Consider the following 71,919-nt stretch of genomic DNA (forward strand, 5'->3'; position numbering starts at 1 on the left):
GGCCAAATAAACAAGGTTTGAGTTTCTGTGGGCCGCAAAAAACACAAAAGCTTCAATTTTCATAGAAACGTAGGTTTATTTCAATAGAGACATGCTGAATACAAAGGGCTGCAATAAATGAGTAATCGTTAACATAAAATAATGGAACATTTTAATAAAAATTAACATTTTTTTTCTTGAACATTAACTTACCAGACACTGAATTACTGCACGAATTAATAAGCGTAATGCAAATAAACCTATTTTTCTTGTTCTCCAAAAGCGAAATATTTACTGTTGTGCACACCAAACAAGTCAGTCCAAGACTAATGATGTAGCAATCAGCTGCTAAAATATTCGTTGCTGGTATTAGTGGAGAGAAATGGTGTGCTTGCATGTAAGGCGCATAAGGGAAATGAATGCAACACGATTATAGTAATCTGTCATTAGCAAATGTTGTAATTTGTTATTAATAATTATGTATAACAAGATATTGTAAAAAGTAAGTTACAAAATTTTTATTAAAACGTTTCTTACATACCGTTATATTGACTGGGCCGCAGAAATTTTCATTGTGGGCCACATGCGGCCCATGGGCCATGAGTTTGACATGCTTGCTCTAGTAGATGGGAAAGAAATTCTCGCCTAGAGCCTTCAGAAGGAACACAGGCTTGATGACACCTTAATTTTAGCCATGTGAGACTGCTGACCTACAGAACTGAATAATAATAAATTTGTATTGTCTTAAGCCAGTAAATTTGTGGCAATTTGTTACGGTAGCAATTGGAAACTAACACATTTTTAAAAAAGTAGTTGCACCTAACCCTGACAAAGTTATCACCAAATATAATCAAATATCATCAAGTGGTGGGAAAAAGATGACAGCATGAGATTATCTTAACACTCGAATCAGTTGAACTATTGGAGCCAAGAGCAATTCTGAGAAAAACCTCCATGTGGTTTGCTTTAATCTACAATATTAGAATCCTGTTAAAGCAAATTGGAGCAATGTATTTAAATCTGTAAATATTATCTTTGGTATATTTCTCTTTCTACTTTTTTTCTTTTATTAATGCAATTTGTTTACTTATTTATTTATTTTTAATTTATCTTTATTGTTGAAAGTAGTATTACAGATGTCCCCCTCTTCCCCCCATTGACCCCTTCCCTCACCCACGCCCACCCCCTCCCCAGGTCTTCACCGCACTATTGTCTGTCCATGGGCTATTCACATATTTACTTTCTACTTTTAAACTTTATTTCTCCTTAATAAAAACTAAATTAGTTTCTTTCCAAAGGATTTCCTTTTCTAAATGTTTTCATTGATTTCAGAGGGCGGAAGAGAGAGGGATAGAAACATCATGGGCTGCCTCCTGCGCGCCCCCTACTGGGGATGAGGCCACGACCCCGGCATGTGCCCTGACCGGGAATCGAACCAGGTCTTCCTGGTTCATGGGTGACGCTCAACCACTGAGCCACACCAGCCAGTTTCCAAAGGATTCAGCGATTAGGCCTTGTGGCACTACCCTGTTCGGCCGGCACCTGACTCGGGGGCGCTCAAGAGCCCGACCCGGTTTGCGGGGGCGACGCGTGGAGGAGGCGGAGCAGCAGGAGGAAGTGGTCAGTAGTCGGCCGGCTGCGCCACCCGCGATGCCCCTGCACAGGTTGCTGCTGGGGAGTGCGCGCCGCGCGATCTTCGGGTCCGCGGACACGGCGCTGTGGGGTGAGCTAGGCGGTCGGTGGGGAGTGGAGGAGCGCCTAACCTCGGGCCCCAGGGAAGGGCAGGGAAGGGAAGGGAGGGGCAGGGGCGCTCGCTTCTTTAGACTTCCCCTGAAAGGGGACACCGTAACTCTGGCACCTGGGGATATAGTTCTTGTTCCTGCAGATCCCGGTTCCGGGGGTCTGGGCTGCTCTGGGGGACGCAGGGGGAGGAGTAAACATTGCTCCGGGGAGCTCGCGTGGGGAGGCATTGGTAAACATACTGGAGCTTGACTAATAAAGGAAATTCGCGATCCGGGGAAGCGAGCCGGCGGGAGAGACGGAATGACGAGCCCCGCCTTGAGTTCCCCTTGTGACCCACCGGAGAGCAGCGCTGACAGCTAGGTGAACGTTCACCTAGAATTACAGCATCTTAGAACTATAAAAGCACCACCCCTGACTTTACAGGTGGCGAAAGACAAGACAGGGCAAAGGTAGTGAGTGGTGTTAGGTCTAGAACTCGGAGCAAGCCTCCATTCCTGCTCTTTGCTTTCTCTGCTGCCTCTCCTTTGGCAACAACTGTTACTTGTGAACGCGGGGACAGGGGCCGGGCATACCAGTGTCTCATCTCCTCCCCTCCCCCTCCCCCTCCCCCTCTCAAGTATTCCATTTTAACTGTTGGGACATCCTTCAGTTTACCATGTGTGTGTTTTTTTCTATGCAGGTTCTTTGTAGTTTGGTTTTACCTTTGTTCAACAGTTATTTATTGAGCACCTTCTCAGCCAGGCCTCCTGGGGATGCAGCCTCTACAGTTCTCTACCATTTGGGGGTAGATAGACTCAAGTACACAGTCAACACACACAGCCCAGTCTAGTGAGACTGCAGTGGAAAGAACAACTGACTCTACCAGAGTTGGGGAAAGTTCGAGAAAAGGTGCCTTTTCATTTAAAAATTCTAGTAGTAATACATGATTATATTTTGATTATATTAAAACAATAAAGCACAGCATAGGTCTCCTTTATACAACCTCCCCATCCCACTCTCCTCCCCAGATATGGTTTGTTATCAATCTTTCTAAACAGTTTTCTATGAGTATACATTAATAAATATACACATAAAATACTACATATATGCCTGGCCGGCGTGGCTCAGTGGTTGAGCCTCAACCTATGAACCAGGAGGTCATGGTTTGATTCCCCGTCAAGGCACATGCCCAGGTTGCAGGCTCCATCCCCAGTGTGGGGTGTGCAGGAGGCAGCCAATCAATGATTCTCATCATTGATGTTTCTCTCTCTCCCTCTCCTTTCTGAAATCAATAAAAATATATTTTTAAAATACTACATATATATGTTACATATAATAGAAATCTGTTATAAATCACATTTTATATATTATTTATATTACTAGAGGCCCGGCGCACCAAATAGTGCGCGGGTACGGTCCCTAGGCCTAGCCTGCAATCAGGGCCATCTTCCCCAGCTGCCAGCAGTTGCCCCGCCCCCCGCTGCCACCCACCCGGGTTCTGTTTGCCATTGGGTGATGGGAGCCTGATGGCCTGGGGGGAGGAACCAAGATGTCAGTTGTTCCCACCCACTCGCTGACCCCCACCCCTGGACCGGTGGGGTGGGGGCCTTGGCCTGGTGCCGCCCACAACCCCCGCCACCCACCCCAGTTCCCCATTAGCCATCGGGCGATCGGGCAGGGGGAGGAACTGAGAGGTCGGCTGTTCCACCTGCTCGCCAGTCCCACCCCCCACCACTAACCCCGGTTCCCTGTTCGCCATTGGGTGATGGGAGCCTGCTGGCCGGGGGGAGGGACTCAGAGGTCAGCCGTTCCCGCCCGCTCGCCGGCCCCAACCCTGATGCAGGTCGCCCTCTGTATGTGGGGTGACCGGTGGGGCGGGGGCCTTGACCTGGTGTCCCTGCATCCCCCGCCACCCACCCCCGGCCCCATTCACCCTCGGGAGATGGGAGCCTGCCAGCCAGGGAAAGGGACCAAGAAGTGGTCAGTGCACCTCCTAGTGACTGGTCCAGCGGTCATTCTGCCATTATGGTTGCTGGGATTTTATTATATAGGATAATGTGATTTTTCTGTAATTTTTTTCTGTTATGTATTCAGCTTTTTATGACAACACATATAACTCTTTTAAACACTGCATATATTCCATAGTATGGATAACCGGTTTATTTATTCAGTCCCCTATTGATGAACATTTTGGTTTCCAAATTTTTATTATGAAAAGACTATCCATAATTATCATTGTACCTACCTCTTTGTGTATCTGTACAAGCATTTTACTAGAATAGAAACCTAGAAGTATAATTTTTGGATCAGAGTAACAAGTGGCATTTAACTGTGTCTTAAAGAAGAGTAAGAGTGTACCAAGTAGAGATGAGGGAGAAAGGTATTCCCTTTAGGAGAAACAGTGTGCATAACCCATGGAGGAAAAGTGAAAATAGACATTTACTGCTTGTACTGTGTAGATTATTTAAAACTCACAGCAACTCTAAAAGGTTAAGTAATAGTATTCCCACTTTACAAATAATAAACGAAGTCCCAGAGAGTTTAAGTAATCTGTCCAGGGTTACAGAATTGGTCAAGCCAGTATTTAAAGCTGGTTTATCTGACTCTAAAACCCCTGCTCTTACTATAAAAATGTAGATAGGGCACATGTATACTATTTTTTTTCTGTGTTCCAATCCATGTTTGTTTAATATGTTTGATATATTTCAAGGGAATTAATTATATCTGATAAATATTATTATCTGGGTAATAACAAGCTTTGATGTAATGGTGTTTTACTATTTATTACTTTTTTGGCAAAGAAAAATGTTTTAATCATAGACTTATAGAAATTCTACTTAGATGGTATCTTGGAAATAGTATAACTCATTTATTGTATAAATCAAGAACTTATGCTAAAAAAAAAAAACCAGAACTTAAAAGATTGAGAATCATTAGCTCAAATAGGTAGGCAAGTGGCATAAAACCACATACACACAACTGCTCTTCTTTGCTCAAGCACTGCTTCACAGAAGGCTTCTGTTTATCTATCTTCTGTATGTAAATGAATGAGGAGAAAGTACTGAGTTTTTCTCTCCGTTTTTAAAGCGAGGGTTTCTTGGCATATGAACTTTCAAAGTCATTTCATGAGGTACTGACATCACCCATAGCTAGTAGTCCACAAGTAATACCTACAGTACCAGAATTGGCTATGATACATGTAGGAAGGTCAGGTGATCCTACCCTTCACAGCCATCTAAATTCAGAGATGACCAATGTTGGAAGAATAAGAACGATGAGCTAGGAAAGCAGTGGTGGTGAGTGGGCTCTTTCCTATGAGGATCGGGTCATCAGATAAATACTCTCACCCGCATCCCTTCCTCCATTGACCTGTGGATATTTCATAGTAGATTGTTAGGTCAGGGCTGATGCCTGACAGGTAGGATTTTATTTTCTGCTCTTTTTTAATAGTGACAATTCCCTTATTTTAAAAAAATTTTATTCAATTTATCTAATCTGAAAAAACCCCAACACATTTCACCTATTTTTCTTCCCCTCACCCCATCCTCAGCCCACAGCTGGCAACCAACAAACTGTATCTATGACACACACACACACACACGCGCGCGCGCGCGCGCGCGCACACACACACACACACACACACTAGAGGCCCGGTGCACGAAATTCATGCACGGTGTGTGTGTGTGTGTGTGTGTGTGTGTGTGTGTGTGTCCCTCAGCCCAGCCTGCACCCTCTCCAATCTGGGATACCTCTCACAATCCAGGACTGCTGGCTCCCAACCACTCGGCTGCCTGCCTGCCTGATTGCCCATAACTGCTTCTGCATGCCAGCCTGATCACCCCCTAACCATTCCCCTGCCAGCCTGATCAATGCCTAACTGCTCTCCTGCCAGCCTGGTCACCCCTAACTGTCCTCCCCTGGTCACCCCTAACTGTCCTCCCCTGCAGACCTGGTCACCCTCAACTGCTCTCTCCTGCTGGCCCGGTAACCCCTAACTGCCCTCCCTTGTCAGACTGGTTGCCCCACAACTGCCCTCCCCTGCAGGCCTGGTCGCCCCTAACTCTCCTCCCCTGCAGGCCTGGTCCCCCCCAACTGTCCTCCCCTGCAGGCCTGGTTCCCCGCAACTGACCTCCCCTGCAGACCTGGTTCCCCCCAACTGCCCTCCCCTGCAGACCTGATTGCCCCCAACTGCACTCCTCTGCTGGCCTGGTCACCCCTAACTGCCCTCCCCTGCTGGCCTGATCGCACACAACTGCCCTCCCTTGCAGGCCATCTTGTGTCCACATGGGGGCAGCCATCTTTTGTTGGAGTGATGGTCAATTTGCATATTACTCTTTTATTAGATAGGATTATTCCACATATAAGACACATTGTACAGTATTTGTATTTCTCTTTCTGGCTTATTTCACTTAGTGTAGTCTTCGAGGTCCATCCATGTTACATATGGCAAGATTTCATTCTTTTTTTATGGCCGGGTAATATTCCATTACATATAAACATACATACATACATACATACATATATACATATATACACACACATACATACATATATATGTGTGTGTGTGTTATACGTGTGTGTGTGATATATATATATATATATATATATATATATATATACATATATATATATAAAAAAACACAATTTCTTTATCCATTTATCTATTGATGGGCACTTAGATTGTTTCCATATCTTGGCTATTGTAAATGCTGCAGTGAATTGCAGTGAATATGCAGGTGCATATAGCTTTGAAGTACTATCTTTGTTTTTGTTTGTTTTTTGGATGAATACCCAGAAATGGAATTGTTGAATATAGTAGATGAAACAATCACCTCTCCCAGCTTGAAGGAGTGGCCTCATCATTCTGTCTTGTCATTCAGCACTGCCTCAGCTTTTGGTTGACTCTCAAACCTTTGTGCTTGTCCAAGCAGCCCAGTACATCTTTAGTAGCTCCAGTAGTTGAACATATGCCAAGACCTGTCAGTGTCCCAAAAGGGTGGATCTCAGGCTGACTGGATGCCAGGCCCTCAGGCATCAGCTTTGTGTGCAGATGTACACAGTCATGTGGGACTGAATGAGTAAGCCCCACTGGCCACCAGAGCCTGGCAACAGAAATGAGGACTTGTATATTTTTATATAGCTGGAGGGTAGAGTAATTGGAGCAGTGGAGGAATGAGGAGGATAAGGTTTGAAAAATTATGCTGCAACAATTATTACTGGGTGTTTACCTAATGATGAATTTGTTTCATCATTCCTTCTACATTTATCAATTGAAGCAATCCCTTCTCCCCATTTATTTATTCAATTATATCCTTATATCAGTATGGACTGATAGAATTTATTTTTTATTTTGTCTTATGGATTATTTATCCATTACCTTATTATGCTGCCAATTATTTAACAGAGACAGAAACAGTACCATTAAGTACTTACAAGTGTTTTCAAATGTAAAGTCCCCACATCTAACATGACTTGTTATCTTAATTTGTAAGGAGAAATGGTATTAAAATTTTAATATTGTAACTTAGATCAGGGTAAGATTTACATATTATTCACACAATTCAGTTGCCAAATGCTTTATGTGTATTTACAAGTCTTCCCTACCCCGCCCCAATTAAGGGGCTTGGAGGGAGTAGAATATGGAGCTGGCACAAGGCCAGCAATTAAGCATGCAGGGCAGGAAGATAAGAGCTATATCCTCCTGCTCAGTCAGACTGTGTGCAAAGTACATCCACTAAATATAGTTTAGTAAAGTCAAAAGATCGAGTAGAGTTAGCTGACTGGAACCCGGGGAAAAATTCCTTCAGATACTAGTTAAGTGATACCATTTTGAAGGCACCTATATTATTTTATTCTTTCCAGGTTTGAACTCAATAAAAGGAAACTGTCACAATTTTTGTACTGCTGTTTATAAAGATGTAACTTATAAGGAACTGAAAAACCTCTTGAATTCCAAAAAAATTATGTTAATTGATGTTAGAAACAAATGGGAAATTCTTGAGTATGGAAAAATCCCCGGGTCGGTCAATATACCATGTAAGTGACATATATCTTAATCTGATTCATTAAAAAAAATACATATCCAGCCAATGTACTGTAGATAAAATTTAATTGAGATTCTTTCTTTCAGTGAACGAGGTAGGTGAAGCTCTACAGATGAACCCAGAAGACTTCAAGGAGAAGTATAATGAAATAAAGCCATCCAAATCTGATAGTCTAATGTTTTCCTGTGTAGCTGGAGTGAGAAGCAAGAAGGCTCTGGACACAGCATTATCTTTGGGCTTTACCAGGTATGTAGATGAAGGATAACAATGGATTCAAGAAAATGTACTGTAATGTTTCATATGTATTATGTTATTGGTCTACTGGATTTCTTTAGTAATGGCAGAATACCAAGAGTGAGAGCCTCTATCTTTTCATAGTGCTCAAAAGTAACACAATCTTTTTTTTTTTAAAGAGAGGAAGGGAGAGGGAGAGTTAGAAATATCGATGAGAGAGAAACATCCATCAGCTGCCTCCTGCACACCTCCTACTGGGGATGTGCCCGCAACCAAGGTACATGCCCTTGACCGGAATCGAACCTGGGACCCTTCAGTCCGCAGGCCGATGCTCTATCCACTGAGCCACACCGGCCAGGGCCACAATCTTTTAAATAGGCTTAAAGTCTAAACAGTATGGTGAATAGCCATCGCATCTCTCAATCTCTAGTTTCCATCAACCTTGTTTTATGAAGCAGGAAAAAATGTTTACACCACTATTTGATGTATGTTTTTAGGTCTCAACACTATGCTGGAGGATGGAAGGAATGGTCTACCTATGAACATTCAGAGAAGAAACAAGGAAACTGATGTTTGGAATACAAGCTGGCTCTTGCCTTATGTACATGCAGCCTAGAAGCATGGAATGAGCAAAAGAATAAAAATCTATCTCTGGCACCACTGGCTAATGGGAAGAGGATTTTGTATAAATCAATTAATTGTTGAATCTTTTTCTCAACTGTAAATTGAGAATGCCACTTCCCACCCTGGCCTGGTAACTCAGTTGGTTATTGCGTTGTCCCATATGCCAAGGTTGTGGATTTGATCCCTGGTCAGGGCACAAACAAGAATCAATCAGTGAATGCATAAATAAGTGGAACAAACTGATGTTTTGCTTTCTACAAAAAAAGAGAATACCACTTCCCCCTGCCTACTTGCACAGGCTATTGAGGATTGAGATACTGTTAGTGACTTGCCATGGAAATATAAGGGTTGGGACTCCAGGAATTAATTTTTAAATAGGTTACTAGAGTTCAGTATTCCAAAAAACCAAATTACTATTGGGATTTCCTAATCATGTGTATATGTGTTAGTATACCAATCAGAGGCTATGAGTTAGACCAGATTAATAAACAGACTTGACCTTAAAATACCAAGAATCTGGAATCCTTATTAAGTAGTTGAAATAATAAACAATGGAAACATATTAACAGCATCCAAACACTTATGGCAGTGTTGTGACCAGCATGGTAGTGATTTAATTTTCAACTTAAAATAGGAATCAAAATCAGAACAGTGGTTGCTTCTATTGAGGGAAGGAGACTAACTACAAAGGCAAGGAGGGAAATTTCTAGGGTAATAGAAATGCCTTATATCTTGATGTGTTGGTACATACATTATCAAGACTCATTGAAGTGGACACTTGAAAATATAAATTTTCTGTATCATTAAAAAACACATATATACATATACATATATACTAGTGGCCCGGTGCACGAAATTCATTCACGGGGGTAGGGGGTGGGGAGGGGGTGTTCCTTGGCCTGGCCTGCACCCTCTCCAATCTGGGACCCCTCGAAGGATGTCCTACTGCCAGTATACAGGGATCGGGCCTAAACCGGCAGTCAGACATCCCTCTCACAATCCGGGACTGCTTGTTCCAGCTGCTCACCTGCCTGTCTGCCTGCCTGATTGCCCCTAACAACTCTGCCTGCCAGCCTGCTCGCCCCCAACTGCTCCCCACCACCAGCCTGCTTGCCCCCAAATGCCCCCCCTGCCAGCCTGATCACCCCCAACTGCCCCCCCCTGCTGGTCTACGCACTCCCACCTCCCCTCTCCACTGGCCTGCTTGCCCCCAACTGGCCCCTGCTGGCCTGCTCACTCCAAACTGCCCCCCCTGCTGTCCTGATCAACTCCAACTGACCCCCCACTGATGGCCTGCTCACCCCCAACTGGCCCCCCTGCTGATCTGCTTACCCCCAATGGCCCCGCCCCCCAACAGCCTGATCACCCACAACTGCCGTCCCATTCTGGCCTGATCACCCCCTGGTGACCCAAGCTCTCAGCCCCTCATTTTTTTCTTTCTGAGCACCTCCTTGAGCGGAGGCCAGGACCGGCTGGAAGCAAGTGCCTCCTGCTCGCTCCAGCTCTGTGGCTGCCACCATCTTGGTTGGATCAATTTGCATAGTTGCTCCTGATTGGCTGGTGGGCGTGGCTTGTGGGCGTAGCAGAGGTACAGTCAGTTTGCATGTTTCTCTTTTATTAGTGTAGATCCTATCTAATAAAAGAGTAATATGCAAATTGACCATCACTCAAACACACAAGATGGCTGCCCCCATGTGGACACAAGATGGCCAGCAGGGGAGGGCAGTTGGGAGGGACCAGGCCTGCAGGGGAGGGCAGTTGGGGGGGACCAGGCCTGCAAAGGAGGGCTGTTGGGGGTGATCAAGCCTGCAGGGGAGAGCAGTTGGGGGTGACCAGGCTGGCAAAGGAGGGAAGTTGGGGGTGACCAGGCCTGCAGGGAAGGGCAGTTGGGGGGGACCAGGCCTGCAAGGGAGGGCAGTTGGGGGTGATCAAGCCTGCAGGGGAGAGCAGTTGGGGGTGACCAGGCTGGCAGAGAAGGGAAGTTGGGGGTGACCAGGCCTGCAGGGAAGGGCAGTTGGGGGAGACCCAGGCCTGCACGGGACAGCAGTTGGGGCGGGGGGGAACCCAGGACTGCAGGGGAGGGCAGTTAGGGGTGACCAGGCCGACAGGGGAGGGCAGTTAGGGGCAATGAGGCTGGCAGGGGAGCAGTTAGGCATTAATCAGGCTGGCAGGGGAGTGGCTAGGGGGTGATCAGGCTGGCAGGCAGAAGCGGTTAGGGGCAATCAGGAAGGCAGGCAGGCCAGCAGTTGGGAACCAGCAGTCCTGGATTGTGAGAGGGATGTCCCAGATTGGAGAGGGTGCAGGCTGGGCTAAGGGACACTCCCCCCGCCCCATGCACGAATTTCATGCACCGGGCCTCTGGTATATATATATTTAAACTTAACCACTATCATGAGTATATTCCTTAGCAATGCCTTACACTTGTTAGTGCACTAATGGTAAAATATTTGTGCTTTCTTCCAGCTGTTTAAATCAGTGATTATGATATATAATCACTCCGCTCTTCCAACACAAGCCCAATCTTAGTTCCTTCAGACCCGAGGAAAGCTTTTTTTCTTATATCTATCTTATCCTGCCCATGACACCTTCATATGTCACTGATACTGACTTTATACATAATCTCCCTTTCCAGATTCTCCGCTACTCTCCACAACAACAAAAGCCCCCTGAGCACAAGTGATTAATATTTAGCCTTGCCGAAACCGGTTTGGCTCAGTGGATAGAGCATCAGCCTGCGGACTGAAAGGTCCCAGGTTCGATTCCGGTCAAGGGCATGTACCTTGGTTGTGGGCACATCCCCAGTAGGGGTTGTGCAAGAGGCAGCTGATCGATGTTTCTCTATCATCAATGTTTCTAACTCTCTATCCCTCTCTCTTCCTCTCTGTGAAAAATCAATAACATATATATATATATATATAAAAAAATGTTTAGCCTTAATTTTAAACCTTTTGAAATTACCCATTTGATTAACTATAGGAGGCTTTAATACTTGTCTAAAGAAAAAAGACTCTTCTCAGAAAACAACATAAGGCAGATTAAAAAAGATAAATATTCAAGACACTGGTCAATATAGCTGGAGAACGTACTTTTATTTTTGCAGTTTTATACTAGGAAATCAACATTTAATTTCATTGTTCACAATTGATTCATAAAACTTTTTAATCCTTAAATTGTACATCAATATCCTATGACTCCAAATTTTATAACTCTCTTTCAAGTCTGAAGAAAATTATTAATTTATTAAGTTCCACAGACAGCACAGTCCCACTGACATAACATTTAGTCTTAAATCCTACGCTCATGTGAGAATTAAGAATAGCCAGTATCAAACTGGCCTGAAACCTGATTGTGTTCCTGGCTCAGGATACCTGTAATAAATTTGTAAATCCACGCTAAGACATAAAAATAAACTAGAGTGTGTATGTCATATAAAAAACTTTTCACAGTAGAGTAAAAATTAACATTAAAATGTTATCAAATTTCAACCATTTTATGTTTTATCCAATTAGCTTTCTAAATGCCTGATTAAACTGAATCAAATGTAAATAACTTCATGTAGGTTTTTAAAAATAGTTTGCCCAGCATTTCAAAATGGTTACAGAATTAATAAAACTTTTAAAATGTCAAAGTATGCTATACATATTGCACTTTTCTGCAAGGCTGGGCTAGTATCTTCCATGGCAAGATACTAAAACTACTGAATAAAATACACTTTAAAATCAATAGGTACTTGATTAATTTCCCTGAAATTATCAATATCATTACCAAAATCTTCCAGGATTTTGTAAGATTTGATTTCTTAAATACAGTTTTAAAGTTTAAGTTAAGAAGGGGGAAAACCCCTTATATAGTTCACTTTTTATGTCCTTTTTTGGTCCTTCAATGACCAAAGAGAATTTTAAACAAATTATGCTTCATGTTTCCTGGCTTAATAAAAAACTACAATTATTATCCAAATTAAGAAAAATTATACTAAGCAAAAGCTATTAATTTTGAAATGTCTGTCTGTAGGTCCCCTTAGAACCTTTCCAAACTTTAAAAATCAAGAGCCTTTAATCAATTATGTATTAGAATCAAATTAGGTAAGGAAAACCTTATTTTGCAAAAATAAAATCACTTCCCAATATGCTTGACAGAAACAAGCTATTCATGTTCATTTGTGTTCCATTGAAGACATTACTGAAATCTGTCCAATGGTTAATTTCCAACTGGTCCACTACGGAATTCTTCGGAATGTTTTAAGATTGGCTGTAGCTAGAATTCTGACTTCCATTTGGACCCTGCTCTCCTTCACTGTTCAAATGGGGAAGAAAGAGATTTTATACCAATTAAAAGATTCATTTTCAACATGCTGATAAGCCTACTAATAATTTTAACATTAGTTATTCTGTAGTACAAACTTACAAAACAAAGACATTCCCAACTGTAAGACACAGATGTGGAAAAATTAAATCCAGAAGACTAACATTTGGTTTTATATTTTTATTCTTATATAACTTAGTGCCCTCACACATAACAAGCATTCTGGAAGGTAGTGTCCATATACATTCAAAAAATTTAAATTAGGGTATGGGATTTCATTGTCATTACAGGTATCACTCAACATATAGATTAGAGCTTCTGAACAAATTTCCTATAAAATTAAATCTTACATATAAAATCTTATTTCTACTAACCAACTATGAAAATCAAAAAGTATTCTCCACCCAAAAAAATTACTATCCAAAGGCATACTAAAGTCATGTAAACACAGCAAACCTTTATAAATAAAAATATGGTAATTCCCAGGAAAACGCTGAATATTCAAAATAAAAATAACTAAAACTGAAAATACCAGTATCTGTGGCAATAGGGTTATTGCCTTATCTTGTCCATCATCATCTTGCAGCTTCAGGCCCTGCCACTAGTGGAGAATCACTCAGGGAATTTCTGCAAAAAATGCATCCAAAGGTAGCTGTTTGAATGACTGCCTTAAAACAGCTCCTTGTATAAATATTTATTTTTTCCCAACAGTGACATTAACTTATCAGACCTACAAATCTATCTCAATGTTTGATAACTTAAATATAAGTTAATTAAGATGGGCACTATTTGTTTATTCCATTTTGACCTTTATTCCTACCCCAATGATCTGATGTACAGCGAAAGCTAAGAACCACTAAACTAAATGAACAGATCCTATTTAACAATAACAAAAGTCCCCTTAGCACAAGTGATTCATATTTAACAAGATTATATTTATTGGGTGTCATTTGGGGCACTCAAAAGCTAAACTTTTTTATCTTTACAATATCAGATCAATAATCTAATTCATAAAACAGGATAACAGCCAGTTGTGAGGAAAAATAAAATAAAAAAGATGACACAGAGTCACACTGACATGGGAGTACTACAGAATTCTTTATCTCTGAATTTCTGATAAACTGGCCTAATTCTGTCCTTTTTAAATTTGTGTATAGTATCTAGCCATATGTTGAGGGATACCTGTAATAGATCTGCCATTGCATTAGGAAAAGTTACTAACAGATGATCCAATAAATATTTTAAAATGAGACATTCTCAATCTATCAAGTCAGAAATTTAAAAAAATTAATATTTACTGTGAAGTTTTGGGAGAAATTTTAAGGAAAAGAAACACCAATGTAATCTATGAAACAATGTGATAATATGTATGAAATATATAATTAAATGGAATCTATAATTAAAGTTTACAAAGTACCTGTTTGGAGGAGGTTTTGGTTTTGGCATCTTGCTAAGAATAGTTGCCATCTCTTTTCTCTCATCAAAATTCTTCCACTGTTCATATAGTTTTAAAATAACCCTGATTATTTCCAATATCTAGAAGAAAATATTTAAAAAGTTCTCAGTGACAATGTAAAGCAACATCTAACATATAAAGAATGCCTCAGAAACAGTGAAAAGACAGAGAGTCTGTCCTTAAGTATTCAGGCTAGACAGTCCTGATAAATATGAAAGTAGTATTTGTATCACACTGCTATTTAGGCTTTTCCTTCTAGCCTCTCATCTGTTAACATGTATGCCCTGTCCATCCTTATCTGTCTTTCTTTAGTTAGTTTCCTTCCATCTGCTGATATCTAAACCAAAACAAAATAGTGAGGTACTAGAAATAGAGGTCTAAATCATGAAGTTTATCACTACACAGTAGTTTCAAACAATTTAATGGAAAGTAGTGCAAAAAGATATTGTTCTGATTCTTTTAACTACAGCAAACAAGTTAAGGTGCTAAAAAAACTGGCAGCTACAAATCTGTCATATCCAGTTTCCAAATTAGCACTTTCTTTCTCACCTGAATAGACCTAACCTTGGATTAATTTTAACACTACCAATATTTTAGCAGGAAAGATAGAAAAAAGGGCAAAAACCACTTTGCCAGGAGATAGCCTGTGTCCCAGAAGTTTATAGTACTACTAGAGGCCCAGTGCACAAAATTCATGCACTTGGGTGTGGGGGGGCGGTCCCTCAGCCTGGCCTATGCCCTCTAGCAGTCCTGGGAGCCCTCGGGGGATGTCCAACTGCTGAGAAGGCAGGAGAGGCTACTGTGCTCACCAGCCGTGAGCCCGGCTTCTAGCTGAGTAGCGCTCCCTGTGTGCGTGTACACTGACCACCAGTGGGCAGTTCCTGCATTGAGCGTCTAACCCCTGGTGGTCAGTGTGCATCATAGCAACTGGTCGTTCTGCCATCGGGCCTAAACTGGTTCTCTGACATCCCCCGAGAGATTCCGGATCACAAGAGGGCACAGGCCAGGCCGAGGGAGGTTGGCCAGCCAGGAAGGGACCGTGGTAGGGCTCCAGGGCATGTCTGGCCCACCTTGCTCAGTCCCAATCAGCCGGACCCCAGCCGCAAGCTAACCTACCAGTCAGAGCGTCTGCCCTCTGGTGGTCAGTGCACATCATAGCGAGTGATTGAGTGGCCTTAGCATATCATTAGCACATTAAGCTTTGATTGGTTGAACCGACGATGGGACAACTGGACACTTAGCATATTAGGCTTTTATTATATAGGATTTAGTGTTCACTAGGTAGCTTTTAAAATAATCCTGAAAATTAGAGGCTGCTCTTAAACTAATCAAACTAAAAGTTTACCATTCTCCTTAAGCCTAAAATGAAAAGAGAAAGAGAACCTTAGTCTTCTTGCTAAACATGTTTCTTCTTTTTTAGTTTTATTTTTTACCAAAAACTTTTTTAGCCTGATCCGAGCCTAAAGATTTTAGTAAATATGACATTAACTTTAAAATGTTCAAGTTTATATTCCACTAAGGGAATTTTAAAGAATACCTTCTCCATATCCACAGAAAGCTCAGCAAACCACTGTCTGGCATCTTTCTGCTGTACAACACAGGCTACATGTAGGCAAGCTGGAAAGAAAATAAAGAGACAAAGGCCCACGTTTAACTATAAACATGCAATGTGTGGACTCAGAACTAAAGGTAAAATTTTCTCTTACATTTTTCATGTATATTTTCTAATATTCTTTTAAAAAAATTCATAGGTTCATATAATAGTTACCATTGACCATGCCATCAATTTAACCTCATACAGACAGAAAAAATTATTAGACCATATTAAGGTTCTTGACATCTCCAGCTCCTCAGTGTGCTAGGCATGGTGCAGTTGCCTTGAGAGTCAGGGCATATTAGAGAGAGAAAAAATTCAATGAGGAAATTAAAGCAGGGAAATAATCTCTGAACAGTGATACAAAGTAATATATAATATAATCAGAAGTCAGTGTGATGAAAAAAACACCACAGAAATAAAATGCCTGGCCAGGTGGCTCAGTTGGTTGGAGTGTCATCCCATGGCAGGTTAGGGTTAACAAGGAATGTGGCCCACGTAGCTGCGAGTTTGACATGCTTGCCGTACACCAAAAAGTGGCAGGTTCCATTCCTGGTCAGGGCTCCTACCTAGATGTGGGTTCAATCCCCAGTCCAACTGATGTTTCTCTCTCTCTCTCTCTCTCTCTCCCTTCCTCTCTCTCTAAAATCAATGAACATATCCTCGGGTGAGGAGATAAGTAAGTAAGTAAATAAATAAATAAATAAAACAAAACAAAAAATCTCAGCCAAGCAATACACTGATAAATTTCAACAATATCGACTTTTTGATATTTCAACTAAAAGTAGTGTTTGTTGACTCTGCTTTTTTTTATTTTTTATTGTCACCTGAGGATATGTTTATTGGTTTTAGAAAGATGAAGGAATGGAGAGAGAGATGTGTGAGAGAAACATCAATCAATTGCCTCCTGTATGCACCCTGACTGTTGAACCAGCAACCTAGGTATGTGCCCTGGCCGGAAATCGAACCTTGCATGGAAGGATGTTCCAACCAACTGAGCCACCCACCCAGGACTACTTTTTAAAGTTATTAGTATATCTAATTAGGTGAAAACTGGGCACATTAGTACAAAATTGAGTGTTGTAATAAAATACAGCTTAGAAAAAATATATAATGCCTTGTATATACTTTTATACATTACTAGAGGCCTGGTGCACAAATTCATACATGGGTGTGGTCCCTCGCCCTGGCCGGTGATTGGGGTCATGGGTGGTTGGCCAGCTGTGGGGAGGGGCCACGGGAAGTTGGCTGTGAGAGCACACTGACCACCAGGGGGCAGCTCCTGTGTTGAGCGACTTTGGATTTAACGGACAAAATTTCAGGTCCATATGTCATTTGTCAAAATTAATAACCCGTTAATTCTAAAATGTTTTAAAGCAAGATTTGCTTATAATTAACAGGTTATTTTTTGTCATTAATGGTTATTCTAAATAAATTTAGTGAAATTAAACTTCAAAATATATAAGTATAACCGATGTGCCACCCCTGATATGAGGATAAAAAACATTAACATTAAAGGAATAATTGAAAAAAGAGAAAACAGTAAGTCTGGACTGTTAAAATGAGGGGAGTGATCAAGAGGACAGAATCATGGATATCAAGAGAGAAAAGAACTGGAACAAAAAGTAGTAAGTGCCTAATATAAGGCAGACAATATTTGGTGTTCTGTAAGGTATCTCATTTAATTCTTACAACAAGTCTGTATGGAGCTGTTAGTATCCCCACATTTTACAATTTAGAAAACAAGCTAAGAAAAGTTAGATAATTTTCCAGCAATTATAAAGGAAGCAAAGTTTAAACCTAGGGTCATCTGACTCCAAAGACTGTGTTCTAACCCATTACAGTACTGCCTTCCACAGATAATAGAATAGTAGCTAACTTACCTCTCCTAAGAGGTGTTAAGGACCACAGAGGCTCCTTTACTCAACCTCTGAGGACTTTATTCTGAACTTTTCCCCCTATCCAAACACTGATTAAAATTATTTTAAATGACAAAAAAAAAAAAAAAAGAGTGGGTGAAGGGGGACAATAATCTTGATTTGTGACAGTTTCAGTTCATATTATTGAAAACTTTCATGCAAGGATTAGTCTATTACTTCATGAAATATAAAAACATAAAGTACTATAGAGTGAAATTTCTTTTAGGATGACCTAAATAGGTTTGTAACAATTTAACTAATACAGGTAAAACACACTTACATACATACCTAAAGCTATCATGAAAGGAGGATACAGTAGGCAAAGATCCGTTCTGTAGGTATCATTCACTATCCTCCTATAGAAATGTAAACCATATTATTACTGAAAGCAGAACCACCTCATATGATTATACATTTCCCTCCAGAGAGGGCTGTATTTCCCATCTTTGCACACATTATTTCTCTTTTATATTACTAAAGCACAGATATAAAGGTAAAAATATCATGGGAAAAAGATGGATACATGAATGATTCAATAAATAAGCATATTTTAATGAATAAAATTATAGCTAAATATATTTTAAAATTTAAAACCTCACAATAAATTTTAAAGATTTTTTTCTAATTTTTCAAAAATTAGAATATCAGATAGGAAACCAGAAATCATACAATGAATATGTACACTGAATACCACCAGAAAGTATTCTGATAATTTTAAAGATAATTGACTTTTTATGTAAACAGTCTATTTTTCACAATAATCAAATTTTAATAGAAATACTAATCAAATAGATAAAGATTTTTATCATTTGTACCAATATAGTTATTAAAATTCAATAAGTAGATTTTTTTTTCAACATAAAATATCTTTGGGCACTACTTTAATTACTTTAAAAATACTAAACTTAATATTTAGTATTAAATATTAGGGTTAACGAGGCTAATCTTCCTAGCTAATAACAAGTTATACTATGAATAACTTCTTAGCTAATAACAAGTTATACTATGAATAACTTCTGTTCTAATTACCATGCAAGGGGAAGCAACATGTCTTCTTGGCCCATGTCCTGCACATACTGGAGCAAAGGTCTATAAGGATGATACACTATCAAGCAACAATCCTAGAAACAGTTTAAAAAATGTGTATGTATAAAAACAGATTTTATTACAACACAAAACCTTATCATTACCCTACTGATTTATAATTATGTCTTTCTCTAACTCATGCTTGCTTCCCTCTTATTGTCTTAAGAAACCAGTATGGCAGCCCTAAACTACTATAACAGAGAAGGCAGTGCTCTCTCTGAAATATACCTTGGCAAATCGGTTGGCAGTCAGTCAGCATCCACTCCCTTAGAGACTCAAAGTGTCACATCTGCAACACACTGAAACCTCTTATTAGCCTATAAATCCGTAATTCCCACCTGGAGGAGCAGAATTCTGCCAAAGACATAACCTATCTTTAAATAACACCACACACATACACATATTGTGCAAATAATTGACAGTGGTTTAATGTCCTGGTCGGTTTGCTTGTAATTCTTTTATTATAGTTACTATAGAACAGAAAAATATTCCCATCCTAAGTAGGCTATACAAACTCTTTACAGGCTTCCAAGAGGATCCAGGTGATGATGCTACTAGGTACTATGATTTCACCATCATGTATCACATCACTTAGATGGTTTTAAAAATGCACCTCCCTACAAATATTTCTTTAAATAATTTCTAACTTCGCTACATAAGTTTTATTCTATTAATCACAGGGAAGAAATATACTTACCATTAGTTCTAAAAGATAGAATTCACATTCTAATATCTGTTTAAAAAAGATTATAAATGTCAACATGAAGTAAAATTAGATGAATCTACTTATTCTAACAATTTATAGGCATAGTAATTTATCACAGATTTTTACTAAAATTTTTTAAATCAACAAAACATAGTAACTCATATTAGAATTAACTTATGCAATAAAATGATTACTACATAATGCATGCAATTATGATTATAAAGCATTTTAATCCCTAATATAAATCAGCCTCATAAACATTATTATTTTTATTTAAAATATCCTGTATAAACTTTAGATTTTACAATATACAAAAATGCAATTATCTTAAATGTTATTCTCATTATATTATAAATTAGGAAAAGGAAAGAATACTAAAAAATGCAACAAAAAATACAAGTTAAATAGAACTAAGAAATCTCTTGCAAGGTGGAAAAGAACATGCCTATAAAAAATGTCAATAGAGATTTATCTTCTAACACAATGTAAAATTTCAAATATGATTTTCATACTATTCCATAGTAGCTCCAACTGCACATTGGCATCAACTGGGAGCTTTTAGGAATACCAGTCCCCAGACCTCAAGACTGAAAATCTTCATTTAGTTGGTCTGGAGAGGTCCTGACATCAGTATTATTAGGTTCCCAAAGTGATTTAATGGACACCCAAGGTTTATAACCACTGCCATGAAGTATTTTTAAAAATAATAGAAACAATTTAGCTTTAATTTAGAATTAAAGTCTATATTGTAGTATTTGAAACTACCATTTCTAGATTATTCAGTTTATTCTAATGTAAAATGGAGCTAGTTTATATGCAACTTTTACAAATAGTTTTACTTGATACAATATACTTACATGGTTCATCCTATAAGGAAATTCCTTTGGAAAGGCATATGAAAATCTAGTTTTTACTGGAGGAAACAAAAAACAAATAAAACAGTAAATGAGAAAGTGAATTAACCCCAAATTTCTTTAAAACTTTGTATAGTATTAAAGGTAGGGCGCTTGGAGACACTTAGTAGGGAGCTTGGAGACACTTAGAAACCCACTTTTTGTTTTTGTTTTTAGGTGAGCAGAATGAGTGGCAGGAAGCCCCAGGCCCCCATCCATATTACAATTACAGAGCCTCAATTAAATAATGCTATAACCAAATATGAAAATATACTTTTTTATAGAAATAACTTTTTTATCCCTGACTGGTTTGGCTCAGTGGATAGAGCGTCGGCCTGTGGACTGAAAGGTCCCAGGATCGATTCTGTTGAAAGGCATGTACAATATACATATTGTCTCTGAAAAAGCTCTCAATGTAGGCTTCTCGTTTTGGTTTTGAGTACTTCATTATAAGATGCTCCAGGTCCATCTTGTATTTTTTCTGTCCCAGTCCTAGAATCAACCATCTCTCCAAGGAGCCCTAGTTATTGGTATTAAATACAAAGATCGGGCATTAGGTGAGCTCATTGCTTCTAGGATATCAGTGCTTATAGACCCTTTTAACTGACAAAGCCTATACATATTTACGTGTATCTATGTTAAGGTAAATATGAGTTCATACCCTCACTGATTACCATATTGATCATTCTGGTCTGCTCTCCTTGCTTATCCATAAACTAGAGGCCCGGTGCACAAAATTCATGCACAGGTGGGGTGGGGTGGGGTGTGTGTGTCCCTCAGCCCAGCCTTCACCCTCTCCAATCTGGGACCCCTTGAGAGATGTCTGCCTGCCCGTTGTGGGATCGGGCCTAAATGGGCAGTCGGACATCCCTCTCACAATCTAGGACTGCTGGCTCCCAACTGCTCGCCAGCCTGCCTGCCTGCCTGCCTGATTGCCCCCTAACTGCTTCTGCCTGCCTGCCTGCCTGATTGCCCCCTAACCACTCCCTGCCAGCCTGATTGCCCCTAACTGTCCTTCCCAGCAGGCCTGGTCACCCCCAACTGCCCTCCCCTGCAGGCCTGGTTGCCCCCAACTGCCCTCCGCTGCTGGTCATCTTGTGTGTAGGAGTGACAGTCGATTTGCATATCACCTCTTTATTATATAGGATTCCCATTCCTGGCTCTTAACATCTGCCAACTATTTACCATGAATATATCCATTTAGTGGAATTGTCAATTTCACCATACATTTGTAGCAGTATCAGAATTGTTATTCATTTCCAAAGTTACTTAGGTCAGCACCATCCCCCCTCACCTAACCCCATTCACTGAGGTTGTTTATATTTATATACAATTTACATTTACATCACTGGCTTCCCATTTCTAAGAGGATGTTTTATGGGTATATTTACAACTAGAATGTCTAAGATTAACCTTTTGCACTCGGATGTCGAGTGTGACTTGACACGGTTAGCATCGGTAGCAGCTCGAGAAAAAAGCAAGTGAGTGCAAAGGGTTAAATTCTTTTCAAAACACACTTATTTTCCTCTTATGTACCACCTTCACCTCCTCAATGCCCAGGCATGAAACCTCAAAAATTGTTTTTGACTCTTCTTAAATCCTTTCTTTTCAAAAGTCCTGCTGACTCTATCATTTAAATCTAGTTGCTTGTTTTCCTGGCTGACTGACAAAACATTAGCTTTTATTTCTCAGAGCACCCTGTAGTAACAGCATTCACTAGTTTGTCAGGGCAGGGGTGAGGTGTGTGTGTGTGTGTGTGTGTGTGTGTGTGTGTTGTTGTTTTTTAAAAAAACATGTTGTTATTTATTTTAGAGAGAGGAAGAAAGAGAGAAACATCGATTGGTTGCCTTCCATACTCTCTGATACTGGGGATCAAACCTGCAACCCAGGCATGTGCTCTGACTGGGAATGGAACCAGCAACCTTTCGGTGCATGGGACAATGCCCAGCCAACTGAACCACTCCAGCCGGGGCCTAACTTTATTTTTCATCAAGTACAATAGCCATAAAGGTCAGTGACCTTAGGAGATTTAATAAACCCAAATAATCTGTCACAAGTCTTATAAACTGAAAAACATCTATCTATGCCCTATGGAGGAGCGCTCCTAAGAATTACATCCTTAAAGCAGGATATACTTTTTGCACTTACATACAGAAGTAGCAGCAGCAGTCAGTCTTGTATTTGAGACAACTCCAAATTCCTAGAGAAAAAAAACGTGGACAAGATCAGGTACATAGAAAGCCAATGAACCCAAGGGTTATCTGAAATCTATTCAAAACAGAGTATTTCCTGTGTTTCCTCCATGTTTATATTTTATCTATTTATTTTTAATCCTCACCTAAAGACATTTTTTCCATTGACTAGAGCAGTGATGGCGAACCTATGACATGCGTCTCAGCACTGACACGCATAGCCATTTCTGATGACACGCGGCCGCATGCCGAGGATGAAACATTTGTGACTAGAGTCTTGGAGTTAGTTTTATCCTCAAAGTGACTGACACACTACCCGAGTTATGCTCAGTTTTTTTGGCGAAGTTTGACACACCAAGCTCAAAAGGTTGCCCATCACTGATTTAGAGAAAGCGGAACGGAGGGAGGAGACAGAGAGAAAAACATGTGAGAAACATTGAAGAGAGACACATCAATTGGTTGCCACTGGCAGGCGTCCCAACTGGGACCAGGGATGGAGCCTACAACTGAGGTATGTGCCCTTCACTGGAATTGAACCTGCAACCCTTTAGTCTGAGGGCCAAGGCTCTAACCACTGAGCCAAATTGGCCAGGGCTCCCCCATGTTTATATTGTCTATTCAGCTTCTACCTACTTGAGGTATGATGTACTTAAATCTCTAAATGTATTACCTTTCTTTAAAATTGCTAAATAATCTATACTAATAAAGGGGTAATATGCTAATTAGAACGGATAGACCGGACATCTTCTGAATGCCATTCAGGACGTCCTTCCTGACAAAGCGGGGGGTATGGCTGGCCTGCAAACTGCATGCAGCCTCTCACCCAGGTTGGCCCTGCCCCCCAGTGGGGACCTCCACCCTGATTGGGGGTGGGGCTGTCCTGAAAACCCCACGGCCCCTCGCCCCAACTGGCCCGTCCCCCAGCGGGGACCCCTCACCCTGATCTGGGGCCCCCTTCAGGGCAGGCCAGCCGGACCTCACCCATACACCAGGCCTCTATCCTATATAATAAAAGGATAATATGCAAATTTACCCCAATGGCAGAATGAACGCTGGACCAGTTACTGTGAGGCACACTAACCACCTCTTGGTTCCTTTCCCCGGCTGGCAGGCTCTGATCGCCTGATGGCCACCCATGGCGGGGGCGGAACTGGCAAGAGGGTATGAACAACTGACCTCTCGGTCCCTTCCCCTGGCTGTCAGGCACCGATCACCCGATAGTGAATGGGGAGCCAGGGGTAGGTGGTGGGGCCAGCTGCGGGCAGCTGGGGAAGATGGCCCTGATCACAGGCTAGGCCTAGGGACCATACCCATGCACCAATTTCGTGCGCTGGGCCTCTAGTTTTAACTTAACATCACTGAAAGATACCGGATTAGAAACCAGGGACATGACAGTTTTCTGCACTCAAATTAGCTTCCAAGGAGATTTTTTAGATTCTGTCCTTAATTGCAAGAATATTAAGTGTTCTTCTTATTCAATTGGACTTGGACTAACAGATATTTCATGCCATTTAATAATAAAGCAGTTAAATTTCTGAAGAAAATAAACTTTAATATCACCAAAAGAACTCAAAAGACCACACAATTATTCTTTTTGGAACAGCAAGAGAAGAATGAATGATATAGTATAGGACTTCCAATGTCAGTTCCCATTTCTTCTTTGAGCTTAATATACCACCATTGTAAAAATGACTATAATTTTTAAAAAATATATTTTATTGATTTTTTACAGAGAGGAAGGGAGGGGGATAGAGTTAGAAACATTGATGAGAGAGAAACATCGATCAGCTGCCTCCTGCACACCCCCTACTGGGGATGTGCCCGCAACCAAGGTACATGCCCTTGACTAGAATTGAACCTGGGACCCTTCAGTCCACAGGCTGACGTGCTATCCACTGAGCCAAACCAGTTAGGGCTAAAGTGACTAAAATTTATGAGGTGATCCACCTTACATATATTGCCTCATTTAATTTAATCAACCTAATAAGATTACTAAAGCCTTCATTTCATTTTAAAACAAAAATTAAGAATTGGCTCCTTATCCAACAAAGAAACTAAACTAAATCTAATCTATTCAAATACCTTCAACCTACATCCTTATCCTTGGGCAAGGGGCGGGGGGTGGGGGGGGTGGGGGCGGGACTGGGCATGTATGTATATATATCTATATTCACATTTAAACCTCAAACTATAATAACTAAGATTAAAAAGTAAACACCTGAGACATCTTCTTAAGTACCATTTCCATTCAATTTCCACATAACTGGACAAAACAAAGAAATATTTGGTCATAAATATGAAAAAAAATAATGCTATAATCAAATATAAAGATACATTTTTTTAGGAATAACTTTTTATTATTTTTTGGATAAAAATAATTACACACACACACACGATTGATTTTAGAAAGGAAGGGAGAGGAAGAGATAACATCAATGATGAGAGAGAATCATCAATCGATTGCCTTCTGCATGCCCCCTACTGACACTGAGCCCAAAACCAGGGCATGTGCCCTGACCAGGAATTGAACCTTGACCTTCTGGTTCATAAGTTGAGGCTCAACCACTGAGCCACACCAGCTGGGCTACCTAAAATTCTTAAGGCGAAAGTTTTCACTCAATAAATTATAAAATAGGGTTCTGCTTAGAAAATCATATAACAAAAAAATATAAAGAAACAAGACAAATTAAGAGCGGAAGTTTATAAAATTTTGTCTAGGTTCCCACTAGCCTGATTTGTGCTTCAAATACATAAAATTACATGATAATACTTGGAAAAATCACCCCACAATACAGGCCTTTTATAAACATTTTGTCTTCCATTGAAGAACTTAACAACAGCAAAGCTGGTTCTGCCTCCTTAAACTATCACTTACAATTAGAAAACCTTAAACCTCTAGAAAGTTTGTCTTAATATAATTTCTAATAGCATCAATTCTCATTATTTTAGGTAATAGGTAGGAAAGATATCATAACAATCCTAAATAATGGCTAAAATAAAATTCAAAATGAGCATCAAGAAGAATGTAAACTTACTTTGTTAAAATTATATTCAATATTCAAGAATACAATTACTATTCTAAAGATGTAAGCTAAAAACAGAAACATAACATAAAAGTTTCATAATGCTAAAGACTGCTTAGATTATTATGTAAACTAGTCAAAATCTGCTACTATTGTCTGGATCTTACCTGACTAAACAGGTAAATAAGGTGGCCAAAGATTTAAAAATACTAAAAAGGTAAATAAGGTGGCCAGAGATTTGGTTTCAGCTGCAAATTTTCATCTCTTCTCTCTCCCTCACCTAATTAAACTACTCTCACTGCCAAAATGATTCCTCATTAGACTCTACATAGCTAGAGCCACCCCCAATCCTTGACTTCCCCTTGCTTTCCCTATGGGTTGGTGGGAAGCCAATCAATCATCAGGAGGCAGGAAGGGAATACAGTTAAGACATAGAAATCAAATGAAGAAGGAGAGATACTGTCCAGTTATAGTTAAGAACTTGTAGCACTTATGCAATACTACTTAGTGCCAAATAATAAATGTCTTAGAGGCAGTACAGCAAAGCAGTTAAGTGCATGGGATTATGAGCTAGACTCCCAGGGTTCAAATATCAGCTTTGCTGCTTACCAGCTCCATGATCTTAGGCAAGTTTCTTAACCTCTCTGTGGCTTAATTTCATCATTTATATATCTACTAATTCATGCACTTGGCAGGGGGTGGGGGGGTGGGGGGCTGTCCCTCAGCCTGGCCTGCGCCCTCTTCACAGTCTGGGACCCCTTGGGGGATGTCCACCTGCTGGCTTAGGCCCGCTCCCCGGAGGACTGGGCCTAAGCTGGCAGTCAGACATCCCTCTGGCAGCCCGGGAGCCCTCAGAGGATGTCCAACTAACAGCTTAGGACCGCTTCCCGGGTGATTAGGCCCTTGGCAATGTCCAACTAACGGCTTAGGCCTGCTTAAACATCCTTAGCACTGCCATGGAAGCAGGAGAGGATCCCGCCACCGCCACTGTGCTGGCCAGCCATGAGCCAGCTTCTGACTGAGCAGCGCTCTCCACGTGGAAGCGCACTGACCACCAAGGGGCAGCTTCTGTGTTGAGCGTCTGCCCCCTGGTGGTCAGTGTGCGTCACAGAGACCAGTCGTTCCCTGTCATTCCACTGTTAGGGTAAATTTGCATATTACCCTTTTATTATATAGGATATGTCTCTTTGTTATGAAAATTAAGTCAGTTATAGTTATAAAAGGACTTAAAAATAGCACTTGATACACAGTAAGTGGTATATAATTGTTTGTTAAATGAAAAGATATATGTGTATATTTCTTTATTTTGGTACAAATTTCAATATTTTGCATAAATCACCATCTATTATTATTTTTACATAGGTAATGTGAAAACTGGGGCAGATTAGCCAACACACATTGACTATACTTGATGAAAAATAGAAAATTATTTCATACCTCTACTTTGGATGCCAAAAACACACATGTAGGAGCCATTAATACAGGATCTATACTTTTCAGAGAATACCTTAAAAACAGTAAAACAAAGTTACATGTAGAAAAAAACCTGGAAAAAATCAAGGTAACTATGGCAAACACATGATTCATCTATACTAAGGTTTATCAAAATTATATAAGAGTTTCAAATATTACAAAAAATATTTGTAATTTCCAAGAGTTATAAGCATAACATTCCCAAAACAAAACAGTCCTACCTGGCATAGAATCTCTTGAAATAGACTGTAGCAGTGGCAATAACTTGTTGTCTTAATTTAAGATGTTCACCTAATGCTTGAATAACTAAAAAGAAAAAGTTTTAAGTGTATTTTCTGGTATCCATGTGGTTAAATCATAACTATATTCATTTTTAACATAGAGGGAAAACCTACACATCCTATAAAGCTCTACTTGAATAACAGTGCTAATACTAGAATTTACAAAAATATATGGATATGCATAAATAAAAACAACAAATTGAATTGTCCCACAGCAAACACTATTCTTGTATTAACCCTTTGCACTCGCTTGCTTTTTTCTCGATTCCTTTATTCTAATGCTAACCTTGTCGAGTCACACTCGACATTCGAGTGCAAAAGGTTAAAGAGGTTGAAAGATAGGAATTTCTCTTCTACCTTCTAAGAATTTCAATCCGTCTCATATTATTTTTAGAACATGAAAAGAAAAGATAAATACCTATCAAACTCACTATAACTACCAACTTATAGTGTACTTACAAATCCATAATGAATCCTCAAAACAAGAGGTAGGTTTGCAGAAGAGTGAACTGAAGGTTATAAAGATCATATGACAAAGCTACCATATAGCAGAACAAGAATCTTTTGCCTCTAAATCCCCTTCTCTCCAAAGCAAACTTATAAGATAGGAATGCCCAATATAGGATGTCATCCAAAGAATCATTTATCCTCAAAATCTGCTCTAGCTAATCTTAAATTGAGTTTAATAATGCATCATAAAGGCTTAGAAATATTAATGAATACTTTGAAACTGTCTTGAATGTTTCTTACATTAAGATTCAAAAACGACTTTATTTAGATCACTTAAAAAAAAGATGAGTATGAGTTGTAAAAAGGTTACATGTATAAATAAAAATGTTAAGTAGGGACTAAAACAGCTCATCACAAATTACTGCACAAAAATATTTTAATTCAGAGGTAATTAACTGTACCATTTCAACTAATTAAAAACTTATTTTTTACCATTTGTAAAAAATATTTGTAATTTCCAATATTCTTCTTCTGAGAGAAACTTTAAGTCCTTTTGGCGTTCCTTCAACAGATCTTGTTCATCCAAAATCCATTGCAAACTAGAAGAAGCAAAGATGTTAAACATGCTATAGGAAATCAATGAAGTGATAGAAAATATTCTAAGATCAAACAAGTTATTAACATTCTGAGAAATACAAAGTACACATAACCCTGAAAGACATTATTTTCCACATTTCTTGAAACTCACAACACAGAGAATTATTTTGCTAATAAATGTAAATATGCCCTGAAAATTTTTTTTATCTTTCCCCTCTTCCTTCTCAGTCTGTCACTAGTTTTACTGTATTTTCATTGATACTAAGATTCTGACAAAAACTTACAATCAGTGGTGCCTCAGCCTTTTAAGTGGCCCTACTTTTATTCTTTCTTAGTAATACATACAATAATGGTGAAGTTATTTGGCACCAACTGATGGTGCCTTAGATTTGATGAAGTATATCTTTTATCAGTTGTTCATGGGTAATTGGAGTATTTAATTTTCCTACCTCACCATTTCAAACATGTTAAAAGCTGCTTCAGAATTTATTCACTGACAGCCTCCTTCCTCTTGCCTAGTCAAGTCTACTATTTTTTTAAAAATATATTTTATTTATTTTTTAAAAAAATATTTTTATTGACTTTTTACAGAAGAAGGGAGAGGGATAGAGAGTTAGAAACATCGATGAGAGAGAAGCATCGATCAGCTGACTCCTGCACACCCCACACTGGGGATGTGCTCGCAACCAAGGTACATGCCCTTGACCAGAATCGAACCTGGGACCCTTAAGTCCACAGGCCAATGCTCTATCCACTAAGCCAAACCAGTTAGGGCAAGTCTACTATTTTTAACCAGATATGAAATTGACATGATTCTCCCTGTCCCCCCCCAAAACAAAACAAAACAAAACAACTATTCTGCAACCTGCTTTTGTCACTCAGTATGTACTGAAAATATTTTAATGTCACTGAGTTTATTATTCAGCATTCTTTTAAACTGATGAACAGCATTATAGATTGAATCATTATTTATTTAGTTAATCCCTGTCAGGGCCAGCCTGACGGGTTGAACCGGGCTGAGGTAGGGAGGTGGGATTTGAGAAAAGAAAGAATAAGAGAAACAAAAGCAAGAGAAACAACAGCGGGATCAGGAGGTCCAAGAACTCTCGAGAAGTTCTGGCAATCTTTATTAGCAGTACAGTGCTTTTTATACATAAGACACTAAGCAGGGAATCCATCAAAAGGAAAACATTCTTTGTTTCTCTAAAATCACTACTGGAGGGATAAGTTGAAGGACAGGTTTCTTGTTACAATAAATCTCACTAGTTGGATACATATTTCTTGGTAAGCCATGAAAGTAGCTCTTATCCTACTGATAGCAGTCATATAAACAAGCCTGGGAAAGCTTTGTAGGCAGGGGCTGCTCTCGTTATACTGATTAATTGCCATCCAAACAGGCCTGGGAAATCTGTGTGGGTAGGGTGCCAGCCTTGCTAGCCCCTACAGGTGCAAGGACCGTGTCAGCTTACATCCCGCTCCCCACAAATCCCTATTGATAAGCATTTAGGTTATTTTCCCCCACTCCATTGCAAGTAATACTTTAATGAATATCTTTGAAATTCATCCTTATATACTTGATTAATAATGCATCTGAAATAATTTCATAGAAGTAGAACTGATGGGCCAGTTTTGCTGGTAACTTTGATACAAATTGTCAGTTTACTAGGTGTACCAGTTAATAATGCAGATTTTTTTTCAATAGATGGAGTTACACATATGTTGATATATATGCGATTTGATATGTATGCTATTTTGTTATACTGACAGCAAGCTTCAAAACTTCATATGTCAAATTTGCTGAAGGTGTTAATATCATAGATAAGCTTAAAAATGTCGAATTTCATGCCAAAAAAAGAGCATTTGTGGAAAGTTTTAATTCATTCCTTTATTTTGAAGAAAGAGTTACCATATACTTTGGGAAGCTTATGGTGAACATGCTCCATCTCAAGATACTTGTGAACACTGGTTTAAACACTTTAAAAGTGATGATTTTGATGTGAAAGACAAAGAACATCCGGGTCAACCGAAAAAGTTTGAAGACCAACAATTACAAGCATTATTGGGTGAAGATGCGTGTCAAACTCAAAAACAACTTGCAGAAAGATTAAACGTTGCTCAGCAAACAATTTCCGGTAGTTTACAAGCAACGGGAAAGATTTTAAAGGAAGGAAAATGGGTGCCACATCAACTGAACGAAAAACAAATGGAAAACCGAAAAGTCATCGGTAAAATGTTGCTTCAACAGCACGAAAGAAAGTCTTTTTTGCATCCAATTGTGACTGGTGATGAAAAGTGGATTTATTTTGAGAAACCCAAACGCACAAAATCATGGGTTGGTCCAGGTCAACCATCAATATTGTCTGCAAGGCCAAATCACTTCGGAAAGAGGACAATGCTCTGCGTTTGGTGGGATCAGGAAGGTGTGGTGTATTATGAGCTTCTAAAACCAGGTGAAACTGTTAATACTGATCGCTACCGAAAACAAATAATCAATTTGAACCACACTTTGATCGTGAAACGACCAGAATGAGCCAGAAGACATGGCAAAGTAATTTTGCTTCATGATAATGCACCATCACACACCTCAAAACCAGTTAAAGACACGTTAAAAGATCTTGCCTGGGAAGTATTAACCCACCCGCTGTATTCACCAGACCTTGCTCCTTCAGATTACCACTTGCTCTGATCGATGGTACATGCACTTTCTGAGCAGCACTTCAAAACCACAAAGTGGAAAATTGGGTCTCTGAATGGTTTGCCTCAAAACAAGAAAAGTTCTATTGCGATAGTATCCACAAATTACCTGAGAGATGGGGAAATGTGTAGCTAGTGATGGACATTACTTTGAATAAAGTACTTTAGATGTTTCTCTTGAAATTATCGTGTTTTCTTTGATTACAAAATCCGCCATTATTAACTGGTACACCTAGTAAGTTCCATAAAAGTCACAACAATTTCCATTCCTATTAACAGTACCTGGGTATGTCTTAAAGTATTTAACCATATGGGTTATTGCCATTCTTCCAATTGATTTGTCTCTTTTCTATGGATGTTTCTCTCTCTGTCTCTCCCCTTCCTTTCCATTCTCTCTAAAAATCAATGGAAAGATATCCTTGAATGAGGATTTAAAAAAAAAAAAAGAAAAGAAAAAGAAAAGAAACATCGATCTGCTTGCTGCCTCATGCACAGCCCCTACTGGGGATCAAACCTGCAACCGGGCATGTGTCCTGAGGGGAATCGAAACAGCAACCTCTTGGTGCAGGAGTCAAAGCTCAACCACTAAGCCACACTGGCTGGGATATTAAGTGTACATATTAAGCATTTTCTATGTCTTTATTAGTCAAATAAAATTCTTCTTTTGTACCGTGCATGTGTGAGTCAACTTAGCCTTTTATATACTAGAGGCCTGATGCATGAAATTCGTGCAAGAGTAGGCCTTCCTTCCCCCAGCTGCCGGCACCCGGGCTTCCCTCTGGCCACCGGCAGGCACCCAGGACCCGGACTTCCCTCGCAGCCCCGGCTTTGTCCAGAAGGTCATCTGGTCTAATGAGCATATTATCCTATCTAATAAAAGAGTAATATGCAGATTGACCATCACTCCAACACACAAGATGGCTGCCCCCATGTGGTCAAAGATGGCTGCCTCCATGTGGACACAAGATGGCCACCACAAGATGGCCAGCAGGGGAGGGCAGTTGGGAGGGACCAGGCCTGCAAGGGAGGGCAGTTAGGGGTGACCAAGCTGGCAGAGGAGGGAAGTTGGGGGCAACCAAGCCTGCAGGGAAGGGCAGTTGGGAGGGACCCAGGCCTGCAGGGGAGAGCAGTTGGGGGGGACCAGGCCTGCAGGGGAGGGCAGTTAGGGGTGCCCAGGCCTGCAGGGGAGGGCAGTTAAGGGCAAACAGGCTGGCAGGGGAGCAGTTAAGCATCAATCAGGCTGGTAGGGAAGTGGTAAGGGGGTGATTAGGCTGGCAGGCAGAAGCAGTTAGGGGCAATTAGGAAGGCAGGCAGGCGAGCAGTTGGGAGCCAGCAGTCCTGGATTGTGAGAGGGATGTCCCAGATTGGAGAGGGTGCAGGTTGGGCTGAGGGACACCCCCTCCACCATGCACGAATTTCATGCACCGGGCCTCTAGTCTATATAATAAAAGCCTAAGCAACTGTTACAGTGGAATGACCAGAATGACCAGTTACTATGATGCACACTGACCATCAGGGGGCAGATGCTCAACGCTGGAGCTGCCCCCTGGTAGTCAGTGTGCTCCCACAGGGGCAGCATCGCTCAGCCAGAAGCCTGGCTCATGGCTGGTGAGCACAGCAGCGGTGGTGGGAGCCTCTCCCACTTCTGTGGCAGCACTAAGGAGCAGTGAGCCGAACAAGGAGCAGTGAGCAGGCAGGCGGTAAGGAGCAAGGGGTCCCAGACTGGATGCAGGCCAGGCTGAGGGACCCACCCAGTGCACGAATTTCATGCACCAGGCCTCTAGTTATAGACATAAAAGCCAAGGGACCGGAATGACCTGTCGCTATGAGGCACACTGCAGTGGCCATCGGCCCCTCCAACCTCCCGCAGCTCCTCCCCCTGATTGGCCCCCCACACCCCAATTAAGGGTGGGGCCAGCCGGCCAACTGCCCACGGTCCCTCCCCCAGCCAGCTCTGCTCCCAATCAGGGTGGGGGTGACAATCGGGGGCAGGGCTGGCCCACCTCCTGTGGCCCCCCGCTGCTGGCCCAGTCCCGATCGACCCCCATTGAGGAAGGCTGGCCAGACCCCAATGCACGAATTTGTGCACCGGGCCTCTAGTATCCTAGATAATAAAATTGTAATATGCAAATAGATCGAATAGCTATGATGCACACTGACCACCAGTGGACAGATGCTCAAATGCAGGACACTCAGCCAGAAGCCGGGCTCACAGCTGGCAAGCCCAGCCAGCAGCAGGGGCGGGAGCCTCTCCCACCTCCAAAGCAGCGCTAAGGAGCAGCAAGCCAGGCTCACGACTGGCGAGCGCAGCAGTGATGGTGGGAGCCTCTCCCACCTCCACTGCAGGAGGGTGGTAAGGAGTGAGGGGTCCTGCACTGCATGGGTCCCGGACTGCGTGAACCCCAGACTTCGAGACAGATGTCTGCCTGCCAGCTATCCCCCGAGGGGTTCTGGATTGCAAGAGGGCGCAGGCCAGGCTGAGGGACCCTCCCCCCCCAGTGTAAGAATCTCGTGCACTGGGCCTCTAGTACATGGAATAAACCTGCTTAATTAGACTTGCTTTCTGATTTAGCTTAACTTTTTGCAGCCCAGTGAAGCACCCCAACTTCTCTTTTAGGTAATTGTCAGCAACACAGCAGTAAATATCAACAGGAAGCAGATTATTATTATAGATCACGCAAGGAGAACAAAGGGTAAAATATTTAACTGCAGCAGTGTTTGACTATATTTTGCACAGTGAGAAAACCTGAGGACATTTTCAAAGTCCACCATTTCTTACTTCTTTTCAGTAGGGTCAAGTTTCTAAACTTTATAAATCTCTGTTTTCCAGCTAATGAAAAGAAAATAGGATTCCACTGAGACTCCTATTTACCTACTCCAGGACTTCTGTGAGGATCAAATGAGATGAAGCATGGGAAAACGCTTCACAGACATTTGGTTAAAGTGTAAAATGTTTCCACCTGGCTATAAAGCAAGTCATGTTCTTGGGCTGAAGAAACTGCAAGGAGGCTAGTTGTTGCTAGAGACGGGAAGCTGGGCGTTGCTACGTGACATCATTACCTGCACAGATACTTAGCATATTAGCCTTTTATATAGATATCCTGCACCTATTTTGACAAGCATTCTCATTATGGCATAATGCTTATCAAAACAGGGGCATGATCTTTATTTTTTTAAGTTGAAAAGTCTCTATAAATTCTGACAAACAACTGTCAATTCTGTCACCTTCTTTCAGTTTCTCAGAATACCTGTTCTCCACTACCTAAATCTCCTGTATTTTATTTTTGCCCAAACAAATATTTCAGTGAGTGAAACAGTATAAAATAAAACTATCAGACGTAAAGCTTTTATAGCATTTCATCTCCACAGAATCACTTTACAACAAGAGGAAAACCTGCTTTTCTGAAAATAGGTATCCATGCCCATTGTTTCTTTTTTCCTGCAAAGGGCTAAAAAATGAATGAACACTGTAATCCAATCTTTTCACAGAATCAAAATTTAAATTACAATTACTAATGCTCTCTTGGCATTAGAAAGTATTTACACTAAGATATAATCTTTATCAGGTTGTATTCATCTTTCACTTGTCTAGTCAAAGTTCAATGAGTCCCATCACCCACCTTCCTGACGGCTTAAACAAATGTATTTAGGGGGAAATGTTTTTAACATGACTCTAGCTCTTCCATGGTCACTGACAGAAACAAAAACTTACTTATGAAAAACGTTAAGGAAATCGGCAACGTCACTGATAAACACACTCTTCAAATATAAGGCACAGATGATTAATGAAATAGATTTTGAGAGCACCTGCCCTATACCTTACCAACATAAAACTCCATGTAGACATAAAATATCGGCAGGAAGCGGTTGAATGAGAAGAAACAAGCCTGACTCCTTCTCCTCGGAATAACATTAAATCCACTCAAGGCAGGAGGTGACTGACAAAAGGCTAGGTAGGATACCGACCCACTGACGCGATCCCAGGCAAACGGTGAACCACAACTGTCCTGGAGAGCCAGCGTCCCAGTTCTGAACTGTGCCACACTTCCCATACCTATGCCATCCCAGCCCACCCCCTTCCGCGCCTGGCTAATCCAAGAATCCTAACCCTCCCCACCTCGGAGACAGAGGCCCCTTCCCCCACCCTTTCCGCTCACAGATCTAGCCCCCCACCCCCAACCCAGCCAAATGGAGGGGAGAGGGGAGTTGCCAAAGAAAGACGCGTCCCGCTTCCGGCCGCCACCGACTCCCGGGAGATTCCGCGGCGTTCGGGACAGGGGCTAGGATCTAGGCCAAGGGGAGCTGCAGGCCCCGTCATCACCACCCCGACCCCAGAGCCAGCCCCAGCGAGAAGACGGAAGATCACTTACTAATGGGAGCTCTGCCAAAAGTTCCCTGCCATGGAACACAGCTTGCCCTGATAGAAAAGCACCAGCCGGCGGAACGGCTCGCGGAGCGACCATAGACCCAGCACGCCCGGTAACCGCGCTTCTCGATGGGATGTGCTCAGCTCCGCTCCGCCGCGACGGAGGTAAAAGGAAGAGGATGGCACCCAAGTCCTTTTGACGCCGGCCGGCAACACTCTACTGTGCAAACCCGTTCCTGTGGATAAAAGTTCCGGCCCGCCCCGCTGTGCGGGAGGAAGCCGGCTGGGAGGAGACCGCCCCTGGTCGAGATAGTGGATGGGAACTGGTGCTCACGAAGGCTCGCGGAGGGAGGGAGGCTCTCGCGAGACCTTCGCGCCAGTGCAGGCCTGGAGCCTGTGCTGCTTGGTTTTCTGGGGGCAGCAACCGTTCGCTGGGTGGGGATGCAATGCTCTTCGGGCTTTGTTATTCCATTGTCCATATTACAGGCCTCCAAAGCAGCATGGTGGCATCGAATGAAAGGTTTTCTGACTTCACTTCACAATTGGGAAGGGAAAGAGATTGTTTTGGCCTCAAGGATGAGTTCTTAATGGAGTTCTTTTCGAGTGAAGCAGAACATTTAGAGCAATAGTACTTTCGAGAAAGCATTTTTCACACTGTGGGTGGAGACCAGTTAGGATGTGGTGAAATGAGTATAATAAGTATGTTCCTAAATGAAAAAAAAAAATCAGGTATATTAGAAATAGCAAGGCTATTATTTAAAATTTTGACTCTGTTACATATGAATATACATGTACTACATCAATGTACCATATGATTTCACTTATATGTGAACAAAATAAAGGAGCAAATAAAATAGAGACAGACTCATAGACACAGAGAACAGATGTATGGTTGCCAGAGGTGGGGGTGGGGGTGGGGCTGGGTGGAAAAGGTGACGGGATTAAGAAGTACAGATTGGCAGTTACAAAATAGTCACTGGGATGTAAAGTACAGCATAGGGAATATAGTCAATAATATTGTAATAACTATGTGTGGTGCCAGGTGGGTACTGGAAATATCAAGGGGAACAGTTTGTAAAGTATATGATTGTCTAACCATTACGCTGTACACCTGAAACTAATACAAAATAATATTGAATGTAAACTGCGATTGAAAAATAAAAGTTTGCCGAAACCGGTTTGGCTCAGTAGATAGAGCGTCGGCCTGCGGACTGAAAGGTCCCAGGTTCGATTCCGGTCAAGGGCATGTACCTTGGTTGCGGGCACAACCCCAGTAGGGGGTGTGCAGGAGGCAGCTGATCGATGTTTCTCTCTCATCGATGTTTCTAACTCTCTATCCCTCTCCCTTCCTCTCTGTAAAAAAATCAATAAAATATATTTTAAAAATAAATAAATAAAAGAAAAATAAAAGTTAAATTAAAAGATGTAAAATGCATCTTAGTAGCTTAACATAAAAGTATTTTGTATCACATGTCACTCCCATAAAGTCCCATAAAGTCTGATGTGGATTAGATTGTTCTTGATAGTTGCCCTCCAGATCTTCAAGAATCTAGTATGTTCCCATCTTTCAACTACTCCATCTTGGTTCTTTGCCTTCAGGCTTCAAATCTTTCTAGAAAGAGTGCCCAGAACTTTCACGGGCTCTTAATCAGTGTTAAGAGACTTGAACCAGAAACCACACCATCACTTCCTCTCTTCCCATTGACCAGAATAGGCACATTCTTCTAACTTAAATGCAAGGCAGGTGAGAAAAGTAGAGGAGTCTATAGTATATTTGATGAACACTGCTGTCGGCTACACTGCCAATCCCAGTCAAAAAAGTTTGAAAGGCAGTAGCTTAAGAAACACCAGGCCTGTGGCTACCTCACATTGGTTCAGAATTTCTTCAACTCTCGGAGGTTGCCAGTCTGACATCCTCCAGAAGATAAGGAAGGATACAAGTTAATATGATTAAATGTTTTGTTCTGTGTGCCCCCATTTCACTATTTTTAACACTAGGCTAGCATTGTTTCATACCTAATTCTGCACTTTTCTTCCCACAAAACTATGAGCTTCTTCATCTTTTGTTTTTTTAATATTAGTTCACGGTGTAACACATAGCAGGCGCTGGTATTTGTGGGACTGGATGCTTAGAGAAAAACAATATAACATGGACACAAAGTTAGGTTGAAAGGTATTTAGAATGCAAAAAGGAATCATAAATTATTAGAGCCTTGAAGATTTAGGTCCTTTTGTGAACTCTTTTAGGCAATTTATCAGACATACTACATAGAAATACTCTTGTCTGAACCTGGTTTCTACTTTGCACCCAGAACTCCAAATGCCCAGCAGCTCCCGGTGCTCCCAGTGGCTGCGAAAGCCAGGGGCCTGACGCTTAGGCTTCATTAGCTTCAGATTAAGGTATCTCCGAGGGGACTTTTTAGAGGCTGGTTAAATTCAATGACTTGAGCTAAAAGCTAACTTCATTTTAGGATATCTGATGGAATAGAGCAATTTACAAAAGCTGTTAAAATGCCTACATATCCCAGCTTACCTGGATGCAAAAGACGATGGGCCACGTAGTTTTGGTTCTTTTTGCTAATATAGTTTTTAAACTTTTCTTCATAATTTTAGGGATATTGTTTCTCAGTCCTCACTACCTTCATAATTTAAACATACTGGAAGCAATTAATCTTGTCCCTTCTAAATTTTCATTTACCTTATGCTTTTCAAATAGGGAAGTGATCAATAAATTCTTGATACTAATGTTGATTCTCCTGTGACACACACACACAAAAGCAATTTACCCTTTTTCCTACAATACTTTCTCCAGCAGCATAAATACTACTTCTCAGAAACTAAAGCCTAGAAATTTAGTGGTTTTATCAAGCACACTTAGCTAGTTAGTGGCAAGAACAGCTAGGATTCAGTTCTGGTTCCCAATGCAATGAACTTTTCACCCAATGGTATAGCTTCAATAAAACTCTGACTAAACTACTGTAAACACATTATTCTAGGTTTGTAGTAAAAATTTCTTCTCCCAAACACTATTACTGAAGACCATCTTCTCACTTTTAATTAAATTATTATATGCTTTGGTACTAACAGTCATTATTGTGAAAATATTATCTCCTCTATCTAGTCATTTATTGTGCCTCCTTTATTTCAATTCTAGACACCCATGCTTGTTGAAGATGACCAAACCTCTAAACCTACTGGTAAATTGTACTAGTTAGGAACTCAGTCTCTAAACCACTTGTAGACTGATCAGCTCATGGAATAGATCTGCCACTTACTAGTTATGTAGCTGCCTTAGTCAGCATAGACTGCTGTAACAGAATACCATAGTCTGGATGGCTTAACCAACAGACATTTATTTCTTACAGTTCTGGAAACTGAGAGGTCCAAGATCAAGGTGCCACCCCTGTTCTTGGTACCTGGTAATTCGATTTCTGGTGAGAACTATCTTCCTGGTGTGCAGATGGCTGGCTTTCTGCTGAGTCCTTACATGGCAGAGAAAAGGAGAGAGAATAAGGAACCAATCCCATCATGAAGCCTCACTCTCATGATCTCATCTAAACCTAACTAACTCCCAAAGGTTCCATCTCCAAATATCACTTTGGGGTATTAGGGCTTCAACATATGAATTGGTTGCGGGGCAGGGTGGGGGAGTGGGGAGAGACAACATACTTTCAATCTATATCAGTAACATTGGTCAAACTTCTTAGCCAGTCTGAACCTCAGTTTCTTCATCTGTAAAACAGGGATAATCATATTCCTAAATCATAGGTCTGGTGAGGTTTAAATAAACCTTAAATGAAATTAGAATAGTGCCTGATACCTGGTAAGAGCTCCAAACTCTTTTCTTTTACCCTTAGCTTTTATTATTTAAAACAAGTTTAGATTTTACAATCTGGCTAATAGAGTTCTGTTTTCACAGATAAGGAACATGGTGTCGCCTTGATACAAAGACAGATGTACTTACTCTACCACTTAGCACTAGCCCTTGACACTTTAATGCATTTGTACTCTACAGGGAACAATAATTAAATAATTGTTGATTTGTAGTGTTCCAGTGTACTCGTGCCATTGGGCATTTGTTCTGCCCTGTACACTTCCAGGTCTGGAATCTCCAAACAGTTTGGGGGATTCTGGAATTCACTTTCTGGATTCCGTTATCCTGGAATGGCCTTTGATAGAACACAATGTATTAATAAGAAACTTAAGCAATACAGCCCAGTATTCTTATTGTCTGAAGATTCTAAAGACCAAGAAATGTCCCATTTCCAAGAAGACTCCCTAGAACAAAAAAATGTCAGAAAATTAGTAAGTCCAATCAAGGTGATGCAGGTGGATTGCAACTAAAAGTTTACACCAAATTATTTTATTATTTTGCAACAATAGAAAGTATTTAAGGAAGGAAAATTTATGGAATGAATGGAAGTCAGAAAAGTCAAATTTGGCAGGGTGTCTATATGAGTTTTCTATGCTGCTGTAACAAATTATCATAAACTTAGTGTTTTAAAACAACACAATTTATTATCAAGTAATTCTGGAAGTCAGAAGCCCAGAATGGGCCTACAGAAATCTTTATGCAGCTACTGGGTAATCAATTTTCTTACCTTCTTTATGAATGAAGTCTATTAGCTACCTGAAATGTCACCATGGTTAATAATAGTTACATGTACATATTTAATCTTATTAACAAGCCTTTTAAGTGAGTATTCTTATTATCATGCTTTTATGGATGAAAAAACTTAGGCTCAAAGGTTAAATAATGAGCCCACGTCTACAAATGTAGTATGGTGAAGTAGGACGCGGTAACAGCCTATGTGCCTGGAGTGTGTATAACTTCACATCTTACTCATAATGCCAAGAAGGCACAAACCAGCTATGTGACAATGCTGAACATATTAAGGAGTAATAAATAGCATACTTCCACAGGCTATCCCATAGTACTGAGTACTTAGTTACCAATGGTTCCTCAATAAGTGCTTATTTTTTTAAAAAATATATTTTATTGATTTCTTACAGAGAGGAAGGGAGAGGGATAGAGAGCTAGAAACATTGATGAGAGAGAAACATCGACCAGCTGCCTCCTGCACACCCCCTACCGGGGATGTGCCCGCAACCAATGTACGTGCCCCTGACCGGAATCGAACCCGGGACCCCTGAGTCCGCAGGCCGACGCTCTATCCACTGAGCCAAACCGGTTTCGGCAATAAGTGCTTATTACAAAAAAAAATCTTTTAAGTGTCCTTGCTAAAATATAATTACTATTTAGGAATGGTGGGAAGAGTACCAAGCTAAGCATCAGACCCAGATGCTATCAAGAACTCTTCCATTAACTAACCATTGGGCATTAGACAAATAATTATCTGAGTCTCCAGTTTAAAATCAGAATAAGAGTGCCTGCTGAGCCTACTTCCCACATTTAGAATCATATATGAAAATATGATTTGTTGAACAAATGAAAAGCTTGACAATCTCAAATTCTAAGTTCAGAGAAGCCCATTAGATAGGGAACCACTCCTTTGGAAAAACCAGCTCAACCTTTACTACAGACTTGATTATAGTATAAACCTAGCTCAACATCCCACCATAAGCTTGGCTAAGAACTCTGAAATCCCTTATTCGATTTCCAGAGGCCCAGTGCATGAAATTCGTGCATGGGTAGGGTTCCTAGCGGCTGCCAGCTGCTGGCTGGGGCCTCCCCCCGCCTCCCTCATCCCCCGCCTCCTGCCACCACCACTGTCCAAGGCCGGCCAATTTGAGGGTCCGTAGGCAGTTGGCCAGCTGGCCCCACCTCCTGGTCAAACTCCCGGTGGAACTCCTGGTTGAGGGGACAATTTGCATATTAGGCTTTTTATTATATAGGATACTTTTCTGAACCTTTCTGACTTCTTCATTTGATTTCATCACCCCTCGACTCAAACTAATCATCTTCCTTTTCAAAGTTATTTTCTGTAGCTGAAGAGAAGAAAGTATACTGTCCAGAGGTTAGATCCTGGGGCATTGTATTCAAAGAACAAAGGAATCTTATGTACCCTTTTCTTACCCCAGGTTAAATTTAAAATTTTCTATATATTATGAAATTTTGACATCTTAAAAATTTTTTTCTGTCTAGAGAGAGACTGCCCCTTCCAGGCGTAGCCAATGTCTGAAGCATGTCTTCGATATGCAAACTAACCAATCCAGAGCCATACCTCCTCTCTCTGGCCCATATATCCCAGGAGACAATATTCCTTTGCCTTAATCATTTCAGGGCCAGATGCCAGGCAACAAGGTACCACCCCTACAGCTCCAAATCCAAGGAAATTATTCAATAGCCAATCCTAGACTGTTCATCCTACCCTACCTTACCATTCCCACAGAAGCCCCAATATTCTGGCCTAAACATATTGCTTGCTCCTGCCCTTGCTTCCTATCAAAACCTGTGTCCCTGTATGATGTTCTTCCCCTGTCCCTGTGTGGTGATTCCTGGGCAGCTGTACCAGTAAACCTTTTTTCAATGGCTTTGATCTTTCTGTGTTGTCACTCAGTCACCTTTGTAAATTAAGAGCTAAGCACAGAATACAGGCCCAGCCAGTTCTTTTCAAAGCCAGAAGCTAAAGTAGCTAAAAGGGAAGTGGAGTAGTTAGCATTATCAAGATTTCTACTTCTGGGTGGTGTTGTGGGGATGTACTCATTTTATGATTTTAATTTCTTTAATTGGCAGTCCTTGATCTAAGTTAAAAAGAGTTGCTATGACTTGAACTCACAATGTTGCTTTGTGAAAAGGGAAATGGGTTCCAAGATCAGCCCCACCATTCTTTTTGTTTTTAATCTTTGGACAGCCCGTGTTCTTCCTTCTCCTCATTCCTCCCCCTGCCCACTCCTTATTTATTCAGCTTTTGTTCTCTTTGGGTGTTGTTCACTGAGACCAGATTGGTGGATTATGTATAGACCTTAAAGTATATAAAACACACTGAACACCTTAGTCCATTTGGGCTGCTATGACAAAATATCATAAAATGGGCGGCTTAATAACAACAATTATTTCTTACAGTTCTGGAAGCTGAGAAGTCCAAGATCAAGACCCCAGTGGAGAGCCCACTTCCCAGTTGTGTGATAAATAGGAACATGGGCCCCTTCCCATGTTCCAACTCCCCCTCCGACCCTTTAGAAATTATAGTGAAGGTCATCTGTAAGAAGACTGTGAGATCTTAGGACCCTGGACAGAACTTCATCTAAGAAAGGCCAAAAAGAAACTGCTTCTAGATATGAGCCTGGATTATAAATAGCTAGTGTTTTTATCTCACACAGGCATGCCTCCCTCTCTCTGTGAGCCCTGTTTTTTTTGTTTTTGTGTGGTTTTTTTTGTACTCTATAAAACTTTGTGTTTGGAAAGTCTGGGTGGTGGCAAAACAATAGCAGCAGCTGGCTGCTATCAGTTAGGCTCTGTCTGCAGTCCGGATGGGTCTTAGTGGGACAGCTTCACCAGTGGCAGGCAGCTGGTTCCGTGGTAAACCTCACTGGTCAGTCACCACCAGTGCTCAGGTAAGTCCTAATAAACCCATGTCTTCCACATCCACTCCTCAAGGTTGTTTCTTTGGAATTCATGAATAATAGCTGAGGTTTTCTGGGACCTCATCACTTTGCATAACACTGGTTCACAGACAGTGGGCCTCCCAGGCCCAAAGAGGAAGGGATCTCTCTGGGGTCTCTTTTATAAGAACACTAACCCCATTAATGAGGACTTCACCCTTACAGCCTAAGTACCTCCTAACGGTCCCACCTGCTAACACCATCACATTGGGCATTGGGATTCAACATATACATTTTAAAAAATATATTTTATTGATTTTTTTACAGAGAGGAAGGGAGAGGGATAGAGAGTTAGAAACATCGATGAGAGAGAAACATCGATCAGCTGCATCCTGCTCACTCCCCACTGGGGATGTGCCGGCAACCAAGTACATGCCCTTGATTGGAATTGAACCTGGGACCCTTGAATCCACAGGCCGACACTCTATCCACTGAATCAAACCGGTTAGGGCAACAACATATACATTTTGAGGACAAAAACATTTGGATCATAGCACTGAAAATAGGTAGGTAAAGAATGTATGCAATATTTTTTATGCTTATAGAACACAGAGCTGATACTACAGGAAGTTCCTCCAATCATCCTTTACCTTATTCTCTCGCCCTAGAGACACATGGAAGCGGGAGGGGATTGTTCTAGTTCTGTGGTAGGCAGTTAGACAGACATGAACAGAGCAAGGACGATGGGCCGGGTACAGAAGGTCACCAGGGTGAAAACAGTTGTAGGGTGGGGCCTCATCCCCAGGGTGACCTTTTCTCCCCTAGGGTATTATTATTGTTGGTCAGGCGGTTTGGATCCCCTAACGGTTAGGGCCTAACCCAGTGGTCGGCAAACCGCGGCTCTCGAGCCACATGCGGCTCTTTGGCCCCTTGCATGTTCTAATGCCACTTCTTCAAAATAGACTCGCCCAGGCCGAAAACCGACTTCTGTGCATGGGCCACGAAGTTTCAATCGCACTGTACGTGCGTGCCCGCACGTGGTATTTTGTGGAAGAGCCACACTCAAGGGGCCAAAGAGCCGCATGTGGCTAGTGAGCCGCGGTTTGCCGACCACTGCCCTAACCTTTCCTCCCTAGAGATAACATCTAGTGGGCAGTTGTATTTCAGTTCCAGGTCCAGAAAAGCAGGCAAACCAGACCAGTGACCCCCGGTGGCTGACCTCAGGATCAGCTACATGGAATAATGACCCCTGCCCTGGGCCCACCAATCAATCACTGGAGAACCGACCTTGAAGTGACACACCTGGAAAGCTGCTGAATATTCTACTGAGATCTTCCCCTGGGACCTTCCCTAAAATCGCCACCCTTAAAACCCGGAGTGGCTCAGTGGTTGAGCATAGACCTATGAACCAGGATGTCAGGGTTAGATCCTCCATCAAGGCAGGTGCCCGGGGTTGCAGGCTCATCCCCAGTGTGGGGCATGTAGGAGGCAGCCGATCAATGATCCCCTCTCATCATTGAGGTTTCTAATCTCTCTCTTCTCCCTTCCTCTCTGAAATCGATAAAAATATATATATTTAAAAATACCCTTAGGACAGAAGACCCTGCACGCTGCTCTTCCACCAGGGAGCACCCTGGGGCCTTTCTCCCCGCCCTCTCCACCCACCCAGGATCATCACCCCTTACCTTCCTCATTTCTAAGCTCCAAGGGCCCTCCCTTTGCCTCTTTAACTTGTTTCCTGAGCCATTTCTTCTATGAATTCTACCTCTGTGGTTTTCTAAATAAATGTTCCCTTACAGTTTGAGTCTGGGCTCTGAATTCCTTCCTAGGCAAAACTCAAGTACTGAGGTTGCTGAACCCAGGTCCTGTGGTCTGACCCCACCGTCTAACCCCTGGTGCCCTGCCGCAGCCGCCTTCCTGGCCCCTTGGTGTCCTTTTTGAGGTGACTAATGGGAAGGTGGCCCAGAGGTGGCGTTTTCCTTTCTACAGCCGCTCTTGATACCTGACTCCTTTCACTTATCCAGCCAACGGGGAAATGTAAAGTTGCTGAGGCTAGATGCCTTGTCGGTGTTCACGATTGTGGCGGTGCCTGGCGCCTAGTGGGCGCTCAACAGACACTTGTTAAATGAGCGAACCATGGTTTTACTGAGCGCTGCTGTGTCCTGGGTACCACTGCAGGAGCTGAAAATAGGGAGGTTAACCACCGACCGCAGCACTCAACCCGACGCGCTAGGAGGGAAGGGAGCTGAGACCAGCGCAAGGCGGCGCTGGGCGGCGTGCGTGTCTGCAGGGTCTGTTCCCGCCGGGCTCAGGCTTCTCGGCAGCTCATCTGCAGCTCCAGCAACAGACCCGGGGGCGCAGTGAACGCCAGATGATTCCTCCCCGCGGACTCGCCCCGGGCATTCCGCTCTCATTCCCAGACGCTCCTGGTGCTCCGGGGTGGGCGGCGCACACCTGTCCACCTCCTGGGCCCAGCTGGGGCTCAGGCCTGCGGGACGCCGGGGAGCGACGAGCCCTGCCCCCATTCCATCCCCGGCTGAGGGCCTGCAGAGCAGGGGGCCTCAAAAAACAAACAGCCTGCAGAGCGCTTCCCGCAGCGTCGCCCACTCCGCTCTGCGGCTGACGCGTGGGCTCGGGTTTGAAGCCCAGGGAGGGGCGTGGAGCGCCGCCTGGAGGGCGGCGGCGGCCCGGCTCGGCCCTGCCTTCCTGCCCAGGGGCCCGCGCTGCCGTCCTCCGGTCCTGGGCGCGGTGCTCTCACCCCCGTCGGGCAGGGTCCAATCTCGCTGTGGGAACTGTCCAAGCTTCAGCTTTAGCTGCAGCCGGAGAAACCCGCGTGCCCAGGGGCCAGCCTCACGGGCGCAATTCTAGAGATGGTTGAATTGCCTCTCATCTTAAACTCTGAACAGCTATGGGAGACCCAGAAGAGGGAGTGTGCTGCCGCGTTGAAGCCGGGGGTGGGAGTGGAGGTGGGGGAGCAGCAGCTGTAACAGCCAAGAAGGTGTGTGCGCCCCCCTTTGCTCCCAGAGCCGGCCGATGCCAGCCGGCTCCTCTGGGATACCCCGGGAACCTACTCACCATCTTTTACTCAGGCAAAGAGCTGTGAAGCCCTGTTACCGCTGCCCGACATCCCCAAACACTGGCAAGCCCTGCCACTGCGGTGAGGTGAATTTGGGGGCTGCAGGAGGGAGGGAGGACTAGCCCAGGAAGAGTTCATCTCCCAGAGGAATAGCGCACCTGTACTCTCCCGTCACTTGTGTTTTATTTAAAGGTAATGTTAGACTTCACCAGATATTTCAACTGATAATTTCAACCACACAATTTTCTAGAAGAGACAAGTCCTCCTTCTTGATAAGCATGCTTTCTCGTTTGCGTTTCGTAATATACAGTATCAAATTGCCCACTATGGATAACAGGAAACCAGTCACTACCTTTTACAACCACGGCCATCAAATTTCTGTATTTTTCCTTAGGATATGAACATTTACATTGACTACTGGTTTATTCAGCTCGTGGACAATGTAACTCCACATTAACTCGTGGACTAAGTAGAATAGGTTTATACGCACTCAAACCTTTAAAAAATTAAAAAATAATCGTGATGAAAATCTTCTTTAGTGTCTTCCTGGTCTTAGTGTTGGTCTATTCTCTCCCAAGCATCAAAACCTTGGCCTGAAATGGAACTGCCATTTGACCCAGTGATCCCACTTCTAGGAATATATCCCAAGAAAACAGAAACACCAATCAGAAAGGATATATGTGCCCCTATGTTCATAGCAGCACAATTTACAATAGCTAAGATTTGGAAACAGCCTAAATGCCCATCAGCAGATGAGTGGATTAAAAAACTGTGGTACATCTACACAATGGAATACTATGCTGTGGTGAAAAAGGAGTTCTTACCATTTGCAACAGCATGGATGGAACTGGAGAGCATTATGCTAAGTGAAGTAAGCCAGTCAGAGAAAGAAAAATACCACATGATCTCACTCATATGTGGATAATAAAGAACATTATAACCTGATGAACAAAAAAGATAGATACAGAGGCAGAGAAGCATGGAACAGACTGTCAAATTATAGCAGGAAGGCTGGGGAGGGTTAGGGTGGGGTAGGTAAGAGATCAACAGAAGGACTTTTATGCATGCACATAAGCATAACCAACGGATGCAAGACACTGGGGTGGGGGTGGGCGTAGAGGAGGCCAGGGGAAGGTCAATGGCGCAGAGGGGGGGGGGGGAGGAGACATATGTACTACTAATTGTAATACTTCAAACAAAAAAACAAAATAATAATAATTAAAAAAAAAAAAACCCTTGGCCTGAGTCCCAGACTTGACCCTAGGACCATGCAAGCGAAGTGGACAACCCTTCCCGTGTGTCATCCATCGTACCTTCCTTTGTCAGGGTCACCAAGCTCTCCAGATCCTTTGAAAACCGTCTGTGTAACAGTTGCCTTGCGGCGCTTGGGAAAACGTGGGGGGAGAGTATTTCTGAAGGGCCCGGGAGGCCTCAGGAGAAGTGCTCATTGGAAACCACTAACGATGCGTAAACTAACATAGGGTGCTCACACCAAGAGGCCGGTTACTCAGACGTTTGCCTCTCTTTTATGATCATTTATGTGTGTATCAGTAAAAAGCATTTGATGATATTCTTTCCAAAGGACCCCTGTCTTGGGAGGGCGACGCCACCGCCCAGCTGTGCGAGCCACGGGACCCAAGGACAGGCTCCCTGCGCTTCGCCTTCGAAAGTAAAGCGGGGGATCTGGCGAGGCGGGGCGGCGAACAGGGTGTCCGCCTGCCCCGGGGGGGTGGAGGGCGATGGCCCCTGGAACCCGTCCTGTCGTCCCAGCGCGACCTCTAAGAAGGCGCTCGCGCGGCGTGAGACATGGGGACACGGCCACAGGGAGGGGAAAGGTCCGCGCGCAGGTCTGGGGCAGCTTTCCTCTCGATCTCCGCAGGAGAACAGCCCCGCCGGCCGGCCGGCGAGCCCAACCCCAGTGGAGAGCAGAATGGCCCCGCGCCCCGTTTTTCAAGCCCCAGAGAAGGCCCACTCGCTTCTCCTCCTCGCGGCGCCGGGCTTAGGGGAGGAGGGAGCCCACCAACTCGGCTCCCCAGCTCAGCCGCCCCGCGGAGACCCTGTGGTCCCCGCGCCTCCAGTGGCCAGCCCCGGATTGGGACACCCCCCTTCCGCAGCAGAGGCCCCTAGCGTTCCGCTCTCTGCCTGGTCTTCTGCATCTGCGTTTCTACCGGCGCCCAAGGTCAGAGTGTTTTGCGAGGGGCCTGAGGAACCGAATGGGGCCCAGGGGGAGTCTCACATGGCATTCCTTTCTCACCTCTGTGTTCGTCAAAGGGCTCTTGTGTGTTGCTCTCTGCACCGGGCCATCAGTTTGATGGAGTGAAGTAAAATCTTACGCCCTGAGCAGTCATTTCTTGCCTGAGATGACCCATTTAATCATTGGAAAACCCAGCTAATTTCATTGCTCCAGAGAGAGGAATCTTTTGCAGATCGCAGTACTCATTGTAACCTTTGGTATCTCCTTTTATAAAACGGAGGGGGTTGGACTAGATTATTATTAAGGCCTTCAGTTTTGTGATTTGGTGGGAGAGGAGGGGGACTAGTATCAGGGACTGCCTGTTGAGCCTGTCTCCCCGTGTGCTAGACGTTTGCAAAGATATGTTGTTATCAGCCATCCTGATTTAACTAATTTAACTCAGCAGCTGTCCCCTCCTCTTTCCTGCACCATCGATATTTTCTTCATTACCATCATCATACAAGCCTGTTGGTAAATATCTACTAACCTTTTAAAACTTCTTTTTTAAAAAAATATTTTTTATTGATTTCAGAGAGGAAGGGAGAGGGAGAGAGAGAGAGATAGAAACATCCATGATGAGAAAGAATCATGGATCAGCTGCCTCCTGCAAGTCCCCCAATGGGGATTGAGCCCATAACCCGGACATGTGCCCTTGACCGGAATCAAACCTGGGAACTTTCAGTTCATAGGCTGACGCTCTATCCACTGAGCCAAACCGGCTAGGGCAAAAACTTCTTGATCCCATTTCCTCCTCCGTTTAATACCCTATTTCTCTAGTTCCAATTATATAAAAACATTTAAAAAGTAGCTTATAGTCACTGTCCCCACTTCCTCTTTTCTCATTCTCCTTTGAACCCAGCTCCTTTCAGATTTTCACCCCATCAGTCCAATGGAAACGTCTGATCAAATCAGCATTGACTGCCATGTCTGCCATGTTGCCACCACATCTAATGGTCAACTCCTAAACCCTTATCTTACTTGACTTCTCAGCAGCACTTGACAGAGATGAGCATTCTTTTAGAAAGAAGCCTCACTTGACTTCAAGGACACAATTTCTTTAGTTCTACTTCACAGGTTGCCCCTTCTGTCTTCTCCGCGGGTTCCTCCTTACCTCTCTGACTTCTAAAAGTTGAAGTGCTCCAGATTGAAGTGCTCCAATCCTTGGGTTTTTCATCTCTAAATGAAAAACAGTCCTTTAACAGTCTCATCCATTATCGTGACTTTGTTAATCCTTACCCAAGGATATATATTTTTATTTCCACAGTGATTTTTTTAGAGAGAATAGAAAAGAGGGTGGGAGAGAGAGAGAGAGAGAGAGAGAGAGAGAGAGAGAGATCATATTGATTGTTCACCTCCCAAATTTGCCCCAACCAAAGCTGGGGATCAAACCTGCAACCCAGATACATGCCCTTGACAGGGAATCAAGTCATCAACCCTTCTGTCTGCAGGCCAATGTTCTAACCACTGAGTCAAACCTGCCAGGGCCATTATCGTGACTTTGAATATATACTCCAATTTATATCTCTAGTAAATTCTAAATATATACATTCCAGTTTCCTCAACTATTTCACTTGAATGCTAATAGACATCTCAAATTTAATACAAACTTAGGTTTCTCTTCAAATTTGCTGCTCCTTCAGTCCTTTTCATCTTAGTAAATGACAAATCCACACTAACAATTTTCTTATGCCAAAAACCTAGCATTCACCCCTGATTCCTCTTTTGACACCCCAACCCAATCCATCAGGAAATCTTAGTGGCTCTGCCTTAGAAACATCTCCAGAAGTTTGCTCTTTTTATCCAACCACCACCTTGGTCCAGCCGCCATCATCTCTCCACCATTATAGTCTCCTAGTTAGTCTCTGCTTCCACCTTTGTCCCCTTTAGCAGTCAGTGTGATCCTTCTAAAGTAAAATTTCAACTGTGTTCCACCCCTGTTCAAAGCCCTTAGCATTCCTAAAGCCCTTGACCAATTTTATACGCAAAGCCCTGTGATAATTGCCCATATTACCAGAATAAAATCCAAAGTCTTTAAGAAGATTCAAAGGACGCTACATGAATAGGCCCTATTATTTCTCTCTCCTCTCCTCTCCTACCACTCTTCCCCTCACATACTCTGTTCCAGTCACACTGGCCTTCTTGTTATACCTGGAATTTCTACCTCAGGGTAGGTACACTTCTACCTCAGGGCCTTTGCACCTCCTCCAGATATCTTACACAGCCCCTCCAGATATCTTACACAGCCTTCGGAAGCCCCTTACTTCCTTTGAGTATCAAACATCATCTTATCAGAGAGAACTTTTCTAGCCATCCATATTAGATAGCACCTTCCTCCATCAGTCTTTCACCATTTACCTTGTTTTATTCTTTTTCACATCACTTATCATCTCAGACATTACTTAATTACCTAAAGGCAGAACTGCTCTAAGGTTGGATAACTCAATGGCTCACAATGACAAGTCTCTGGCCTCCTTAGCATGTTAGTTTCTGCCCTCAGGTTTGTTCTTTCATGATTGATTGCTATTACTCTATGAATCTCATCCTCACACAGCATTCAAAGAGAAGTAATGGAGACACTTTCCTTTTGGACACCACTTTTTGAGACCAGGATAAACCTTTCCCATGTATCTCCAGAAGACTTTCCCTCATGTCTTTTTGGCCAGAATTGTCTCACATGCCCATTGCTAAACCATTCACAAGTAAGAGGAAAGGAACTGCTATGATTGAATGAAGATTCACTTCCTGGGAGTTGGAGGGACTTAGCATTCCTAAAGCCCTTGACCAATTTTATACACAAACTAGAGTCCTAGTGCATGGATTCATCCCCGCCTGGCCTGTGGGGATCGGGCCGAAACCAGCTCTCTGACATCCCCTGAGGAGTCCCGGATTGTGAGAGGGCACAAGCCAGGCCAAGGGACCTCACTGGTGCATGATTGGGGTTGGGGAGGGACAGTGGGAGGGCTCCAGGGTGTGTCTGGCCCATTTCTCCAGCAGTAAGCTAACCTACCAGTCAGAGCATCTTCCCCCTGGTGGTCAGTGTGTGTCAAAGCAAGTGCTCGAATGGTCAAATGAACAGTCGGACACTTAGCATATTAGGTTTTTGTTATGTAGGATAAACTCAGGGTTCTGTTAGCAAAAAGCAAGTGGGGCCTGGCTGCGTGGCTCAGTGGTTGAGTGTCAACCTGTGAACTAGGAGGTCATGGTTCAATTCTGGGCACATGCCTGGGTTGTGGGCTCGATTCCTGGTGTGGGGTATACAGGAGACAGCCAATCAATGACTTTCTCTTCATTGATAATTCTCTCTCTCCCCATCTCTTCCTCTTTGAAATCAATAAAAAAATATTTTAAAGAAAGAAAGAAGTGAGGACAATGGCTGTTGGGTAAACATATTAATAGTGTTTTCTACACTTGTGATCAATCAAAATCCCCATTTTGTTGGCCATTTCTTTTCTAAATAGGTTGCCCTCTCACAATTCTACAGCTGATCATTTGAATTAAGACAATCTCCCATTTATTTATCTTGCATTTAATTGCACTCACTTATGGGAAATATATCTATTATCTGATACTGAATAGCTAACCACCTTGAAACTTAGTGGCATAGAATAACTATTTATTTACTCATATTCTGCAATTTGGACTGGAATTTCCTAGTCCAATATTGCTGGTGTCACTTAGGCTCATTCAAGTGGCTGTAATCATTTGGTGGGCAGCTAGGGGCTGGGTCTCTCTCTCTCTCTCTCTCTCTCCCCCCCTCTCTCTGGAGACTAAATCTTATTCACACAGTAATCAACAGTGTATTAAAAGGAAAGCCCCAATGTGCAAATATTTATCAAGTTTCTGTTGGTGTCACAGCACCAGCATTTGTTGATGTCCCATTGAGCAGAGCAAGTCACATGGCCAAGCCCAGGGTCTTTGTGAGAGGACATTACACAAGGACATAGATATCAGAACATTTGATTCACTGGGAATGATTATGTTAACAGTTTACCACAAGAGATTAACCATTGAAGAGAAAAGAAAAATCACTGGAAGAAATGTGAAAATCAAAGAGCCATTATTTTGGGAATACTATACAACTTCTCTGAGCTATGACTGAGCTAAATGTAAAAATAAGAGTTCAAGTCATTCAATGCACTCCCCATTAAAATATCAATGGCATATTTCACAGACCTAGAACAAACTCTCAAAAAATTCATCTGGAATAAAAAAAGACCCTGAGTAGCTGCAGCAATCCTGAGAAAGAAGAACAAACTAGGTGGGATCTCAATACCAGATATCAAGCCGTATTACAAAGCCACTATTCTCAAAACTGCCTGGTACTGGCACAAGAACAGACCTATAGATCAATGGAATAAAATAGAGAACCCAGAAATCAACCCAAACCACTATGCTCAATTAATATTTGACAAAGGAGGCAAGAACATACAATAGAGTCAAGACAGTCTCTTCAATAAATGGTGCTGGGAAAATTGGACAGATGCATGCAAAAAAAAAAAAGAAAAGAAAAAAAGAGCCAAAACCGGTTTGGCTCAGTGGATAGAGCGTCGGCCTGCGGATTGAAGGGTCCCAGGTTCGATTCCGGTCAAGGGCATGTACATTGGTTGCGGGCGCATCCCCGGTAGGGGGTGTGCAGGAGGCAGCTGGTCGACATTTCTCTCTCATCGATGTTTCTAGCTCTCTATCCCTCTCCCTTCCTCTCTGTAAAAAACCAATAAAAGAAAAAAAATAAAAAATAAATAAGTATTTATTAAAAAAAAAGAAACAAAAAGAAACTAGACTACCAATTTATACCATACACAAAAATAAACTCAAAATGGATAAAGTAAGATGGGAAACCATAAAAATATTAGAGGAATCCACAGGCAGCAAAATCTCAGACATATGACAAAGCAATATCTTCACCAATACAGCTCCTAGGGCAATGGAAACTAAAGAGAAAATAAACAAATGGGACTACATCAAAATAAAAAGCTTCTCTACAGCAAAAGAAACCATCAACAAAACAACAAGAAAGCCCACTGCATGGAGAACATATTTGCCAATGTTATCACCGATAAGGGTTTAATCTCCAACATCTACAGGGAACTCATACAACTTAACAAAAGGAAGATAAACAACCCAATAAAAAAATGGGCAACGGACCTAAATAGATACTTTTTGAAAGAGGACATAAGGAAGGCCAAGAGACATATGAAAACATGCTCAAAGTCACTAATCATCCGAGAGATGCAAATCAAAACGACAATGCGGTACCATCTCACAACTGTCAGAATGGCTATCATCAACAAATCAACAAATGACAAGTGCTGGTGAGGATTCGGAGAAAAAGGAACCCTTGTGCGCTGCTGGTGGGAATGCAGACTGGTGCAGCCACTGTGGAGAACAGTATGGAGTTTCCTCAAAAAACTAAAAATGGCCCTAACCGGTTTGGCTCAGTGGATAGAGCGTCGGCCTGCCGACTGAAAGATCCCAGGTTCGATTCTGGTCAAGGGCATGTACCTTAGTTGCGGGCACATCCCCAATAGGGGGTGTGCAGGAGGCAGCTGATTGATGTTTCTCTCTCATCGATGTTTCAAACTCTCTATCCCTCTCCCTTCCTCTCTGTAAAAAAAAAAAATAAAAAAATCAATAAAATATATTTAAAAAAAAACCCAAAAAAAAAAACTAAAAATGGAACTCTCATTTGACCCAGTGATCCCACTTCTGGGAATATATCCCAAGAAACTAGAAACACCAATCAGAAAGGATACATGCACCCCTATGTTCATAGCAGGACAATTTACCATAGCTAAGATTTGGAAACAGCGTAAGTGCCCATCAGCAGATGAGTGGATTAAAAAACCGTGGTACATCTACACAATGGAATACTGCGCTGTGGTAAAAAAGTAGGAATTCTTTTTTTTTTTTTACATTTTTTTTATTGAGGTATTATATGTGTACATATCTTACCATTACCCCCCCCCCACCCCACACCCATACATGCCCTCACCCCCCAGAGTTTTGCGTCCATTGTTTATGCTTATATGCATGCATACAAGTCCTTCGTTTGATTTCATATCTCCCCCACATCTCCCTAACTTTCCCCCTGTAATTTCAAAGTCTGTTTGATGCTTTATTGTCTCTGTATCTATCTTTTTGTTCATCACTTTATAATGTTCTTTACTATCCATAAATGAGTGAGATCATGTGGTATTTTTCTTTCATTGACTGGCTTATTTCACTTAGCATAATGTTCTCCAATTCCATCCAGGTTGCTGCAAATGATGAGAATTCCTTCTTTAAAAAAGTAGGAATTCTTAACATTTGCAACAGCATAGATGGAACTGGAGAGCATTATGCTAAGTGAAATAAACCAGTCAGAGAAAGATAAATATCACATGATCTCACTCATTTATGGAATATAATGAACAACATAAACTGTTGAACAAAAACAGATCCAGAGACAGAGAAGCATCGATCAGACCGTCAAACCTCAGAGGGAAGTTAGGGGAGGGTGGGGGTTAGGAGGATAAATCAACCAAAGGACTTGTATGCATGCATATAAGCCTAACCAATGGACACAGACAACAGGGGGGTGAGGGCATGAGTGGGGGTGGGGTGGGGAGGCAATGGGGGGATAAGGACACATATGTAATACCTTAATCAATAAAAAAAAATAAAAAAAGAGTTCAAGTCTATGGAATAACCCTAGCTGGTTTGGCTCAGGGGTTAGAGCATCAGCCTGAGGACTGAAGGGTTGCAGTTTAGATTCTGGTCAAGGGCACGTACCTTGGTTGCAGATTCAGTCCCTGGCCCAGGTCCGGGAGGCAACCAATCAATGTGTCTCTCTCACATCAATGTTTCTCTCTCTGTGTCTCTCCCACTCCCTTCCACACTCTCTAAAAATCAATGGAAAAAATATCTCCAGTGAGAATTACCAAAAACAAACACAAAAAAATCAAGTCTATGGAATAAAATTTTTTGTTATGTGTGATTTATTATATATTTAAAATTAATAATCTGAAACTAAATTCAAATTTGGGCAAAGGCAACAGAATCAGGTACAGGATTAAAAGTGAAACATCTTTCTAGATATTTTTTATGTACAAAAGCAACCAAATTCTATCCCAATGTAATTTCTGTCTATTGGTTGTTGTTGTTGTTTTTTTTTTTTTCTGTCTGCTGGTATTATTTTACCCAGCATCATTGTTTTGTGAAAACAGAAAGTTATTGTTGAAACAAGAACCTGAAAATTGTCTTCAGCTTGTCAACTTTATTAATTACTTGGCTACATATCTTAACAAGACATGTCCTTTCTGCTCTGGTGTAATGAGGGAGTAAGTAGCTTACTGGTTGCTGCTTTTTTGTTAAACCACTCTTTTTGTGGCTAGTAGGCACTAAAATGTCTAAGTCATCACTGATACTAAATATCTGAAAAAAATATCTTGCTTAATTGCATTTTCCTTGTGAAGTATTAAATCCAGATGTTATACCAGCAGAATCCATCTCTCCCCATGTTTTCAATGATATTAATCAGAAAATCATTATCTTTCTCTGTTCTCAATTGTAAAGAATTCCAACAGTTTCTCTTCCCTTTCCTCTCTGCTGCCCCATTTATCATCTCCTTATCACTCCCCATTTCTCTTCTTTATTATTCCTGTCTCTCAAATCAACTCAACTCTTCACATGACTCAAAAAGAGCTGAAATTTAAGTAAAGTTCTCTTGTCACCACAGTAGTAAAATTATCCTATATAATAAAAGCCTAATATGCAAATTGTCCCCTCAACCAGGAGTTAGACTGGAGTTAAACCAGGGGGACCAGGCCGGCTGGCCAACTGCCCACAGCCCCTCCCCCTGGCCACCCTGGTGGCAGGCAGCCGGGTGAAGGGAGGCCCCTGGCCAGCAGCTGACAGCCTCTAGGGACCCTACCTGTGCATAAATTTCATGCACTGGGCCTCTAGTATTGTTATAATTGGTTAGTTTGATAAGAATATGGCTCAGTTTGATCATAAAAACCAGTAAGTGTATCTCCTTCATGTTTAGTGATGGGGGCCTGCTCTTATTTCCTGCACTTAACACAGTTTTGCATTTGTTACTTTTCCCTGAGAAACCTGAAATACATTACACAGCTATTTGATAGCAGGAATGAATGAGTTAATTCAATTTTGAAAACGAAGAAACTGAAGAAGATTGATGCTATGCAAATAGTTTATTGTTTTTTAATCAAGCAGCTACTAAAAGATACTTAAACCTTGAGTCAACTAACAATGTCCATAATTTATACCACTGATCACAAATCCATGAATGCACAGCAGTATTGTACTGGATTCAAAAGATATCTTCATTTTTAAAAAAATTAAATGGTAGTTTTCAGGAGAATGGTTTCTGATTTAATAATATATTAAAATTTTTATTCTCCAATAAAATCAGTGGTATCTCAATTTAAATGGTTTATTTATTTATAAACCTCTCAAAATAAAAACTAATATAAATTACAAGGAAATTTAAAAAGTCAATTCATTGATAACAAAAACAAACAAAGACAAAGCCCAAGAAGAAATATACCAACATGTTTCATTTGTCAGTAGTACCACTTAGGGATTTCTTTCATCTGTAATAAGACCCTCTTCCCTTCGCCTCCTCCTACCCACACACCCGAAGTAGTGGTTTAAAGCTACCAGTGTTTATTTTCACCTAAAAGAAGACAACACATAGGTAATCCAGGGTTGGTGTGTGATTCCATTGAGCCATCCTTAAGACCTGCTTCCTTCTGTCTTCTGTTTGGGCATCCTCAGCACATGGCTTCCATACACAGGGTCATTTCATAGGCTACGATGGCTTCTGTAGTGCCAGTTATCATGTCTGCATACAGGCATGAGGAAGGGCAAAAGAGGGCTGAGTTGCCTTCTTAGTCAAAGACAACTCTTTGCTCACATCACATTAACCAGAACTTACAGAACCACATCTAGCTACGAAGAGGTTGGGGACACACAAGTCTTTGTTCCAGACAGCAATATAACCAGTGTAATGTAATGCAATCAGAGTTCTGTTAGAACATGGGGAGAATGGGTACTTGGGAGGAATATAAAGACTGCTACAATGACTAAGGCAATGTAGTGAAATTGTATTATGCCTTTTTCCCTCACCAGAATCTACGGAGACCCTTCAACTAAGACTAGGAATATCCTTCTTCCTCTATTTGTAAGTCAAAAGCTCATTTTCTCAGCCTTCTTTTTGTTTTTAGGGCATAGAAAAGCAGTTTGGAATCTAAGTCAGATGCTAACCCCAGGACTTTGATTTGGAAGTAATGTGAAAAAGACAATGTCTGTGTGTAATCAACTTTTGTGAGGTTAACAGCAGAGGCATCAGACTTCTTGAGGCAGCGGTGGCACAGGTCCATGTTCAGAGTTGCCAGTGCAATTTGTGTGGTCTGTGTCCTGTACCGTGGCTGCGGTGTCTCCAGTGGAACCATGCTGTGGACTACTTTGGGCAGTTATCCTGGGGCAGTAGCCTCCAAGTCTGGCTTTCTGGCAATTGCTTAGAATCAGAACTACCTAATATCCTTTTCTGCTTCAACTCTTAAGAAAGGGTTTCTGCCCTGACCTGTTTGGCTCAGTGGATAGAGTGTTGGCCTTCGGACTGAAGGGTCCCAGGTTCGATTCCGGTCAAGGGCATGTACCTTGGTTGCAGGCACATCCCCAGTGGGGAGTGTACAGGAGGCAGCTGAATCGATGTTTCTCTCTCATTGATGTTTCTAGCTCTTTATCCCTCTCCCTTTCTTTCTGTAAAAAAAAAAATTAAAAAAAAATCAATAAAATATATTTTTTAAAAAAAAAAAGGTTTCTGAGGCTTGTACCTGGATTAGTTTGCTAGGGTGGCTGTAACAAAGTACCACAAACTAGGTGGGTTAAACAACATAAATTTACTGCCTCAGAGTTCGGGAAGTGAGAAGTCCAAAATCAAAGTGTTGGCAGAGTTGGTTCCTTCTGAACTACCTTGACAGTGAGGGAAGGGTCTGTCCCAGGCCTCACTCTTTGGCTTGCAGATGGCTGTCTTCATGTTCATATGATGTTCTCCCTATATTCATGTCTGTGTCCAGATTTCCCCTTCTTATAAGGACACCAGTCATATTGGGTTACGACCCAACCTAATAATGTAATTTTAACTTGATTACTTCAGTGAAGTCCCTATCTCCAAATAAGGTTGTATTTGAAGGTTACCTGGGGTTAAGATTTTAACAAATGAATTTCAGGGGGACACAACTTAACCCATAACAACACATAAGGACCTTCACTGATGTAGATGTGTCTTGGTACACCAGTTAGGGACACATTACCCCTAATTTCAGTAGAAATACAGAAAACTTCTTCTCCTCCCTGCTTCCCCTCTTTCCTATTGGTTTCAAAACCAAAACTACAAGGCTTCAAAGGTCAAGGATGAATGTAAAATAACTTTACTGATATATTTTTTTAAATATATTTTATTGATTTTTTATAGAGAAGAAGGGAGAGGGATAGAGAGTTAGAAACATCGATGAGAGAGAAGCATCGATCAGCTGCCTCCTGCACACCCCCTACTGGGGATGTGCCAGCAACCAAGGTACATGCCCTTGACCGGAATTGAACCTGGGACCTTTCAGGCCACAGGCCGACGCTCTATCCACTGAGCCAAACCGGTTTCGGCTTTACTGATATTTTTTAAGGAAGGTCTTTGTATATATAAAATGAATTTAGGCCATTTATAATTGACTTAAGCACAATCCACATTTAGTGGCTTCTGTTCCAATTGTGAGGAAGAGAATGAATTTTGCTCAGTGCCACAGGATTAGCATTTTTTATTGTGACAGCTTTGGACACTGCCTGTGGTTCCTTAGGCCTGGTGGGGCACCACTGTAGCTGTGAGGATTCCAGATGGCCATTTAGATTATAGACTCTGCAACTCAGCACATCTTCTCTGGCTCATCCTCGGTATAATTTCTTAAAAGATCACAGAACAGCCCTAACCAGTTTGGCTCAGTGGATAGAGCTTCGGCCTGTGGACTTAAGGGTCCCAGGTTCGATTCTGGTCAAGGGCATGTACGTTGGTTGCAGGCACATCCCCAGTAGGGGTGTGCAGAAGGCAGCTGATCGATGTTTTTCTCTCATCGATGTTTCTTTTTTTTTTTTTTAAATATATTTTATTGATTTTCTACAGAGAGGAAGAGAGAGGGATAGTTAGAAACATCGATGAGAGAGAAACATCGATCAGCTGCCTCCTGCACACCCCCCACTGGGGATGTGCCCGCAACCAAGGTACATGCCCTTGACCAGAATCGAACCTGGGACCCTTGAGTCCGCAGGCCGACGCTCTATCTACTGAGCCAAACCGGTTTCGGCTCATCGATGTTTCTAACTCTCCATCCCTCTCCCTTTCTCTCTGTAAAAGATCAATAAAATATATTTAAAAAATCACAGAACAAAAGAATATATATTTTTTCATGTATTTCAATGAAATATTGACAGTGTATACACATACACTGCCTGCCTTAGATCTCTCCTGCCCTACTGTAGACCTATTTTTGCCCATTCCTGTATGTAAATGGCTTGCTCAATGTTATGCTAGCCATCATTGATGATCATTTTCTTCATCCATTATTTCTCTAAGGGTTGCAAAACATTAATATTTGAATTCTTGAACTTCTTCATTTATTAGCTGAAATATGTCTATAAAGCGAGGAGGCTTTCCCTGATCAACTATTTGTTGCCCTGAAGTACACACGACTGTCTTATGTGACTGCCTAAGTGGCCCCTAGTGTCAGAAGTCCTGTTCCATTTAATGTATCATGTACACCATCCAGTCTAACAGTACAGAAGCTTATCATAGGGCCCAGCAAATAGTAAGCATAAGTATCATTATAAAAATATGAATAACCAACATTTCTGAGTATATCCTATGTCCTGAGTGCTATGCTAACCACTTTCCATCAACATCTTTAAAATCCTCTTAACAACCCTGAGAGGTAGATATTATTACTCATATTTTACAGATGAAGAAACTGAAGAATAGAAAGGTTACCCTAACTCATGGTTAGTAAGTAGCAGAGACAGATTTGAATCCAGTCAGTCTGACTCTAGAGTCCACTCTCTCAACCACTAGAATATCTCATGATAACTTAATAATCATCACGGAGAAAAGTAGTTATGTGAAGTCAATCTTTTGGATGTGTGTGGTCAAGTCAAAATAGCCTAGGCTTTAAACTCAGAAGGATGTGGGAGGAATTCTGCTCTCTATTATTTACTGTGTGACCCTAAGCAAACTTCTTAACCTCTCTGAACTTTTCTCATTGGTAAAAATAAATACTGAAATCTACCATATAGTGTTGTTATGATGGTTAAACCTAACAAGCTGTTTTGTGTCTGGCATTTAAAAATTTATTTTAAAAAATCTATGCATGGTCAAAAATAAAAAGACAAACAACCCAAACACTGAATTGTACACTTTAAATGTGTGAATTGTATGGTATGTGAATTATATCTCAACAAAGCTGTTTAGCAAACAAGAATGTTTTAGTGTATGTACATAAAGATTCATCTTTTTAACTTTACCTCTTTTTTATGTTGTAATTATATATATAATTGAAAGGTTACCTGAATGTGAATCTCTACTGTAAAATGAAGGATACATAAAATTCAAGCATGCTTTCAGGAACCTGAAATGTATTGTCATTTGGTCATGGACATGAGTGATGGCATTGCATTTTAAAACAGGCAAACAGAGCTCTAGCCGTTGTTGCTCAGTGGATAGAGCATGGGTCTGCAGACTGAAGGGTCCCAGGTTCCATTCTGGTCAAGGGCACATGCCCGGGTTGTGGGCTCGGTTCCCAGTAGAGGGCATGCAGGAGGCAACAGATCAATGATTCTCTCTCATCATGGATTTTTTTAAAAAATATATTTTTATTGATTTCAGAGAGGAAGGGAGAGGAAGAGAGAGATAGAAACATCCATGATGAGAGGGAATCATGGATCGGCTGCCTCCTGCATGCCCCCTGCTGGGGACCGAACCCGCAACCCGGGCATGTGCCCTTGACCAGAATAGAACCCGGGACCCTTGAGTCGGCAGGCTGACGCTCTATACACTGAACCAAACTGGCTAGGGCTCATCATTGATGTTTTTATCTCTCTTTCCCTCTCCCTTCCTCTCTGAAATAATTAAAAAAAAACAAACAAACAAACAAAAAAAACACCAAAAAAACCCAGACAAACATAAATAGTGGTGACATTAGGGGAGTATACAGGATCCTATTAGTGAACTTACTAATTGTTACTCAGACATGCTGGTTATGATCCTGAATTCAGTTTTTAGCTGTGACATAAGCTAAATATTTTTATTATTTTTTCCCTATTGCTATCATAATGACTCTTTAATGAACTTCCATCACTCACAGATTGTCCTGGGGCTAGAAAGGTATCTGCCAGGACAGCTTCCTCCTGTTATGCACCTCTTTCTGAAGAGCTGAAAATGGGTCATGGGTTAAAGGAAAATTCTGTGCCTTCTGAAGACAGATTTACAAGTCCTTTCTCCATGACATGTGCCAGCCTGGGGAGAAAGGAGGGTTTTAGGTCCGGTGAGGAATTAAAAGATAGAAAAAAATGTTTGACTCATGTCTCCAATTCCCCAAGGAGCCTATGGTTCCAGGTGGATTTAAAGAAATGAAGAAACAAAAAAGGAAATCCAGATAATTTTGGAACTATCTGTTCTCCCCCTCACTATTCTTTTGTTCAGTGCTCATATGTCATTTCTGGTTTCTCTGCTCCTCAGGGGCTAAAAGAGGCCGCCACTGCCCTCTGCTTAGACAACTGTCCCAGCCTCAGCTCCAGGCTGAGTTTTCAGCTTCCAAAAGGCCTTGGCACCTTCACCTGTCACGTCAGGGTGGAGATTTACAAGAGACTATCTACATACACAGTTGGAATGTATACAAATATTTATCCCATGCTCCTGTTTTAACCTAGAGTATGTATATTCTACACACACACACAAACACAAAGCAGGAAATATTTTCATTGACTTAGTGATTGTGAAGTTCTCTTTAACATACAAAAGAAGATACTTTTGTTTCTTTTGACTTCCCCCCTCCATGCCCCCCCTCCCCCGCCCGCCCAATTCAAATACCAAATTGTTCTTATTATTGCCCCAAGAGAGGGTACATTCTTTGGGGGAGGGGGTGGGAGGCAGAGATAAAGAAGAAAGAAAGCCAGCTCTTCAAGGGGAAGGGGGAAAAAAAAAACCGTCTGGGAATCTCAAGAACATCTTTATTTCGCCTTTTAACTCTCCGCCTTTCTGATTAAAGAGTTCAGACCCGCTCCCCCGCCCGCCTTCAATTATCCCCCAGCATCTTTTCTCTGAAGCTGTCACCGCCACTTGCTGAACCGCGGCCCCACCGCGAGCCATTAGCCGGGTTCTTTTCCGTTTCGCTTTTCTTTCCTCAGTTTCTCCCGGCGAGCTTTATAAATCTCCCTGGGAGGAGGAGTGTCCAAGCGGGTGGAAGTCTGAACACAATGCAACCTGAGAATTTCTGTCACTCTCTGCATATGCTCCTAAGTGCTTTAATCCCAATTAGGGGCGGCTGACACACGGTCCTATTCATTCCCATCAGCTCTTGAATACATTTGCCTAAAAATGAACTTCACAAATAGAGGCGCTCCTAAATGTGCCCAACAGCAAGGAAAATCGAATTGAGCGCGGGCTCCCTCGGCAGCGGCCGGCAGCGGAGCGCTGAATGTGGAGGTGCCCGGAGACATTGCAATTCAGCAACACGCCCGCTGACTTTTCTTTGCACCACGTCAACCGAAAGAACCAAGAAGTAAGGTGGGGGACTCCGGTTAAAAGGCAACTTGAGAGGAACTCTGAATATATTTACTGAGCCGCTCCCAACGCAGGACTTTAAAAAACAACAACAAAGGCACCACAAAACCCACCAGCGGCGTCCGGGCTGCGTCCTGGCGGCGCGATCGGCACCTCCTGGCCGCGGTGCACCCACCGGCCTCGCAATTAAGGGGGGAAATGGCCCCGCTGCCGGCGTGTCATCTGGTGGCGTTCCCAGAGCCCGTGGCCGCCGCCCCATTCAGGCCCGGCCTTAATGTCCCACCCGCGCCTCCGGGGCCTCGCAGCTGGTCCGCGCTGACCCGGTGGCCTTGCGGGCGCGGACACCCTGGAGGGGATGGTGGGGGGGATGCGGCCCGGGCCATCTCAGACCCCAACTCCGCCGTGTCTCCAGCCCCTCCCCCCTCCCTCGGCTCCCGTCCCCCCCCCCCCCCCCCCCGCGGCTTCGCCTGTAGTCCCAGACTCCAAGCATCTCCAACTCGGGGTACGGGATCTGCGCACCGAGAGGGGGAGAGGGGGCTGGTGACTCTCTAAGCCCCAGGGCCACAGCCGGGCCACCCTCAGGTCCCCACCTGAGGCTCGAGAGCTCTGCGTCCCCGGGGCCCGCAGCTCTGGCGAAAGGTGTTCCGAAAGGAGCCGCTGATCGCTACCCCGACTTTCCTCGAGGCGGAGCCCCGCTAGGTCACACGTGTGCCGGCGGGCTGCAGGGGAGCCCGGCGCGGGCACGCAACCCGGCGCGGCGGCGGGAGGCGGCTCCGAGAGGCGCCCCGGTGCGGGCTGCTGCGCGGAGGATCCAGCCGCACCGGGGCCGCCTGTTCCGGGCCGCGGGTCCGGCCTGCGTGGTCCCGCGGTGGGCAGAGCAGGGCGGCCCCCGAAACCGCTTCTCCCCGCATCTCGGTGCAGAAGGGATTTCGCCTCAACGGGGCCTCCGGACGCCCATTTTAAGTCCATAAAAAAGCCGAGTGGAATGTTTTGATTGAGCCTCAACATTGTCTTTGAATAAGGCGGAGACCATGTAATTAATGTGTCTTTTTAATAAGGGACAATACGGCCGTTCAAGCTATTTAATTTCATTTAATTTTCCATCCCATTTGCTGCACAGCCCGCTTTTACTTTTAACACCCAGCCTTTCACGGCCCATCTTGCTCCACTGGGCACATTAGATTGGTTTCACCCTTGCTTTTTTAGGGGAGGAAAAATAAAAGAAAATGTGTTCCTTTCCTCCTTTGTGGACAATTTATTTCACTTGGGGAGCTTCAACTCCGAGCCACAGGACAGAATGAAACTCGGCGAGCTGGTGTGAATGCCTCTGGCGCAGCCCCTTTCTTCTCTTGGGGCTGGGAACCAGCCACAATCGGCTATATTAATAAATAACTTTCCTCACAGTCGGCCTTTACATGGTCCTATTGATAAAATTGTTCGCGTGTCGTTCACGCTTTTTCACTCATTAAGGAGGTCCAGGGAGGAGCCCGAACCCAGGCTCCGCGCTCGCCCTTTCCCGCTCACGGTGCTGGTAATTTAAACTGGGTGTCATCCCGGAGTCGCCAGGCCAGAGGTTAGAGGGACATGTTCATGGCTTAAATTTATTGGCCTCGACTCTGCGGAGCGGCTTCCTCTCCTCCTCCCCGCCCCCGGCTTTTGCCATTCATGGGCCGCCGGATCAAAGGCTCCCTCCTCGCCGAGGCAGCAGCCTTGGCGGCTGGCAGAGGGGCATGTGGGGAGGGAGGAGGACAAACCAGCGGCGTCTGGGCAGGGTGTGGCCGCAGGGTCAGAGCAACCGCAAGGCCTGGCCACGCAGGCCCGCCAGCGGCTCTCTGCTCTGCCCCAGCAGCTGGGTCTACACAGGCCACGGAGTTAGCACCTGAGGCCGGCCAACCATGTGCCCTGAGACCTGGCTTGGCCTCCCCCGTTGAGCAAACCACCAGTTTTGGAGGGTCCCAAACCCATTCACTCTACCGATCATGGCTATTGACCTTCCCAAGCTTAGTGGGTGGAAGCCTAGTGGTTCATCATCATTCCCATTTTAAGGATTAGGAGACTGAGGCTCAGAAGCAATTCAGGAAGGAAGGTTCCCCGAGTCCTGAGTGACAGAGCACAGACTTAATGACCCCAGTCTCAGATCCTTGCCCAGTACTGGGAACTCAGGCCTCACTCCGAGTTTCTTTGAGGGCCTCATGGGACAAACTGCGGAGTTACAGGTGTCGCCACCTTGCGTCTTGCCACCGTTGTTAGTCAGCCCTCCGGTCAGCAGCTGGAGGATGACACCTACCTTCCTTGGGCAGGGGAGAGCCTGTGGGAAATCCTCGTGGGGCTGCTGGGAGTCCTCCCCCCATTCGGACAGCGGTTGGGCCGACTACACCAGGCCAGACACCCAGAGTCACCCTGGCCTCGCCTGCCTGGAATTCTGCGTCAGGCTCGCATCCAAGTCCATAGGATTTGGGGAGCAGTGCCAGGGATTGGCGGAGCGCAGCAGGTGCGGCAGGTGCGAGCAGAACTGTCGCAAATACCTGATGAACTCGATTCCTCGGCTATATCTTATGAAAACAAATGTCCCCACACAAACCGGAGTCTTTCCTAAGAGAAAACCAGGAGCACTCCGATTCTAACTCCGAAGTACCTGTTCTCCTAGGTCATGAACTGGTCTAAAGGCAGGGGTGTCTAACACTCACCTCAACCTCCTCCCCTCCCACCTTTAAAGATAGAGGTTTTTTTTTTTTTTTTTTTTTAGAAAAGTTTGGTTTCTTGGTTCTCAGGAAGTTAGACCCAAGGACTTCTCCCCAGTTTTAAACTTAAAAGTAAATCTGGATTTGGGGGCCGTTGTTTGGCGTGTGTGTGTGTGTGTGTGTGTGTGTGTGTGTGTGTGTGTGGTGAGGGGGTATGATAAAAAAACACACAGCGGCAGAAGCGGGTGCGGTCAGCTTACGGATACCCCACAAAGCTGGGTGCTTGCGGCTGCTTCCCATTCTCCGGAGGAGTGCAGGCCCCATACCCCAGAGCAGTGATGCACGGCTGACCTGTCTCCCCAAACTGCTGCAAACGTTTCACATTTTGGGGCGAAACTGGACGGAGGGAACATAAAGCTGTTCTGAATAGATGACTGGCCTGAACCCAATCCCCTGAAATGGTAATATGGTCGTTATTTAAAAAGTGTAGGTATTTTCTGGTGTTTTCCCATCAAGTACCTGCCTAATTTCTGTATGGCACACGCCAGAAATCAATAGAAGTTAACAAGTCCTCCAAACAGTCCCCATCTCTTTGTTTAATCTCCTTTACAATAAAGCCAAGGGGAGAGAATTAAAAATCTTTGAAGTAGACCCAGGCTCAAAGGAATCAGCCAAGTAGACTTAAAGTAGTCACTTATTTCCCAAAACTGGTTTGTCGGCGAACAATAAAAGGAAGCAAAATTTATGGAGAAATTATACAGTGGATTTGTCACTTAAAATATCGTAACTGTCTCGAGGACAATACCCCATGCTGAGGATTAATGGTCCCGCCGGACCTTTGATTCACCAGCGCCTTTTCTTCGCCCTTGACAAATTGGATTTTTAGGAATGGGAAGGTCGCCTGGACCATTGTGCGCCAGCCATTCAGAGGGCTCGATTATGCAGGAGGCTGAGGGAACCACTCCATGTGACCCTCTCGGGTGGGACTCTGCAGCTGCTCCGCAGCGCAACTCTCTCACCAAACTCCGCGCCCTCGCGCCGGCGGTGCCAAAAGGCGCCCGCCCCGATTGAAAAGGCGCGGTGCGGGCCCCGCAGCGTCACTCCGGGGGCGGAGGACGCACGTCGGGGCGCTGCTCCCCGGCTCGCGCGCGACTCGGGCTCTGTCACTCGAGCCCCGAGGAGGACCCGGAGCGCCCGAGCGCCTGACGGGGCGCGGCGGCAGCGATGCACGGAGCGGCCCGCGCCCCGGCCGCCAGCGTGAGTGCCGATTGCTGCATCCCGGCCGGCCTGCGCCTGGGGCCGGTGCCGGGAACTTTCAAGCTGGGCAAGTACCTGTCAGACCGCAGGGAACCCGGGCCCAAGAAAAAGGTATTAGCCATTCTGACCTTGGACCCTTGTCCTTCGCCTCCCTTTCCCCTGGCCTCGGAAGCGGGTAGATAAGAAGGGGGTGATGGAGTGGTTCGTTACCTGCTAACTACGCCAGGTGGAAGGGGACTCAGATGATTGCCCGAAAGTCGCATTAACTGAGAGCTGAACGTGGGCCGGGCTGAAGGTAGAGGACGTGGCTGAGAGGAGACAGCCCCGGGTGGGGGCAAGGGGCTTTTTGCGTGCCCTTGCCGGGACCACTCGGAACCCGTGGTTGCCCGCAGCTCTGGGGTCTCAGCAAGGGCGCGGATGTCCCCGGCCTCTTTCCGCAGATGCTCCTTTTTACCGCTTTACAACGCTCAGGGCGTTGAGGACTTTTGATACCTCTTTCCTTCAATATGCTTATTTGAGGCTTAAATTTACCTTAGCATAATTTAATCTCATCTCCGAAAAAATGTCAGTTCCCAGACCCTCCCCACATTTCTCTTCCCGCGGATGTCTGCTTGTGGGTTTGGCGTAAACGGGTGGAGGGTTAGCTTTGACGCGGGCTCCGAGCGCCCACCGCGCGGGGCGCCGGGGTCGGGGGCCTGCAGCCGGGCTCTGAGAGCCCAGGGTCACAACTGGGAGGCGTCCAGGCGAACCCGCCAGCTTTCACTCCCCGATCAACATCGCAAAAGCTGACCAGAGAGGGGTTTTCAAGGCCACTGCCCGCCCCCAGGCGTCCCAGCCAGCGTAGTTCTGAGAACAGCCCCCTGGAAATGAAGGTGGTGGCGGTGGGGGTGTGTGGGGGTGGGGTGGGACGGGACAGGACCCTAGCGTTGGCTTGCCGCTGCCTGGAGCTTCCCTGTAAGAAATTTCTCAGGTGCTCCGCCAGCGGGACGCGCATCTGGCTGCCCACCCAGGCGTCCTCTCCTCCGCAGTCTAAAGCCGCCTTTGCAGCGCACTACGCCTTTAAACGCGCTTTAGTTGCTTGTAAACGGTTAGCCTCTCTGTTCAAACATTTTCGCTGCTTGGGTCGCCGGCACCTCCGTGCAGTGCAGGGAGAATGGGGGTGGGCTGGATTGAGAGGGGCCGGGGGACCCTGACTTCCTAACATCACTACCCTGATAGTTGGGCTGCTCTCAGAACCACGAGAGGGAGAGCTAGCGTGGGGGTGGGGGTGTCTTGGTATGTGCTCACCCCTAGTGTTGCCAAGGTGGGGCGGGAGGGGGGACTGTTATACTAGACAGCCTCCCCTCCTCCTTCCTCCCCCAAGCAAAGGTCCTAAGTAATTACCCTCCTCCCAGCAGCCCCCAGCGATCTGGCCAAAGCGAACACAACCCAGTTCCTGAACCGGGTGGGGTGGGGATGAACTCTCCTTCTGGGCTGTGGGCCTGGCTGTGGCGCGGGGAAGAACCTCCACTGCTTGTGTTGCAGGTGCGCATGGTGAGAGGGGAGCTGGTGGACGAATCGGGGGGCTCCCCTCTGGAGTGGATAGGGTTAATCCGGGCAGCCAGGAACCCCCAGGAACAGACTCTGGAAGCTATTGCAGACTTACCCGGAGGACAGGTACTGTGGGCTTCCCACTGCCAATTCTATCTACCTGACCGCCATCAATATTAAGGGCAAAGCGCTTTAGCTCCAACTCTCACTTAACTGTCCCAGGTAGATACTATCATTTTCCCGATTGAAGAATGAGGGAGGTGAGACGCAGAGAGGTCCAATAGTTTTTCCAAGGTCACACAGCGTCTGAGCCGGGATTCGAACCTTTCCTGCCAGTTGTCTTTTTGACCAATTACCTAGGAAATGACAGCAAGCTGTCCTGTTCCTTGCGTCCCAGATCTTCTACCGAGCGCTGAGAGACGTCCAGCCCGGGGAGGAGCTGACCGTGTGGTATTCCAACTCTTTGGCTCAGTGGTTTGACATCCCCACGATTGCAACTCCGACACACGACGAGAAAGGTATGCCTCTGAGAGGGCCTTTAGGACAGACCGGGTGGGCCAGAGTCCAGCCCTCCCCGGTCTTTGGGAACCCTCCCCAGACTTGAAAAGCCTTTCTCTTGCTTTGTGTAAAATATGAACTTCATGGGGATCATCTTTTCCTATTGCATATCCAAAAAGACAATTGTTTACTCCATTAAGAACCAGTAGCCCCAGTTGGTTCGGCTCAGCAGATAGATTATCCACCCTCAGACTGTAGGGTCCCGGGTTCGATTCCGATCAAGAGCACAGGCACCTCAGTTGCAGGCTCAATCCCTGGCCCTGGTTGGGCGCATGCAGAAGGCAACCAATCCATGTGTCTCTCACATGATGTTTCTCTCTCCACCTTCCTTCCACTCTCTCTAAAAATCAATGGAAACATATCCTCGGATAAGGGTCAAACAAACAAACAAACAAACAAACAAGAATCAATAAAGAAGCTGTGACATATTATTAGGGTGATCACATCAAGAGCTCCAGAAAGCACACAAACCTGGAATGCTCTTAGAAGGTGGAAGGCATCTCTTCTCTCCCCCGTTTGAAGGAGAATAATGTACTTCTGCAGCATTTTAGAAGCATTACGGTACTTACAGCTGGTCAGTTGGCAGATACTGAGGCCCTTCCATTTAAATGGTATTTATGCACTTTCCTCTCCCTACTTAAATCGAATTTGGGATGTATCCCAGTTTCTTCTCAGATTTATTTGATTCCTTCCAAAGCCAAGAGTGGATTTATGCAAATTAAGGTGCAGTAACTAAAGAGAAAACATTTCAAAACTTTCCCCAAACACTGAAGAACACTTCCTGTGGAAAAAGCTGGGATGTGCTAAAGTAGTTAAGATCCAAAAACTCCCTTTTAATGCTTCCATGACTTTTTCCCTTGCCAATTGTTTATCTGTAATTTTCCCTAAAGACACAGTTAATATTTAAAGTCACCATGATACATGCTGTGAAATATTTTAGCATGCTTTCCTCCTGAATTGTCTGTTCAGTCTCGTATCTTTATAGTGTTAAAGAAATGAATCTGAATGTGGGAATTAAGAAACACTTCATGAACAAGGCAGAATAAGTTCATTCAAACAATGAATTGTTTCACTTCAGAGTATCTGTCTTCTGTAAATTAATTGTATTGATTTTTTTGTGGGTAAATTTGTATGTACAGTATTCATAAAAATTATTCTCAAGTAGTTTGTTACTTGCATCACATTATATTAAATTCTCTTGTCAACTTCTTCCTGTAAAAGAGAAACATGACCAAAGCCCTATAGTGGAGAACTTAAAAATCTGCAACTACAGACCAATTCTGAGGGCTACTGGCCTCTAGGGGCCATGCATTTCTGCACAGAACAGCCTTCCTTGGGCACCCTAAAATAGGATAAAGGCAACTTGTTTGAGTGTTGGACCTCATGCTTTCATTTCAGCCAATAGAGCTTACAAATGTCATATAGTAACAGATGTCAAAACAGACACCATGTTCCTTTGGGCGAATGTATGGGTTATTTTGAATCCTGACTTCCCACCTTTGAGATGCTTGAAATCTTGACAACCTTAGGGTTACATGAAGGAGAGCAGGTGAGGTCACTTATGAAGTATGTTTGATACTTTTGGCATAAGTTGGAGTCCAGAGAACATGTCAGTTGGTTAGGATCAACTGAAAAAGAAATATATTGAAACTGAAAACATACATTTGCTTATGTCTTAAAAAGAGGAAGAAATAAGTAGGGATGCTGCTATTCGTCCAATATTCACTAATTCTAGTGAATTTCAATTCCATAGTAAGATTAAAGAAAATACTGACCCTTTGTTTTAGGAACAAAGCCTACTTGGCTTTGCATTGAGCTGAGTCATTCTGGGCAGCCTCTGAAAACTCCTTTAAAAAGTGGTGAGGAGAGGGAGGTTCTGAACTTGAGAGAAGGGAGTTAGTTAGAAAGACTAAATCAACATACTTACCAAGAGAACCCAGGTCTCTTCTCTCTTTCCTTCAAGATTTATTTTACATGGTTGTTCAATACAAGGTAACAGAAATATTGAAATAATCTTATCCAAGTCTTTATCCTATCCAATTGGGATAGGATCTGATAGGCAAATCTCCCCCCTCCACTCCCTTTTCCTTTCTGCTCTCCCTGTGGCTTCAGCTGGAATAAACTGCTTCTTACTTGAATTTTCACTTTAGTTATCTGGGGGTTACTACTTGCTTTAGGCAAAGCCAGAAGTAAAATACACGAAGGGAGGAAGATCTACAATTTTTTTCCCATTGCTGTTTTGTAGTAATGTTTTAGAAAGTTGTGCTTCTTAACTGCATGGAGGGAAAATTTAGCTCTTCCATTACATTTAATGAGACTGACATTTACTTTGTATACTTCCTTGTGGCTCAGCTAACTTTCTTTTCACATCAATCCTTCCCTTCAGTATCATCAATAAATGTTATTACCAATAACATTTAAAAAGACACCCAATTGCAAATCACTGCTCTCTTCACAGAGGTAACACATGACCTTTTTGAATGAATATTAACTTCCACCATGGGGTCAGAATCTGTTTCATACATGTATCTCTTGATTGTGTTCACAGGCCCTGCGATAAAATAAAAAACAGCTAATGTTCATAATATTAAACACAAAAAATATTTGACAACGGAATAT

At 43.2% G+C, this 71,919-nt stretch overlaps 3 protein-coding genes across 5 annotated transcripts in view; 2 read left to right on the top strand and 1 right to left on the bottom strand.

Moving 5' to 3' along the window:
* The first annotated feature begins 1,558 nt into the window (after positions 1-1,558).
* On the top strand, positions 1,559-8,673 carry TSTD3 (thiosulfate sulfurtransferase like domain containing 3). Its single transcript, XM_008152712.3, has 4 exons — positions 1,559-1,702; positions 7,564-7,737; positions 7,832-7,991; positions 8,477-8,673. The coding sequence occupies exons 1-4, from the start codon at positions 1,630-1,632 to the stop codon at positions 8,547-8,549; spliced, it is 480 nt and encodes a 159-aa protein (XP_008150934.1). The 5' UTR covers positions 1,559-1,629; the 3' UTR covers positions 8,550-8,673.
* Positions 8,674-11,673: 3,000 nt separating this feature from the next.
* On the bottom strand, positions 11,674-35,919 carry CCNC (cyclin C). Of its 3 annotated transcripts, XM_028138740.2 has the most exons (13): positions 35,640-35,743; positions 28,471-28,577; positions 27,469-27,553; positions 27,212-27,281; positions 22,708-22,759; positions 20,524-20,579; positions 19,658-19,693; positions 18,904-18,995; positions 18,163-18,230; positions 15,899-15,978; positions 14,323-14,441; positions 13,438-13,532; positions 12,832-12,896 (listed from the first exon to the last, which is right to left on the bottom strand). In XM_028138740.2, exons 1-12 carry the CDS (start codon positions 35,669-35,671, stop codon positions 13,481-13,483), a joined length of 849 nt encoding a protein of 282 aa, XP_027994541.1. In that variant the 5' UTR covers positions 35,672-35,743; the 3' UTR covers positions 12,832-12,896; positions 13,438-13,480. The 3 variants fall into 3 exon arrangements, with proteins under 3 accessions (XP_008151049.1, XP_027994541.1, XP_054578162.1); XM_008152827.3 differs by lacking the exon at positions 13,438-13,532 and having other exon boundaries at positions 11,674-12,896; positions 35,640-35,919; XM_054722187.1 differs by lacking the exon at positions 12,832-12,896 and having other exon boundaries at positions 12,936-13,532; positions 35,640-35,919.
* A 31,260-nt stretch (positions 35,920-67,179) lies between these two features.
* Positions 67,180-71,919, top strand: part of PRDM13 (PR/SET domain 13) — a 7,346-nt gene continuing 2,606 nt past the window's right edge. Inside the window, exons 1-3 of the mRNA XM_008139927.2 lie at positions 67,180-67,323; positions 68,737-68,868; positions 69,140-69,260. Coding sequence (XP_008138149.2) covers positions 67,180-67,323; positions 68,737-68,868; positions 69,140-69,260 — 397 coding nt within the window. The remainder of the gene's footprint in view (positions 67,324-68,736; positions 68,869-69,139; positions 69,261-71,919) is intronic.

This window comes from Eptesicus fuscus, chromosome 10 (genome assembly GCF_027574615.1).
Source record: "Eptesicus fuscus isolate TK198812 chromosome 10, DD_ASM_mEF_20220401, whole genome shotgun sequence".
Lineage (NCBI taxonomy): Eukaryota > Metazoa > Chordata > Mammalia > Chiroptera > Vespertilionidae > Eptesicus > Eptesicus fuscus.

Bases quoted from the DNA above. Each gene is read 5' to 3' on its own strand.
- TSTD3 (XM_008152712.3), top strand. From the start codon at position 1,630: ATGCCCCTGCACAGGTTGCTGCTGGGGAGTGCGCGCCGCGCGATCTTC. The intron at 1,703-7,563 runs GTGAGCTAGGCG...TATTCTTTCCAG, and splicing joins CGCGGACACGGCGCTGTGGG to GTTTGAACTCAATAAAAGGA. The intron at 7,738-7,831 runs GTAAGTGACATA...TCTTTCTTTCAG, and splicing joins CGGGTCGGTCAATATACCAT to TGAACGAGGTAGGTGAAGCT.
- CCNC (XM_008152827.3), bottom strand. From the start codon at position 35,671: ATGGCAGGGAACTTTTGGCAGAGCTCCCATTA. The intron at 20,580-22,707 runs GTAAGTGCAAAA...TGTTTCCTCCAG, and splicing joins TGCTGCTGCTACTTCTGTAT to TAAAAACTAGATTTTCATAT. The intron at 18,996-19,657 runs GTAAGTATATTT...AACTGTTTCTAG, and splicing joins TCTATCTTTTAGAACTAATG to GATTGTTGCTTGATAGTGTA.